Source organism: Castanea sativa, chromosome 11, assembly GCF_040712315.1.
Source record: "Castanea sativa cultivar Marrone di Chiusa Pesio chromosome 11, ASM4071231v1".
Taxonomy (NCBI): domain Eukaryota; kingdom Viridiplantae; phylum Streptophyta; class Magnoliopsida; order Fagales; family Fagaceae; genus Castanea; species Castanea sativa.
This window is the reverse complement of record NC_134023.1, coordinates 682,130-754,218: the sequence shown is the minus strand read 5'-3', so window position 1 is coordinate 754,218 and position 72,089 is coordinate 682,130. Positions and strand designations below refer to the sequence as shown.

Genomic DNA, 72,089 nt, shown 5'->3' with positions numbered 1-72,089 from the left:
AAATATTTTGAACATTCTGTATAAGCTTTTCACATAACAGCTTACAACATTTTCCGTGCATTGCACTAGACCATTACTAGTTATAAAAAAATGGTAGGCCCTTTTGGATATACACCAATATCAGTTTCTATAAAACCTTCTCCCCCATCTCTGTGTGTGTTAAAAAATATTTAGTATTCTCAAAAGAAAAAAAGAAAAACCCTTATTACACCACTTTTTTTTTTTTTTTGAGAATATATTGCCCCACATAATAACTAATTTCTAATTTATGTAACATTTTCTCCCTAACCTAAATTCTTCATCCCCTTAATTTTGTATTACATCGTTAATTTAACAAAAACAATTTCATGTTATCACAACATTTCTTCATGTTATTACTTTAAGATATTTTGAACATTCTATATAAGCTTTTCACGTAACAACTTATAACATTATCCGTGCATTGCGTGAGGCCATTACTAGTTATATAAGAAGTTTGGGTTCTTTTTTCTAATTTATATGCCACTTTCAAAAAATTAAGTAATAATACATTTTACATTTGCGTATAACCCAAAATATGTTGGGTTGACCCTAAATTAGGCCATATTTTTGTGGACTGTGGATTTGAAAAGAATATTGTGTGGGGCAAAAGGATCCTGGTGGGAATGTGGGCCTTTTGGGCCTTGTTAAAGAAGGCCGACCTGACCCTGGGGTTAGAGATTGTTGGTGCTATGGGTCGGCCTATACGCCGAGGATCCTAGGATCCAGCCGAGGATGGTTTTCCCCTCGGACTGACATCAAAGAACCTGAGACTTCATGGTAAAGATTAGGGAATGATACGGTCAAGACCAACGGTTAAAGGGAGAGAACCCTTGAATGTCCTAGAAGCGCCGATGTTGGAAGAATATCAAAGGTAAAGGCTGCTACCTCCACATTAAAGACCCTGCACCTACCACCCTGGCCGCATTAATGAGGAAGTGACACTTAAACAGTGGAAGGGAAACTTCTAGTTCTTGTTCAAATGCACTAAGAAAAGAAATATCTAGGCTAAGGGAGGAATTGGGGGGCAACACGTGGATAAAGTATTAAAAAGAGGAGTATTTAAGGAGGGACTGGGAACAGAAACAGGACGGAACTTTTTGTAACCTAAAAAGAAGAAGGAAAAAGAGAGAGATATAATATAAGAACAGCTTTCGGCTTACGTCCGAGGAGGTCTATTTACATTACTCCTTTTTGTCTCTAAGTACTTGGAATCTTTAGTTTGTCATTTCATCCTCATACACTTCTAACCTGGGTTTCAAGCCCACACTCTACAAATTCTTATTGTTTAAGGCTCATTGGGTTTGAGCCCATAACTATTCTTGGGTCCAGGTGCAATTGTGCACTTACAATTGGCGCCGTCTGTGGGAATCTAGTCTAGAAGTAGTAGGGATATTATGGCAGGCTTAGGCTCTCATCATGCAGAGTCACAAGGGTCACAACCTGAAGATCATTTCGAACGTCTTGAACAACGTAGGGATCGTGAGGGAAGCGTCCATACAGAATATCCAGGGGCTAGCCATACTCATGGAGGGGGTAGCACTACCCACGATGAGGGCTCTAAATCCATGCGAAGGAAATCAATCGTTTGAAGAGGAAGTTACGCCGTGCTAAACGTAAGGTTTCCCCGTCCTCATCTAGTTCTTCCTCGGAGAAGGATGGGGGACATGGCTACGGTTCAAGGTCATATTCCCCCACCGGTGCAACATCCTGCGGTGAGGAGAACGACCGGCCAATCCGCGAGACGTAAGAAGCTTCGTCCTAGGGGTTTAGGCAACGATACCATGAGTAGGGCGTTGCACCAACTCTCTAAATCTCCGTTTTCACGAAGGATTGAGAGGGAGGCTCCCCGGAGGTTCACCCAGCCCACGTTTACCATCTATAATGGCCGGACTGATCCGGTGGAGCACGTGAGTCACTTCAACCAAAGGATGGCAGTGCACTCTCATAACGAGACTTTGATGTGTAAAGTCTTCCCCTCCAGCTTGGGACCTGTGGCTATGAGATGGTTCAACGGTCTCAAGTCGGGGTCTGTAGGCTCGTTTGGGGAACTAACTAGGGCGTTTGCTTCTCGGTTCATTACTTGTAGCGAGTCCCTCGGCCACTGGACTCATTGCTATCCATGGTCATGAAGGAAGGGGAGACACTGAAAGCATACTCCGACAGATATTGGGAGATGTTTAATGAAATAGACGGCGACTTTGATGAGGTGGCGCTAAATACCTTTAAGGTAGGCCTCCCTACTGATCACGACCTAAGAAAGTCTTTGACGAAAAAGCCCGTCCGCAGCGTACGTCGTCTTATGGATCGTATTGATGAATATAAAAGGGTAGAGGAAGACCAGCAACAGGGAAAAGGAAAGGAGAAGGTTATCCCGCAGGAGAGAAGGGATTTCAGGTCGGACAGATATCACAACAACAAGCCGAGGAGGGATTACTTCGGACAATCCGGCTCGGCAGCACCCCAGGCTGTAAATACTGTGTTCCGAGAACCAGTGCATCAGTTATTAGAAAAAGTTCGTAAAGAGCCCTTCTTCAGGTGGCCCGGCAAAATGGCAGGTGACCCTGCGAGAAGAAATCAAAACCTTTTCTGTCAGTACCATCAGGATGTGGGCCACACTACTGAGAACTGTCGAACCCTGTGGAACCATCTAGAGCAGCTCGTCAGTGAGGGAAAGTTAAAGCAGCACTTGTGTCGGCCACCGGGCAAGTCAGTCAAGTTGGTTCAAACAACCAGCGGAATAGTTCATCTCGGCCAGCATTGGGGACGATTAATGTTATCTTCGCTGCACCTGGTAGGACAGGCTCAGGTCCTACTAGGGTTATGGCGGTTTCCCATTCGCAGGCCGAGGATGTGGGTAGCAGGCCGAAGAGATTAAAGAGCACTTTACCTGTCTTGGGTTTCTCCGAGGAGGATAAAGTAGGGACTATCCAGCCCCATGACGATGCTCTTGTGGTTACCCTCAGAATAGGTAATTATGACGTGAAGAGGGTAATGATAGATCAGGGCAGCGGTGCAGATATCATGTACCCTGATCTATTTAAGGGGTTAAGGTTGGAGTTGGAAGATTTAACTCCTTATGACTCACCTCTTATTAGCTTTGAAGGGAGAGCCGTTGTGCCAAAAGGACAGATCCGTTTACCCGTTCAATCCGGCACGAAACGGTTGAAGTAGATTTCATTGTGGTTGACGCGTACTCTCCATATACAGCCATCCTCGCCAGGCCATGGCTGCACGCCCTGGGAGCCGTTTCCTCTACCTTGCACGTTAAGGTTAAATTCCCCTCGGGGGAACATGTTGAGGAAATCCTCGGCAGTCAGGTAGTGGCCAGGCAATGCATCTCCGCTGCAGTACTTCGTCAGTCAGAAGTCGAGTTATCAACCTTGCCCATCCAGGAGTCATAGCAATTAACAGCTCCGGAGGCACCTGGAGCGATGACAGAAGATGAGGCTGTTTGCGAGGAGTTAGAGAAGTTTGTAATAACCGACGATCCAGAGAGGTTCTTTCAAGTTGGCATACGATTGCCACACCAAGAAAAGATGGAGTTGTTGAAATTTCTGAAGGATAATCTAGATGTCTTTGCATGGGACCCCTATGAGGCTCCAGGTGTGGATCCGAACTTTATTTGTCATCATCTAAACGTCAACCCGGCCATTGTTCCGAGGAGGCAGCCACCTCGGCGATCTTCCCGAGAACATTCTGAGGCTGTGAAGGAAGAGGTTCTTAAACTCAAAAGGGCGGGGGCTATCAAAGAAGTTTTCTACCCTGAATGGTTGGCTCATACTGTTGTCGTTAAGAAGAAGAACGGCAAGTGGAGAGTATGTGTAGACTTTACTGATCTGAACAAGGCCTGTCCTAAAGATTCATTCCCAATGCCACGGATTGATCAACTGGTAGATGCTACTGTCGGACATCCTCGGATGAGTTTCCTGGACGCCTTTCAGGGTTACCACCAAATCCCCTTGGCATTAGAGGATCAGGAAAAGACTGCTTTCATTACTCCAACGGGGAACTATCATTATAAAGTCATGCCATTTGGGTTAAAAAATGCTGGGGCTACTTATCAAAGAATGATGACCCGAATGTTTGAACAGCAATTGGGGAAAACCATAGAAGTATACGTGGATGACATGGTGGTAAAGAGTAAGACGGTACCTTCGCACATCACAGATTTGGCCGACACCTTCCAAATGCTGAGGAAGTATAAGTTGCGCCTTAACGCCTCCAAGTGTTCTTTTGGAGTGGGATCTGGAAAGTTCTTAGGATATATGATCACTCATAGGGGCATAGAGGTGAACCCAGTGCAGGTTAGGGCTATTCAAAATTTGCAGCCGCCTCGGAACCCAAAGGAGATTCAGAAATTGACCGGAATGATTCGCGTTGAACAGATTTATTTCTCGGTCGGTGACCGGTGCCGTCCTTTCTTTCGGTTGTTGAACAAGTGGAAAGGGTTTCGGTGGACCGAGGATTGTGAGTCGGCTTTCCAACTGCTTCAGCAATATCTATCTCGGCCACCCATTTTATCTCGCCCTGAGGTGGACGAGGTTTTATTCGCTTATCTTGCCGTGGCTATTCATGCGGTGAGTCTAGTCCTTATAAGGAATGAAGATGGAGTGCAGAGGCCGATCTACTATGTTAGTAAGTCCTTGAATGAAGCCGAGGTGCGCTATTTGCCCTTAGAAAAAGCACTTCGGCTGTAGTCCACGCCACGCGCAAACTTCCTCATTATTTCCAATCTCATACCGTGGTTGTTTTGACCCGGTTGCCGCTCAAGGTTGTGTTGCGTAGTGCTGATTATTCTGGCGAGTGGCAAAATGGGGAACCATTTTGGGAGCCTTTGATGTTAAGTACAAGCCTCGCACCTCGGTGAAAGGTCGGAGTCCTCGCTGATTTGGTGGCGAGTTTGCCGAGCCATTGTTAGAAGAAACTTCAAAGGTAGCGCACATGGGTGAAAAATCAGTTGGTGTGATCACGGCCGTATCGCCCTCGGCTTGGAAAGTTTATGTGGATGGGGCTGCTAATCATAAAGGGTCCGGCGTTGGACTTGTTCTAATGTCCCCTGAAGGAATTGTCTTTGAAAAATCTTTGAGATTGGCTTTCTCGGCTACTAATAATGAGGCCGAGTATGAAGCGATCTTGGTAGGCATGCGAATGGTACATAAGATGGGTGGCAAGGAAATCCATGTGTTCTCGGACTCTCAATTAGTGGTCGGCCAAGTCATGGGGACCATGGAGGCTAGAGATTCAGGAATGCGGGAATATTTGGCCCAGTCAAGCGTCAGCAGGCTGAATTCGACTCCTTTGCCTTAGTTCATGTCTCTAGGAGTGGAAATACTCATGCAGATTCTTTGGCTACGTTGGCAACATCATCGGCTCAAGGTCTACCAAGGGTTATTCTCGTTGAGGATTTGGTAGAACCTTCTCTTATAGCTGCTAACGCACCTCGCGTCCATCTAATAAGGCCTGGTCCTAGTTGGATGGATTCGATCATATCTTTTCTCAAAAATGACATCCTTCCCGAAGACAAAGTTGAAGCAGAAAAGGTACGTCGAAAGGCGCCGCGTTTCTGGTTGTCCGAGGACCAGAAGCTATACAAACGATCCTTTTCAGGACCGTATTTGTTGTGTGTACACCCTGAATCAACAGAATCATTACTGGAGGAATTGCATGAAGGAATTTGTGGGAGTCATACTGGGGGAAGGTCCTTAGCTCATAGAGCCCTTACTCAGGGTTATTGGTGGCCCAATATGCAGAGGGAGGCTCAGGACTATGCCAGAAAGTGTGATCAATGTCAGAGGTTCGCTCCTAATATCCACCAACCTGGAGGGGTTCTTAACCCTCTGTCTAGCCCTTGGCCTTTCGCACAATGGGGCCTGGACATTGTCGGGCCATTTCCGAGAGCCTTGGCAACAAAAGATGGTTGCTCGTGGGAACAGACTATTTCACTAAATGGGTTGAAGCTGAGCCATTAGCCAATATCCGAGATGTTGATTCCAAGAAATTTATATGGAAAAACATTGTTACTAGATTTGGTATACCGCACACTCTTGTCTCAGACAACGGCGTTCAATTTGACAGCAACGCCTTTAGGCAATATTGTGGTGACATGGGTATCATAAATAGATATTCTACCCCAGCTTATCCTCGAGGGAATGGGCAGGCCGAGGCCGTTAACAAAGCCATAGTCAATGGGCTCAAGAAGAGGTTGGATGATGCGAAAGGCAGATGGGTAGAAGAGCTCCCTCATGTTCTGTGGACATATCGGACCACACCACGCAGGTCCACTGGAGAGACACCATTTTCTATGACTTATGGAGCCGAGGCGGTGATACCACTAGAATCTGGTTTTCCTACTCTAAAGACAAGTTCTTTTAGCCCCGAGAATAACCGGGGACTTTTGGAGAAAGATCTTGATTTACTTGAGGAACGGCGTGAGGCAGCTATGGTCCAATTGGCTTATTATCAGCAAAAGCTAAAACGAGGATATGATGCCCACGTGAAGCTAAGGCCACTTGCACCTGGTGATCTTGTATTAAGGAAAGTTGTAGGCACTTCTAAGAACCCAGCATGGGGTAAACTAGGACCTAACTGGGAAGGCCCCTATCGCATTGTTTCAATAGCAGGCATAGGGTCGTATAGGCTAGCTGACCTAGATGAACGAGTTGTACCACGTCCATGGAATGTAAATAACCTTAGAAGGTATTATTATTAATCAAATAAGCTTTTGTCAATTAATATTTTAAAGTTATGGCTAGCTCTTATATTTGGAGTTACAATTATTGAGAATCAAACAGAAACTTGGTTAAGTGTAGTCCTCGGACCACAAACCTTGTGGAAATTGATGTCTTGTCATTTGTTAAACAGAACCTTAGTTATGCCGGGTCTTCGGACCTCCTACTTTGGGAAAATTAACATTTGAAGTTACAATTTTTGAGAATCATAGTGAAACTTGGTTAAGTGTAGTCCTCGGACCACAAACCTTGTGGAAATTGATGTCTTGTCATTTGTTAAACAGAACCTTAGTTATGCCGGGTCTTCGGACCTCCTACTTTGGGAAAATTAACATTTGAAGTTACAATTTTTGAGAATCAAACAGAAACTTGGTTAAGTGTAGTCCTCGGACCACAAACCTTGTGGAAATTGATGTCTTGTCATTTGTTAAACAGAACCTTAGTTATGCCGGGTCTTCGGACCTCCTACTTTGGGAAAATTAACATTTGAAGTTACAATTTTTGAGAATCAATCAGTAACTTGGTTAAGTGTAGTCCTCGGACCACAAACCTTGTGGAAATTGATGTCTTGTCATTTGTTAAACAGAACCTTAGTTTTGCGTGTTCTTAGGACCTCCTACTTATGTAAAATTAACATTTGAAGTTACAATTTTTGAGAATCAAACAGAAACTTGGTTAAGTGTAGTCCTCGGACCACAAACCTTGTGGAAATTGATGTCTTGTCATTTGTTAAACAGAACCTTAGTTATGCCGGGTCTTCGGACCTCCTACTTCGGGAAAATTAACATTTGAAGTTACAATTTTTGAGAATCAAACAGAAACTTGGTTAAGTGTAGTCCTCGGACCACAAACCTTGAGGAAATTGATGTCTTACCATTTACAGTTACAATTTTGAAGAATTAAACGAAAGATTGCTTAAGATTTATCTTCGGACTATGACTTTGATTAAACTTAACTTCTGATTATGCCTGGATGTTAATACCTTACTGTTTATTAACTCGGATCTTACAACCTACTAAAAACAGTGTTATGCATTATAAGGGCTTAATTGTTATATGAAGTCCTCTTTCCTTTTTTAATCGAGGTATTATTCAAAGGAATTAACCATGTCACCTTGTATTAAATCTTTAATAATATACGCATGATTATGTGAAAGTTATGACTATGCAATCCTTGGAGTTAGATTTTTATGCTCTGAGAAACTTCTGATATGACTTAATGGGAAAACTTTTGTAATAAGTACATAAAGAATAAAGAAAAAGCAGACACAATCCAAGTGAAAAGCAAACGAAATTGTTCTTCATTAATCAAGGTGAATATACATTACAATATATAATTCAAAAACAAAAAAAAATGGAAAAAAAAGAAGCCCAAAGCTAAGTCCTAAGCTGTTGGAGGAGGATCTTGCTGAGAAGTACTAGTGCCCTCGGTCTTTCTCAACTCCAGCTCAAAAGGAGTCATAACCTGCTTTCCTTTATCCGCTGTCTTTGGTGGAAGGACGTTGGGTTCCACTATCTGGTTCAAGTCCCTCTCTGCATCCACCCCTCCTTCCTTTTCTTTATTGGAACCAGAAGGTTCTGTAGGATCAGGAATTTGCTGTGGGACCATCGGAGGTAGGACAGGAAGAGTTGTCTCAGGGGTAGGAGTAGCAGCAGGAGCCTCTTCAATCTCCTGTATTTCTAGGGGAAGCCAAACGTTCTCGGACTTCCTCAAATCCGAAGACTGGGGAACTCCTGCTACGTTTAAAGCTTCCCCCCATACTTTTTGACAGTATTCGCGGCATAAAGCCGCGAACTCCTCTGTCAGCTGCTCCTCGGTAGTGGCTACCCCTTCATCAAAACTTGCCTGCTTCGCAGCTTGAAGAGAGAGTTGGAAGGAACTGGCTTCTTCTTTCATCAGCGCCAACTGCTTCTTCAGATCCGAGCACTCCTTTTGAGCTTGGGAGAGCTCTTCATCTCTTGCATGAAGGAGCTTGCGCTGTCCTTCTATCTGGGTCCTCATTGTCTTCAAGTTTGACTCGACCCCATTCTTCTCTCTCCTCAGCTCTGCTACCTCCGAGGTCAGCTTTTCGTTCTCAGCAAGGGCTGTGCCCAAGGACTTCTCGGTCTCCACCCTAATTTCGAGCTCAGCCCTGGCTACTTTCCGAGCGTCTTCAATAAACTTTTCAGCTACAAAGACCTCCTGAATAGCCTGTAAAAAAGCATGATGGAGTTAGGAATAACAAAAACTAATTTACTTATAAATATTGTTAAAAGGAGAAACACTTACCAGTGCTAAGTCTCTTTTTAGAGAGAGGAATAGTTGTGGTTGGCCCATCTTTTCCAAGGTCTCCATGTCCTTGGGCGGCGAAGAGGGCGTTCTAGGACCTCGGCCAGGTGGTGGGCGTGGCCTTGTTGAACTGCCCTTATACTGGACTGACAGGAGATAGGAGCGCCGTCCAGCCTTAGATCGGGGGACCAAGTGGCCGGTGCTCGGTGCACTACGGCCTCATCCCTGATTTCCCCAAGTTCAGCTGAACGGGCTCTACCCTTGCCTTTGTCCAGCTTCTGCTGCTGGGCCGGTGGGAGTTGTTGGCGTGGTTTCTTGGGGTCTTTAGTAATCGTCCCCTCATTATCTCCCTTCCTCTTCTTCTTGGGATCCTCGGCTGGTAGTTTTGGCTCAGCTAGAGGAGGAGGAGGAGGTAAAGCTGGGGGAACTTGGGACGTCCCCGTTTTCTTCTTCTCTGCAACTTTGGCAGCCCTATTAGTGAGAAGACCCTCCATTCGTCCCATGCCTTCTACGGATTCGTCCTCGGGAAGGGCAACTACAAACCCTGCGATTCCAGAGGCCTCAGTGGCTTCTTCCTCCTCGTCGGAAAGTACCACGAACTGGTTTCCGCGAGGTCTCTCGGTGTCTTCAAGATGGAATTGGTCTATCTCGTCGTCAAGAGTGTGTGAAGAAGACACCTCCTCTTCTGGAATGACAGTTGTTTGTGAGTGTATGGCGAGGGGGACTGCTGCTATCGGCCGGTTGTACAAAATAGTGTCAGGAGCGTCCGGGAGGTCACGGTCGTCCAAAAAATGGGGCCGAGCTACGTTTATCCTCTTCCGTCTTCGGTCGCCGGCAATAATGGCGTCCTCTATCTCCTGAAAGTCTTTGGAAAGGGGGGTGTATCCTAGAATGAGATGAGCAGCCCGGAGTTGTAGGTCTGCACTAACGAATACCTCGGAGCGAAGTACTCGGTTTAGATCGGCAACGTTACAGTGACTTAGACGAGGACGCACGTGTTGCTTATCTGCAAAAAAGACATCAAACAAACAAACCTGGTCCGATTCACACAAATATTTAACGAATGTAAGTAAATACAAATACGCATTTACGTGTGTGTGTTAGGAGAAGTTTAGTTGTGGGGAGATTTATCCTATTGTGTCGCACCCGGATCCCCCCACCGAACCGGGGCGATGGAGGCCGTCGTGCCAGTTCCCAGACACGATCAGGTAGTCGTCCTTCATGCCTTTGTTTGATTTGGGCAGACAGGAGATTAGCCTAACGGTGCTAGACCGAGATTTCATATAATAGCCTACTTTAGAGAGTTTGTGGGACTCATATAGGAACACGACATCGTGCCATGTGAGGTTTAAACTCATCTGCTCGTTTAGAGCATCTACACTACCTAAAACTCTAAAAACATTTGGAAGGCATTGGTCGGGGCACAACCGGTGGTTGCGAAGATACTCCCTCATTACGGGTTTCATTGGTAGGGTCATCCCACCCTCTATGAAGGCTATCATAGGAATGATAACCTCTCCCTCTTTCCTAGAACCAGCCACGGCTGTTGCCGTGCAGTATTCTAACCCTACGACGCTGTGACTATGATATTTGGCAATAAAGACTTCCATCCCGCGGCGGTATCAACTAGACACTTGAATCTTCCCATTACAGAGAGACGATAGACTAAACTTTAAAAGGGAGAGTGATTGTATTGGTAGCCGAGGACTGTATCCGAGGAGAAAAGGTCAAGACTAGAGAGAGCAAGAACTTACAAGGTTGAAGGTACGGGTTTCCACGTTTTTCTGCTGGTGAAGAATGATTGTTGTTGTTTTGATGGGATTGATCCCTGATGACTTAAATGAAGGCGCAGGTTCCCGAAGCGTCACGACGTGCGAAAAGGCGGCCTCGAAAATTATGTCTGTCCCGCCTAAAATTTCGTGGAGTGAGGAGAACCGTTGGATGCCCATCTCACCGTTGAGCGTGGGAGACAAAGAGTAACTTACAGTAATAAATGCGCGCGTTTTCGAAAATGAAACCGCCAAGTGTCATCTTCTGGGACGCGAAACGATTTCCACACGTGTCGTCACTTGTAAAGTGTGTAGAGCAGGTTCTCGTCGGATCAAAACCCTATTTTTCTCCTCGGATGTCGAAAATTAGAGTTTTGAGGGGCTATTGTGTGGGGCAAAAGGATCCTGGTGGGAATGTGGGCCTTTTGGGCCTTGTTAAAGAAGGCCGACCTGACCCTGGGGTTAGAGATTGTTGGTGCTATGGGTCGGCCTATACGCCGAGGATCCTAGGATCCAGCCGAGGATGGTTTTCCCCTCGGACTGACATCAAAGAACCTGAGACTTCATGGTAAAGATTAGGGAATGATACGGTCAAGACCAACGGTTAAAGGGAGAGAACCCTTGAATGTCCTAGAAGCGCCGATGTTGGAAGAATATCAAAGGTAAAGGCTGCTACCTCCACATTAAAGACCCTGCACCTACCACCCTGGCCGCATTAATGAGGAAGTGACACTTAAACAGTGGAAGGGAAACTTCTAGTTACTGTTCAAAGGCACTAAGAAAAGAAATATCTAGGCTAAGGGAGGAATTGGGGGGCAACACGTGGATAAAGTATTAAAAAGAGGAGTATTTAAGGAGGGACTGGGAACAGAAACAGGACGGAACTTTTTGTAACCTAAAAAGAAGAAGGAAAAAGAGAGAGATATAATATAAGAACAGCTTTCGGCTTACGTCCGAGGAGGTCTATTTACATTACTCCTTTTTGTCTCTAAGTACTTGGAATCTTTAGTTTGTCATTTCATCCTCATACACTTCTAACCTGGGTTTCAAGCCCACACTCTACAAATTCTTATTGTTTAAGGCTCATTGGGTCTGAGCCCATAACTATTCTTGGGTCCAGGTGCAATTGTGCACTTACAAATATATTTGAGATTGAATTGAGGTATTCAATAGAAATGACACAATTTAGAGTTTACAAGTTTTTCTTTTAATTTATTTTTATTTAAAATACTCCACGCATATAAAAAATCTTCAAAGAAATCTTACCATGTTTTGCATGAAAGATATTTAACATGCCAATAACATGGTTAGTATTCATGATTTTGAAATTATCATGGTGGTGTTAGACTATTAGTACAAAGAAGCCAATTTGATCGAAGCTAAAGTTGTTAAAAAAAAAAAAAAGGAAGTTGATGGTTTTACAAAAAAGTGCTAAAAAAAAAGTTGATGGTTTTACAAAAACTGCTAATGAGTAGCCCATTGAAATATTGGAAAAAACTAATAACTTTTCATAAAATACTCAATTCAGAAGAAAACGAAGATATGAAGAAAAATAAGAAGCACGAGATCAGAGATAAGGGTAAAAGGAAGGACAGTGCTGATGGTAAGGGTGGTGTTGCTATTGAGTAGAAGTGTGTTTTGATTTACAACTCATATAATCTTTTGTTTCTTTCTCACATAGAAATCAACATTGCCCAACCACCCCTACAACTTTTATGAAATATGATCAATCCATCACAAAAATCGACCTAAGATCTTCCTCCATCATTTTTCTAAACCACGACATTGTTTCATCATATCTCCTGGCTCTAAACAAACCATCAATCAAACTATTGTACCCTTTTGAGACCAAGATCATATCCGTCCGTTTCTAAAAGCCCATAAGCCTCATCAACCATACCTAAATTACAAAACCCATTAAGCAAAATATTGTAACTACCTAGCAAGAATAGTAGTATAAGTTATTTCATTTGGCCTAATATCCCTGCGAGTCATTTCATCAAATAACTGGAGTGCATCCTAATGGCCTGTTTGGAAGTTTAGAGAGGGAGGAGAGTAGAGGGGAGTAGAGGGGAGGAGAGTAGTGGGGAGGAGAGTAGAGGGGAATGATTATCCTCTACCTTGTTTGGATGTTTTTAAAATTAATAAGGGAGAAGGGAGTAATTAGCCCTTCCCCATTGTTTGGACGTTTTAAAAATTAGGATGGAGAGGAAAGGAAATGATTAAATATTTTTAAATAGACAAATTTACCCCTATTTGAAAATGGACTTGCAATATTGGTCTATGATTAATTTGTTAGATTAAATAATTATGACTATAGCATGCAATATTTTTTTTTGATAATTTTTTTTTTTCTGATATGAATTAAATAATCAACATTGGTCTATGATTAATATTTTTTCTCCTTTTTTATTATACTAAAAAAACCATCCTAAATTGATAATAATTAAAATAAGAAAAAAAATGTTTGGTTCGTTTTTTTACTGAAAAAAATCAACAAAATATTGAATTTTGAGTGTTACTTTCATTTATTATTATTATTTTTTTAATATATTTTTTTTATTTTGCTTAGTACGTGAATTTAATTTTTTGAGGATTCGGAGAAGAATTGAGGCAAAAAAAAAAAAAACAAAACAAAAAAGTTAGGGAGAGTGCCTTTATGAATTAACTCAAAAAAATTTTTTTGTGTGTATTTGTAACTTTGCTCAGTCCCTAAGCAACAAATTCTCTTAACTGCCGACAACTTCAATCAGCCAGGTGCCCCTAAACACTGGGACACAATCCTTTTATCTCACAATTCCCACTTGTCAACAGAAAATTGGACAGACAAGTTTAAACTTTAAACTTTTCTTTTTACCTTATCAATACATCATCACTCATCAAGGACAAACCCCATTTTCTATTCCCATTTTCCACTAATCCTACAGTAGATAAACACACAAACAATTCATATTTCATCAAATACCATTAACTTTAATACATAACTGGTGCAAATGACAGCATTTTATAATACACCTTATATAGCTCCACTTGTCTAAATAGTAACTGACAAATCTATGTAGAAAAATTAATCCCAAGAGTTTACAGTTCAATGATCAATTGAAAAGGTTTTTAGAAGCTGAAATTGTCTTAGAACATTTACTTGTCTTACTGTTGGAGAATTTTAAGGATTAGACATCATTGTGAACAATAGCTCCTTGTGCTCCTCCACTGGATAGCCAATAAAAACTCTCAACATATCTAGATTCTTAATAAGATAGAGATAAGCCCTCATTCGCAATCTAGAATTAGTTCCTATCTCATCCAAGAGATGGAACACTTCTTGCTCAGGATTGGGAAGACGTGTCATGCTCCTCTCAAAAATTAAATTTCCATCTCTCATTGCTAAAGCAACATCCTGAATTACTCCCATAATTTGTTCCATGTCCTCATTTTTTGATGTTTTTCTCTTTTTGGCTTTCGAGGAGGCTTCACCCACATTATTATCACCCACATTATCACAGCTCTCCAAAGTAACTTCATTTTGAGCAACTAAATGATCAATATCTTCAATGTTCTCCATAGAGCCCTCTCCGATTGAAGTAGCCCACCGTTGCCTCATCTCCGATGCAGTTTCAGCTTGTTCCCCAATTGCTCAATCTTTTCTCAACCAATTTTTTGTAGTTTGGAATTGGTTTGTTCTTAAGCTCTTTTGCTTTAGGTTTAGCCTGTTAAAAAATGACAACAAAATAAGGTCAGACAAGAAAACACTCAAATTTATGCACCATAGTATTTTACTGAACAAGGTTGCATTTACAATAAAACCCAGTTATAAACAACATATCATTGCAATGTGTAAGACATGACTAGATGCAAAATCTTATCAAAGTATTCATTGGAGTCCTTTGAATCATCGAAACAATCCAATTAATTCTCTGTGTCTAAATATAAGTTTAGGGTGCTTTACCCTATTGTAAACTGATATAACATGAAAAAGAAAACCATAGAATTTAATGAAACAATATGAACTCCTATAGTATAAGTGACAAACTTGGATTAGACTTTCCCAAACTTCTGGTTTAGTACTCCACATTTTGGTGATTGGACTCCAAGCAAAACCACTTAATCCATTCTTAAATACATCATAGCAGTCTGACCAATTATACTTGATGGTTTTAATGCAATTTTTCACCTTTTGCTTGTCTATTGGTTTTTCAAATTTTTCTTGCAATTCCTTCACAATATTATCATAGGCATGTGTGGTGAAGACTGAACCATTTCTATTATCTAGATGATGTTGATGCAAGAGTGCATCAAATAAGCGCATCATCCATAATAGCTGTTCAATATTCTCTATCTTTCTTAACCACATCATCAATAGTCCTTTTTTTTTGACATATTTGAACCTATAAAAAAATATTTGAGCAAATAAATATATTTAACAAAACCATTAGATTTAGCTTGTTGTCGTGTGCCAACCCATTGAATGAAAAAACTTAACAAACAAACTTGCAAAATTTAAGACAAGCTGTTTTGGAAACATAAATAATTTAATTTTTATGTTTCAAAAGTAAAGAACTATCAACAAGAAAATGGGAGAGAAGGCAAAGCAAGACCTTTTTTGCAGGCAGTCCACTCCCACCCAAAGTTTGTATGCCCTAATGAAAAATGTATTCACTATCAACAACTCCCGCTTTCCAAGTGTGGTCCCCCTGTAAAATGCCATATTTACACATTATCCATGGCTGAAATAATAAAAGCTCATTTTACCAACACAACTAAGCAGAGAAAACTAAGCAGGCAAATGTAAGCAAGTCGAAAGCAAAAGGTTGCCAACGCAACTTAAAGGACAAAGACATAATGTAAAACAATAGAAAAAGAAAGATTACTTGCAAATTGCCACTGTCACAGTGAATGAAGTTTATTAAAATTATACTAAAACAACTGGAACTTGTAGTGGTAGTGCTGCTCTTACACAATATAGAGGAATAATTCATTTTGCATACTAAAGAGGAAAGTCTCACACAAACCTCACAAGAAGAATCACATTCTCAAGTCACAATCAAAAAAGCAATTTATCAAACACATTGTGAGCAACTCTTTGAAACTTTAAAATTCTAGTTAATAAAAAAAAATAAACCCCAAATCAGAACCCATTCACAAAAAACAAGAAATTACCCAATAAAAATCACAAACACAAACCAATAATAAAAAATCTAACCATAAAATCAAACTTACACAGAATAAATAATCACAAAGCCTAGGTTTAACCATAGTTCATTCATATATCACGAACTAAAAGGATTGCAAGTGTTTAGATAAAAATAAACAAGAAACACAGATCCATATATAGCTACAATATACAAATTTATGCAAGTTCACAATTTAGACTCACTCAAGCACTTTATCAAACATGTTATGTGCAATACTTTGAAACTTTAAAATTTAAGCAAAAAAGCCCTCAGATTCGAAACCCACCCACAAATAACATGTTATTACCCCATAAAATCACAATTAATAAGAAATTACCCAATAAAATCACAATTTTAAGAACATGGTTATTTTATCCAACTCAAAAGAAACCCATGAAACAGAAATTAAAACAGAGTTTACCTTTGTGAAAGAATGCTAGGCGTGAGAGAGAGGAGTGAAAGACAGTCCAAGAGTGAAGAAGTCGTGAGAGAGAGAGAGAGAGAGCTAGTGTGAGCTGAGAGAGCTTGAGAGAAATTTGTGGGATACAGATTTTTTTTTTTTTTTAAACGTGACAAAACATTGTAATTTTGTTAATATAATAAGGGTAAATTAGGTAATTTACTTGATCAATAATTTTATGCGCTCTACTCTCCCTCCAAATCTCTCCAATTTGGGAAATTAAAAATGAGGGGTTAGAGGTAGTTAAAACCCCCAAACCTCTCCCCCTCCTTCCTTAAAAAACTTCTAAACAAGGTAATTGAATTACTCTCCTTCACTCTACTCTACTCCCCCTCCTTTTTTAAACATCCAAACAGGCCATTAGTCTTGCTAGATTTACATAACCCATCAATCGAAATGCTATAAGTAGCCACATTGGGATTACAATTTAACTTCAATATCTGATTATAAACAGTTAAACCTAACAAAAACACCTGCTTTTGAACCATAACATGTAAAACATAGTTGCAAGTGAAAACATCAGCCTTACAGTTAAAATCTTTCACGGTAGAAAAGACTTCCATGGCATTTTCAGCAATACCCATCTGAGCATAACCTGAAATCAAGGCCCTAAAAGCAGCTGGAGTGATTGGAAAGCCAGAGTTTTTGAGGTCTTGAAAAGTGTTCCAATACAAGTCAAAGGAATGAGGATGGCCTTTAAGGAGCATGTGAAGGACAAGAGAATCAAAGAAAGTGCTAAGAAGGCATTTAGTTTGGGAAGCCCAGATGATCAATCTTGTTATATGGTTTTATGTAGTTGTAGATATTGATTGATTCTTTGTGTTAGTCTGTTTATGATCATATTACATTTGTACCTATTTGGTGCCTGTTGATATTGAAGTGTATGTTATATCTGACTTTGTTCTTTACTTTGATGTAGATATTACTTACAACACTTTTTGGAATATTGATCTCCATTTTTACTGAATTTATTTATTTTACATTGTGAATCTATTTTCTTTTTAAGATTTTCCATCAGTGGAAGTTAGGGATATTGACTTTAATAAGTACTTACTTAGTTAGTTCAATCTATTAATAACTACAAAAAATTGGACCTATAGTGGAGTTTGTGAAATGCCACTATAGGTCCAAAAAACGCCACTATTGTACTGCAACTATAGACCTATAGTGGCGTTTTACAAAAGCCACTATAGACCAATTTTTTTATTTTTTAAAAATGGTATAGTGGTGTTTGAAAATGCCACTATAGGTCAAAAACCAATAAAAAAAAATCTGATTACCGAAAATTAATTTTTGGTAATGAAAAGTTTTTTTTATTGAATTAAAATTGTAATTAAATCAAAACATAAAATAAAAACATAAAAAACATAAATAAATCAAAATACAAACAACACTATAGCCCAGCAAATTCAAAATGAAACACAAACCCACCTAAAAAAAATTCAAAATCAAACATGTACAACATGCTCACATCTAAAAATTAAAAAAAAAAAAAATAGCAACTCCACCCCCAACCCATTTTACCGCCATAGACCAACCTGCAAAAAGAAATCATCAAATAGATTTTGAATTTTTCACTACTTTCTTGGTTTTATTAACATAGATATTATCACACTTGAGATTTCTTAACCTATCAATAACAAAAAGCCAAAGAATTCAGAATAATTAATAAAAAATCTCAGAGATCACCCACGAAGCAAAGTTGACAGCAGACAAGGAATAGACCAAAACTATTATCAAAAAAGGAATAGACCAAAACAATCATTAATTTTTTTTTTTAAATACTTACTTGCAACTATACAACCAATGGCATCAAACACAATAGCACTCTTTCTTCAATCACAAATCCCATAACAGTAGCACCATTTATAAATTTGAACAAAATTAATTAGTTACAACACCATCTTCAATTCCAAAACCCACTAATATTAACACCACCGCAAATAAAATAGGGGAAATAAAATCAAATAGGAGAGAAAGAGAAAAGAATAAATCCATGAGCGTAGTGAAAGAAGAGTGAAAGAAGGGAAAAAAAAAACAAAGGAGGCAAATTACAACTTACCCACCTATGATTTGACTGAAATTTAAGTTGCCTACCTGTGATTTAAAATTTGACACTTTACCTACTTGAGGTTTGACCAAAATTTAAGTTGCCTACCTGTGGTTTGAAATTCCATGATAAAAGTGTTCCGATGAATAGTTTTTGATCTTATTTAATCTTGTATTTTTATGTTTATTGTGTTTTTGGAGAAAAAATACATAAAAGTGGAGCAAAATTACATATTTCGCTTTGTTTTTAACAGAGGTGGGTTATAGAAATCTAACTGAGCTAACCTCAGGTGGGTAAAGTGTCAAATTTCAAACCACAGGTAGACAACTTAAATTTCGACCAAACCACAAGTGGGTAAATTGTGATTTGCCAAAAAAAAAAAAAGAAACAGAGAAGAAGAAATGATAGGCCAAAAACGAATTGACCACTTGTGATGGATTAAGTTGATTAATTAGCTAAGTTTATTAATTAATCAAATTAATATGCAAACGCGTGATAGCACAAACAAATCACCAATAAACTAAATATGCAGCAGAAAATAAATAACACAGTGATTTGTTTACAAATGGGGAAAACCTACACGGTAAAAACCCCACCGGGTGATTTTAAGGCCACCACTCTCGAAATTTCACTATTATCACAACGAGCGGTTACAAGTAAAGGAATCCCAAGTACCTTACCAACCTAAAGTTGAACTCTTACCCCAATACCCAATTGGACTTATTCTGTAGTGACAATTTCTCCTTTTAATGCACGGCTCTCAAGTACGTGACTAACCAATTGCGCGGATCCCAGTACGCGACTTATTCCTTTACACGAATCCCAGTACGTGACTAACTTCACAACAACCCTTTGATTGTTGTAGTTGATTTGCAACAGCTTCACATAGAAACACCAATAAGATTTTCAATGTTGGTGCAACAGACTTTGCTTGGTTATAAAACCCAAAGGCGTACAAGAAACGCTGCAAGAACTATTTCTTCTGTGGGAGGAGGCTAGGGTTTCAAAAAGAAAACTTTATGAAGCTCTCTAGAGTTAGGTTTTTCTTTTTCCACCTCCTTTAAATAGGAGCTTTAATGGGCTCTCCTATTCCAAATAGATTTACACAAACCTTGGGTTTTTCTAGTCCAATAAGAATTATACAAACCCATAAACAAATAGCCTTTTAGAGTAAAAACGTTGCTGGCTATAATCTGAAACTCGTAAGCTCGATCGATCGGGACATCTGTCGAGCTTTAATGAATCTCAATAGATTAAGCTTTTGTCGAGGAGGTATCGAGACCTGCAGTTTACACTTTTCTTGAGTAGTTCTTGAGTGATCGTCATGTCTTCAATTTAACCACTTGTAATGATCAACTTGAACCTACTTAGATATACTCAAATACAAGTAATGTGCGTTTTGTCAAAGGATATGTCAATTACATAAAATATGTCCTCAACAAGAAAGATGAAGGAGTGGAGACAAGGGAGAAAAAGAAAGAAAGAAAGAAAAAAAGAGAAGGAAAAAGAAGTCTAAAGATGGAAGCTATGTGGAGACGAGATTGATAAGGTGAGTGGGGATAGGTGGGTTTTGAATTTTAAATTTTGAATTTTTTTGTTTAGTTCTTATATATATATATATATATATATATATATATATATATATATATATATATATATATATAATATGTTCACAACATTTTCACAATATTTTTACAATAAATCTTAAGTGGCAGGTTGCTACTTGTTGTTATTGTTAGGACAAAAATGTTGTAAAAATATTATGGACGCAGCATCTCTCACCACTTATAATTTGTTGTGAAAATGTTGTAAACGTAGCACATCTCATATATATATATATATATATATATATATATATATATATATATTTAAATAGAGAAATGATATGTTCACAACATTTTTTACAACAAATTTTATATGACAAGTTGTTACTGGTTGTTATTGTTGAGGCAAAAAAGTAATTTTAGTGTTAAGTTCAAATTTGAACCAATAACAATTAACCACTTATGATTTATTGTCAAAATGTGATAAAAATATAATGGAGGTAGCATCTTTCATTTAAATATAAATATATAATAAAATATACATTTAAATATATATGCCATTCTTAATTTACTGAACGTATATATCAATTTGGATTTTGTTTTGTTTTGGTTTTTTTTTTTTTTTTTTTTTTTATAAGGAATAGTTTGGAATGTGCCATAGAATATTCTATGGCATATTCCACAAATATGCCATTCTTAATTTGCTGAACGTATCAATTCGGATTTTGTTTTTTTTTTTTTTTTTAAGGAATAGTTTGGAATATGCCATAGTTTTGTTCGGCGGATTGGATATATATAAGAACCTATAGTGGCGTTTTCTAAACGCCACTATAGGTCTTTTTTCTCTAGCCAAAAAAACCCAACAAAAAAAAAATAAAAAACCGAATAAAAAGTGCCTATAGTGGCGTTTGACAGACACCACTATAGGTCTTTTTTCCTCTACCCCTTGCCAAAAGAACCTGACCCAAAAATAAAATAAAATAATAAAAAGTGCCTATAGTTGCGTTTGTCAAATGCCACTATAGGTCTTTTTTTCTAGCCCTTATTAAAAAAGTCCAATAGAAAAAAAAATAAAAGTGCCTATAGTGGCGTTTTAAAAATGCTGCTATAGGCCCTTGGAAACGCTACTATAAACCCATTGTTTTAAGACTCCTGAATGCCACTATAGGTATGCCAAAAACGCCAATATAGGTATATAGTGGCGTTTTTTACAAACGCCACTATTGAAGTGTATGTTATATCTAACTTTGTTCTTTGCTTTGATGTGGATATTACTTACAACACTTTTTGGAATATTGATCTCCATTTTTACTGAATTTATTTATTTTACATTGTGAATCTATTTTCTTTTTAAGATTTTCCATCAGTGCAGGTTAGGGATATTGACTTTAATAAGTACTTACTTACTTAGTTCTGGCTGTTAATAACGCTAGTCCGTTAATACTATTAATAGACTACCGATAATATAGTTGGTTCATAATTATTAGATTGCTCCTTTCTAGGAACTTACTAAATATGACCATGTGGCAATCTTCTCATTTATTTTTTTGGTCTCCTTGAGATATGATTTGTTGCTGGTTGTTAGTTTGTTTTTTCTCAAATGGCACTTCCTCCTCCCACGTGGAGGCTGAGATTGTAGGTTTAGAACCCATTGAGTACATTTGTAACTTCCCAATAATAATAAGAAAAATTCAATTCACAGGGAGTTGTCCCTGTTGATAAATTTTATTGCAAGCTTGTGATCCCTTTTAGAAGGGAATAATTGGACATAATATTATGGCTTCCAAAAATGTATTGATAGGATCAATCAATGCAGTATAAGTTCCTTATATATAGGTCATTGGCTAACACAGCTGTGAACATATTTCTAGATGCCCGAGCTTGCAATAGTATCCTAGCATGTTTAACCATGATTTCACTCTATAATCTTAGTTTAGGTTCAACTTCCATGTTACGGTGGTGGATGCTCCCCTATGAAGCACCGACGTGGCAAAATGGCTGCTGAACCCGCGTCCGACGCAACCCTACGCAAGGTGCGGTGGGCAACGCGACTGCCTATGCGTTGGTGCCGCATTGGATTTTTTTTTCTTTTCCAGATTCGCATCGACTCGCGCCGATTCGGCTCCGACGCGTGCCGATCGGCGCCGATTTGGGCTGATTCGCATCGATTTGGGCCAAATCGGATCTTATCAACTGAATATCAGTGTGTTTTGGCCGGAAAAAGGAAATCGGCCAGTTGAAAAAAAAAAACTCAATTCGAAAATACTTGACATGCCGCTGTTGCCGTCTTCACCGGCCTTAACCCCTTTCTTCTTATTCTTCTTCTTCTTTGCTTCTTCGTCTTCTCGCGAGCCCAGCGTTTGTTCTGCACTTCTTTGATAAATTTTTTTTTTTTTTGAAAAGGATGGTTAAATGCCTTTGGTCAGAAAGGCTTTATTTTGTTTGTTGTGCCTCTCTGACCAAACAAGTGAGCCCTGGGCCTTTTTTTTTTTAATGAGAAGTTACACCTATTTTAATACCTGTTACATATATCTTTTATTTTGTTTTTGGGCTGACCAAATAGGTGAGCCACTAAGTCACATCTTTTATTATTATTTATTTATTTATTTGAAACCTTATCTATTTTAATACCTCTGTCAATAATTCAAGTGTCAAAAACTTGTGTATACTTATTACTATCTTATTTTATTATTATTATTATTATTATTATAAAAAAGCATGCTTAGCAATATATAAAATATATATATAGAAATATTTTTAATAATTTTTTAATCGCCGCACTCGCACCCGCACCCGAATCTGAAAACGCACCCGTGCTTCTTAGATGCTCCCTAGAAAATAGAAATACACACACTGCAGCATGCTTGTTTTGACTGTGGTTTATGGAAACTTTCTCTTGTTAAATTTTTGTCGAGCGATTTTCAAGAGTTATTATGAGTAGTGAAGTAGAAGAGTGATGCCCTTGTAATGAAGTGTAGATCATGTTGATGGAGCATTAATTTATTTACATAATTAGTGCTTTGAAGAAAGTAATGAATTTTTAACCAAACGCGTATATTGTTCTTATGTATCCCAACATCAACGTGGACACAATTCTAGTGTTGCCAAGTGCTCAACATGCTTCCGTGAAATTTATAACTTTTTAATGGACTGTGTTATACGTTCTTATGTATTGGCAAGCCCATGTGGACTTTTTTGAACCTAATATTTTTCGTCATGTTACTAGTCATGCTTTGGAGCATTGTTTAGACTTCAAATTATTTTGTATTTCATCAGGTTACTAGTCATGCTAAATCACAGTTTCAGTTATTCTTTGGAGCTTCTTCCTTCAGGCTTCAAGGATTTCTTATATCACAGCACAACATTGGTGCTTTACCTTAAATTCAATACATGTTCTATTTACAGTAACAAACTACCTATGTGTATGCATCTACATGCATTTAGAGGCTTGTCTCCTTGTACATGTATATTGTACGTCTTCCAGTCTATTTGAGCTCAGGATTAGCAGATTCTTTTATTTATAGCTTACTTGGTTATGATTGAATTAGATCCAAATGATTGTGTCATTTCTGTTTGTGAATCAGCGGAGAGTAAATCTACAAATGATACCAGCCAACACCAGCCAGTTGCTCCTGTTGTGTCATCCTCAACAACTAGCATTGCAGAAAGTACTCCATCAACTCCCAACTTGGTTGAGGAATTGAAAGTTGCTTCACAACTTCGAAAATTCGATGTTAATGAGCTTAAGTCATCAACAAGGAATTTTAGACCTGAGACTCTTCTTGGAGAGGGTGGGTTTGGATGTGTATTCAAGGGTTGGATCAATGAGAACAGAACTGCTCCAGTGAAACCTGGAACAGGGGTCGCAGTTGCAGTAAAGACCCTCAACCATGATGGACTACAAGGTCATAAAGAATGGCTGGTAGGAGAATTCATTATCAACTTTTTATTTCTTTTCTTTGCACTAATATCAGGTTAGAGATTTGGGTAGCTTGTTACCTTCACTTCTATGACTTAAAAGGTAATTTTGATTCTTTTCCGTATGGCAGGCTGAAGTTAATTATCTCGGTGGCCTTCTCCACCCTAATTTGGTTAAATTAATTGGTTATTGCATTGAGGATGATCAGAGGCTACTTGTCTAAGAGTTTATGCCTTGAGGAAGCTTGGAGAATAACCTTTTTCGAAGTATGAATTTGCACTCACTTTTCTCAAATTTCCTCTCCATCTTACATGTGTTCAATATTAGGTTAGCTATGAATCCTCAACAAAATAGTTGGTGTCGGCTATGAAGAAGATATCCATGAATTTTATTCTATCATTTAAAATTGGCTAATTATTTAATGCTGCTCTCCTTAAAATAGGATATGTACTCTCCACTCATGTTCTTTCGGATCTTGTAATAACTTGAATTATTTATTTATTTATTTTTAACTTTTCCTTTTTCCCTTTTCATTGCTCCCTATTTAGTGGCCCTGGAGAGTTAATGTTGTTCCATGCTATCATCTTTTTTTCCTATAGGGTTTCCTTATAAAACTGGCTCTAATTATATTCACAAATAATATAAGTTGAAGAAAAGAAAATATTAGCTAAAGCTTCAGGTGTACTGGCTTTTTGTAGGAAGAGAAAATTATTACAGATTTAAGTGTGTATGAAAGGCAATGAATATTTAACGTATGCAATTTTAAGCCATAAAGTACACACACATAAGTGTAATTTTAAGGCATATATTTGGTTTATGTGTGTGTTTGAGTTCTTTCTCTAAGAAATCCTTGTGGTAGATTATTGTTGTTAAATTACTAATTATTCCAAATATTTAAGCTATTGAGATATGATAAATTTAATAATTTAACCATATATTTCTAACACCTCCTCTTACGTGTGGACCAACACTACCTTTTAATAGGTGAGGCCCAACACGTGGGGATTTAAATAGGAGGCAAAGTGGACAAGACAAGAATTGAACTCAGGATTTTATACTCTAATACTATGTTAAAATACTGATTGTCCCAAAAGTTTAAAGGGTTCAACAAATGAACACTCATAAAAAAAGCACTCAACAAGTGACCATTTGGAAACAATACTATATTTTCTATGCATTGTATTAGATTGCATTTTTTATGTAACGGCATGTAAAATTCTATAGACCACCTAATTATTACAATTGAATGGATAATGTCTTTTAGTACCAAATGAAAATGTTCTAGTAGGCAATTTTAATTCGCTGTCTATGGTAATAATTATGTTACATGGAGCAGGGTCCCTGCCTCTTCCTTGGTCCATCAGAATGAAAGTTGCCCTTGGTGCTGCAAAGGGCCTTGCCTATCTTCATGAGGAAGCTGAAAAGCCAGTTATATATCGAGATTTTAAAACATCTAATATCCTGTTGGATGCGGTGTGTAATTATTTTATTTTCTTTCCTTATTTAAGAAGTTCCATTTGTGATTCAAATTATGTGAACAATATCTATATTTGTCTTTGCTCATTGCGAAGAACTTTCTATTCCAGGATTACAATGCAAAACTTTCTGATTTTGGACTTGCCAAAGATGATCCAGAAGATGGGAAAACTCGTGTATCTACCCGAGTGATGGGAACTTATGGTTATGCTGCCCCGGAGTATGTGATGACAGGTTAATATGGTTGAATTGTTTGTATCATCATTCTGCATTATGTTTTATAGGTTTGTGTGTGTGTGTCTATTATAATTCAATGCTGCTTTTAGTACTCCTTGATCCTAGATTAATTTTTTTAGCACTATCTGTTACTTCATAAAAATTGTTGTGTTTTCCTTGCACATATCTTCTTTTCGCACCATGTATGTTACCTTTACAATGAAACTAAACCCTGGCTCCAGCTTGCAACTGACATGGTCACCATCACTGATACCACTACCATCCTCACCTCTTTGATGTTGCTAGTTGCAACACCTTCGTTGCCAAACTTATGCTATTGTGACCTCATCGGATCCCTCTTTATTTTCAGCTAACCTTCAAGTTGTTTCACGTGACTTCCTCTTCCACTAGTTGCACCTATAACCTTTGCTGGGGCAAACAGATGATGTAGAGGATAGAAAGTATGTGAAGTATAGAAAGATTTGGTTCTCTTAAAAAAGAAAAAGTGAAACAATAAAAGTTTTGCTAGCTAACTCTCAGTTGAGTGATCAACGTCTTTAATTTAACCTAAATAAGAGTTTAAGTGAGTTATCTGAATCATCTATGGCTAATACTATCTATTGTGTGTCAGGACATCTTCATCATTCTTTCAGGCTATATATACAAGCAGAGCGTATGGGGTCCTACCCAAATGCTAGAAACTGCAGTAGAATGCAGACAGGGTTTTCTAGGAATGGACAACCAACAAGGAGCCTCTCCATACCAAATGGTCCGCATGTGTCTCCATATCACCATCACCATCTCCACCACTCCCCAAAACCAAGGGTCTGTTTGGTGAGAAATTTCAAACTCATATTTTCACATTTTAAATAACATTACATATATTTTTGCACACTTTTCACTCACATGTATTTCAAAAAATTATAAAAAACTACAAAAATCTCATCTCAAATTATTCTACCAAACACCTCAAGTGTTTCAAAGCCATAACATTGAGAACCATATTTGTAACGCCCCACCCTTTAAAAAGAGAAAAAAAAAGTTTGAGAGATATTTTTTAAAGGGTCCGGTTAATGTGTAGCTAAGAGCATACATTAAACTATTCATTTTTTAAAACATCTTATGAAAAATTAAAAAAATTGTAAAATTTTTTCAACTCCTAACAAAAAAAATTTCAAAAAATAATATACTATAACATGCCTAAAATCCTTTCTTAAATCCCCCACTTAAGAGCAACCACATCAGTCCGTTTAAAATTTTTCGTCTAATTTACACTAAAAACTTACTTTTTCTATTTTACACTACCACATTTTCAAAACACCCACATTAGTTCATTTATTTTATACATCTATTCTAATTAAATAATATTATTTATTGTTTTATTATTATTATTTATTAATCCTTAGTCTCACTATTTCCTCTCCATTTTTCCTTTTTTAGGTCTCACAAGTCTCATCCATTCCTCTCCTTCCCTCATTCTCTCCCTCACAGTCATCTCACCCAGCCCGCTGTCACTGCCGATCCAGCTCGCCACCTCAGCCCTCCACTGATTCGGCCTCCCTCTTTCCTTCGCCCCTCCTTCTCTCCTCCACCACCGACCCTTCACCTCCCACCCCCAACCGACGACCCTTCGCCTCCCATCCCCAACTGACGACAACAATGGAAGATCCACCGGCAGCAATGGAAGACCCGACGACAGCAGTGGCAGCAGATCAGGCGGCAGATCCAATTCCGTTGGGCATTTCACATGAATTTTCCGTTGAGTATGGTTTGGGTTGGGTTTTCCAATGGGTTTGGACTGTTTTTGGGTTGGGTTTACAGGTGAGTTTTGATTTATTTTGAGTTGGGTTTTCAGTGGGTTTTTTTTTTTTTTTTTTAATTGGATTTTCTAATTGCTTTTCCGTTGATTTTGGGTTAATTTTATGTTGATTTTTGGTTAACTTTTTGTTGATTTCGAGTTAATTCTCTGTGTTATGGTGTTGGTAGTGACACTAGGTTTGGTAGTTATTCTGGTGCTCTGGGTTGTTGTAATAGTTGGGAAGAGAAGGAGTTTGAAAAAAGAGGAAAAAAAATAATAAAAAAATCGCTTAAACGTGAACAATTGTCGTGTATATTTACATTATTACTATTCATTTATACAGCCGGGTGTATATTTTGCACTATTTTATACTCACTAATGTGAGAATTTTTTTATCAAAAGGTATAAAAAGAGCTATTTTTTGTATTTTAAAAGACTTTTCATATATTGACGTGGACTGATGTTCATGGCTAAACATCTTTTCCCCACCCCCCACAATCTCTTAAAATATCTCTCAGTCTCCCTTTGACCGGTCACCTAAGCCCATTCTCTCTCCCACTTTGCTTTCTTTTATTCACACAAAAACACACGCACAAACCTCCATCTCTCTCTCCCACCCTCACCGACCACCACTCCATCGGATCACCACCACCATCTTTATGCGACGAAATTCACCGGGGAACTTCGTAAAAATCTCTAGGCTCCTTCATCTCAAACTATTAAGGTAAAAACTCTTAAATATTTTGGTGGATTTTCATATTGTTGATCTAAGCTTTTGAAGTGATATTCACATGATTAAGCCTTAAGAGTTTTGATTTGGTGAACATATTCTGATGAAGGGCTTAGTGTTTTTATTTACCTATATAAATGGTGGCCATTTGAGGTTTTCTATAGCTAAGATTTAGGGGGGTTTGATGCCTTATTGTCTTGGTACATGTTTGTGATGCTAGTTTTGTGATAGATCTTTCAAGTGAAGAAATTCTTAGTTTCTAAAGAAATTTTATGAGATGAAGAAGATTTTTGGGTAAAGTTGTGTTTGGCAATGATTTGTTCTTGTAGTCTTCGTGACATGGTAGCCTAAAGCTTTATACTTGAGCTTGTATGACATTTGTAACTTGCCATATTAGCCTGTGTGGATAACTACTATATATATATATATATATATATATATATCTGGAATTTGGGTTCTATTTTAGTGAATCTAGTGGATATCCATCTGGCTTACCATGTAAGTAATGTAATTTTACAATGTACTATTTTGAGTACTTTTGTGCTCCATTATTTAAAATGCGATTAATGTATTATTGTATGGAAAGTGTTGTTGTTGAACTTAACTCGAAGCCGTAAGTTATGACATGCATGCTAAAGTAGTCGTCATTATGAATTTGTCATCTCATTATACACATTAACATTGCTACTTACTGAGCTTTGTCTCACTATTGTTTAATTATGAATTTTTACAGAGCAGGCAGCAACCTTCTGAGTCAGATGTTATGGCTTGTAGTAGTTAGGCAACTACTTTCTGGAGGCTGGACTTTTGGTATTATAGACCTTAGGTGTATGAGACTCCTAACCTAGTGTTGAAGCTGCACACACTAGGGAGATTTTGCACAATTGTTTTGTAACTGATTTTGGCGATGACTTTTATCCTTTCTTAGAAATAAGATGTTTAAATGTAGTTAATCCACACCTCCATTCTTTTGTGGCCAATGGTCATTGTAATTATTGCGTAGAGATCTGACTTACTTTTGGAGTATTTCTAATGAAATTATTATGAAAATTCTTGATGTTGGTACTTGGTATGAATTATTTGGATTGAATTTTCAAAATGGAAAAATCTATAGGTACCTTTGGGTTGTGTTTTTCATGCTTTGGACCCTTTTGGGTTTGGGGTGTGACAATATTATCTCTTTTTGTTCCCATTTTGTCTCCTTTTCTTTTTATGTCATCTTTTTAGGGATGTAGGAATCTTTTCCAACAGAAGGAAAAAAAAAATCTGGGGGTTGTTTTGAAAATCAATGTCGATGTTTTCTTTATGAGAGATGACAGTGTGGCTTGCTCTCTATGTTTTGGAGATTGGAGTTTTGTCTTTTTGATATGTAACTGGTGAAGTTGACCTGGAGAGAATCATGAAGCTGCACTTATATGGTTTGTAATTGGTTTTGAGCGTTATAGTTAATCCAAAATATTTCCCAGCCTTTCCTTTTTAGTATACATGCACAATAACTTATTGCTTATTGAATGTGAATTTGTTGCATGTTCAAACTTTGAGACTGGTGGTGGGTAATTCTCTTTCTTAAGCACCTTTTATTTATTTTTTATTTTTTATGTAAAGAATATAGTTTGGGGTTTATATCCAATTTTTTGGTAAATTAAGCTGTTTTTTTAATATTTAAGCTGCAAGCCTTCTAGGGCAGCTGGTTTTCCATGTGAAGCTATTAGTGTAAATGATTTGTTACTGGTTTGAACAGATTTGCTAGTCATTTTGAAAAGCATTTCTTTTCAGACCAGGAAGAATAAATTACTGTCATTTTCAATGAACAGCTGCATTAAGGACTGCTGTTTTTAATGATCTGTAGTGACCATCTGTTGTTTACAGTAGCCGTAAACAATGAGACATTTTGGAGAAACCAGGCAGTATAGAAAGATAGTTCGTTCATTTACAAATGAGGCACTTAATGAGTGGCAGTCCTGTTATCCCCTCACTGATCTCTATACCATAATGAGAAAATATCTTACTTTTTATAGGAGAGGGATTAAAGGCAATAAATGGTGTGGAACATGCATTATTATATACTCTGCATCACAATTGCACCTGTCAATTGTTTGGCCAAGGCATGATGTAAGAGAATTATTCGATATTTTAGGAATAATACTTTTATCCTCTTACATGAATTATGGGTATACCATGAAATTTACATGTGTGATCTGTTGTTATATGAAACTTACATGTGAGATCTTTTATGTGATAGGAGGGAGTATTACTCCAAGTTACTGTGTTCTGTTGAATTTTGAAGTGGAGATTTTCTATCCAACTTTGGCAGACTACTTGCTCTTGATTCATCAAATCAGAATAGCAGATGCTTTTATATGATGCTTCAGGTGAACTATTCAACTATTCTTTAGATTTTGCCATCTAGTTTCAATGCATTTTTTTTTTGTCAAATTCCTTGTAGCTTCAAATATGTAAATTATATGATGTTCTCCCATCATAAGACATTGATGACACATCTACACCCCCTTTCAAAAAAAAAAAAAAAATTTGTTCATAAATTGACTGTTCTCATCATTGCTTTTGAGAAGAAATGCATAACTGAGGAATGAGATTTCATAAATTAGTTATTGCAGGAGTGTGGTTGTAGTTGGTGGAAAGTAAGGAGATAAACCAAGTTCAACCCTTCGTTGCAATCAGTGCATATGATGGGTATAAATGCATAATATTCCTTGAAAATTAGTGGGATGTCAACCTTCCAAGTTGTAGGTTTAGATAAAAGTTATAAGCTACATGCAAATTAATTGTAAGTGGAAGATCAAGCTACACTGAATCCCTTTATATTTAATTATTCGCTCATTTAATTTTTAGTGACTACAAGAACTACCAACTTATTTTTGAACTTCATCCTATGGGCTAAGTGGGATGCGTTCAATTTGCAAAACTGGGGAAAGGAGTGATATTACATTGATCTAGACACTACATCCATGATCCATTAGGTCTTTCTTCATTCAAATACATTCTTTCTGCCAAAGTTGTGATATTGAAATTTCACGGAAAGGTTTCACCAATTTTGCTTTGTGAGAGAGAAATTTTTGAGACACACTTTCCATGGTTGGTCGGGACTTTGGGTTGGAATGTAAGCATGCAAATGCTATTGCTGCAACAAGGGCAATACCTTGCACATCCCGTTTATCTATTGGAGGCGAGAGGCGTGGATCCAAGACATCCTTTAGCATTACATCTTGATTGGATGAAGATAGTGATAATGACGATAGGAGCTCTCCTGGATGCATTCCCATTATTGTTTCTAGTGCCACTACCCCAAAGCTATAGGCATCACATTTTTCTGTCACGACCATAGTATATGCAAATTCTGCCCCAAAAAAAAAAATAACGCCCTTAGTACATATTTGTTTTATATTTTCTTATTATCATGTTATTCAGGTCTAAACAATAAAAGTGCCAGGAAGAAGTATGCAATATTAAAGTGATGAAGAGGTAGAAGAAAGCTTGAAGTGTTCACCTGGAGCAACATATCCATATGTGCCTGCAAGTATAGTTTCATGGGATGAATTGGGATTCAGAGGTCTTGCTGTACCAAAGTCAGAGACAAATGCCTCAAATTCCTTATTCAATAGAATGTTGCTGCTTGATATATCCCGGTGAACAATTGGTGGGTTGAAATTGTGATGCAAGTAAGATAAAGCATGTGCCACACTCTTAACAATGTTCACTCTCTTTGTCCAGTTCAACTCAACAGCTTCATCATCATTGCATAGGACACAATATAAGCTCCCCCTTTCCATGTATTCATAAACCAAAAACATACATTGCTTGTGTAAACAAAATCCATGAAGCTTCAAAATGTTTCGATGTCTTATTTCAGATAATACTTTTACCTCAGTTTCGAAACTCTTGATGAGAGCTGCCTCCTTTGCTTCTAGTTGATGAAGTTTCTTCAAGGCAAAAATATATCCACTGGGCAACTGTGCTTTGTAAACACTGCCATAACCTCCGGTTCCAATACAATATTTGATGTTGAAGTCCTCGGTTGCTTTAATGATATCTTCATATGCAATTCTTCCATCATAATTCCATATTGAGAGTAAATCTCCATTTCTGTCTCCATTTCTGTTTACAGTTCTCTCGGATTCAACATCATCCTTCGTAGATAGAAATATATATAGATATCCAATAATAGAAAGGTAGAATAATAGATATAGACAGACAGTGGAGAAGTGAAGCCTATCCCTCTCTGGTTCTTCTTTCGAATCTGTGGTTGTAGATGTCAAGCAAGAAGGCGTACCCTTGAATTCACCACATAAACCCTTGTTGCCAATGATTGCTTGTGGTGGGTATCTATCTTTAAACTCACGTGGAATCTTACCCTCCAAATTATTATATGACAAGTCAAGGGATGATATCTGGGTCATGGAGTTAAGGAAATCAGGTATGGTACCAGAGAGATTATTATGGGAGAGATTCAAGAATTCTAGGCTTGTCAATTCTCCCAAATGATGAGCTATCCTTCCATTGATGACATTATGACTAATGTCAATATAAAATAATGAAAGGCTGCCAAACTGGGCTGGAATGCTTCCATTCAGACTATTGTTGTTCAATGACAAATGCTTTAGATTGTTGCAATTCCCAATATGAGTTGGGATTTGTCCAACAAGCCTGTTATGGGAGAGGTCTAAATGTATAAGATTGGAAAGCAAGTCTATTCCAGGAGGTATGCGGCCAGAAAGTTGGTTAGAGGACAGATTTAAGTACTCCAATTGGGTTAATTTGGTAAGTTCAATTGGTATGACACCAGACATCTTGTTATTAGACAAGTCCAGCCAACTTAAATGTTCTACATTCCTAATTTCTTGGTCTATGAAACCTTCTATGAAATTTGAATGAAAGGACAAATAATTCAATCTGGTTAAATGATAAAGGGATGAGGGAATTGAACCATTAAGGCAATTAGAACTAAGATCCAGGTGAACTAGCTCTTTCAAATTTCCTACATCTGAAGGGATGGAACTGTTGATCTGGTTCAAACTGAGGCATAGAGATGTCAAGTTGGTCAAATGAACAAGGGATGAAGGGATTGGACCTATGAGCATGTTACCACTTAAGTTTATGGCAACCAGATTCTTCAGATTTCCCAGTTGCATGGGGATGAGACCCTTAAAATGGTTATTTGAAAGATCCAGCTCTACTAGTTGGGTGAGATTTGCTAGCCAAGTAATAAGCTCACCTGTCATATTATTTGAGGACAAGTTGAAGTACATGAGCTTTGAAAGAACACCAAAATGAGCAGGGATACTTCCTTGGAGTCCTTTCCCACTAAGATCAAGCCGAACAAGGTTTGGGAAGGAAGAGAAGTTGAGTTTCCCAAATTCGTCACCCACTGTGAAGTTTTGAGGTGGTTTAATCTCTGTCACACTTCCAGATTTGTCACAAGCTATACCAGGCCACTTACAATGACTTGAGGTATTGCTTCTATTGGAACTCCACCAGTGCCACCAACCACTCTCCAGCAGAGCCTCTGCTTCATGTTCAAGCGATGATGATGAGTCACTTGCTCTCACTAGCAATATTGCACTATCCATGGTAGAAGAAAAGGAAAGAACGAAAATAACACATACTACTATTGGTTGAGAGATCAATAGGAAGGGTGCCATGAATTAATCTGCAGCTGGTTAATTGCTAGGCTGATTTTGCCAGAGGACTTAAAAAGGAACCGAGTGAAAGTGATAGGCAGGGTACATTAGTTACTGGTCTTATGTTCTGTATAGAAAATATTTTGGTTTCTACTTTCTACTTTGTAATTCCATGTCCTATCTTGTATCTGTCAAGAAAAGTTGGTTATGCACGACTTGTAAGCGGAACCATCCATGCAAATTCATTGAGGGGCTAAATCGTATAGTCCCCAGTTTGGTTTATTAGCTCTTGACTATGAAAAATTGTGTCAGTAGTCTTAACCATAAAACAAGTATTGCATGGTTGAAGGATCTATCATTGTCATAGTGGCATCACTAGTATAGCAAAGACTGAACCGTGTCAAAGAATGCATTAATACTCTTTATTTGTTAGTGTAACTGCTCAAGACTAACAAACGTAAAATATCTTTTTTGATTTTGATTTTCAATTACAATATACTTGTTCAAATGTCAGCAAGTCATTTTGTTAGGTTTAAACCTAAAAGACTTCATGCTTTTGATCTTGGCCCAAGAAAATATGCAGCAGAAAATTAGTTGCATTGATCGGGATATAATGACAACGAAAAATCCAAAAAACTTCCAGACAGCAATATTTCTTTGATAGTAATAAGGATCTTGACTTGAAGTTTATAAGAGCTAACCCATGATTGGGGCTAGGTGAGTTTGGTCCTTATTGCATTTGCATTGTTGTTTCTCCTTGACAAGTCTTCCGTGATAACTTGTCAGTCTTCACAGAAAAACCCAAGGACCTAATTGACTTCTAGCCTATATAAGACCACCAGTTAAATTTCCAAGTCCTCTAGTACGTATGACAAGCCTAGCAATTTGTATTTTCTTTTTTCTTTTTGCTGAATAGAAAAGGGTGTCTCTATTGTGGACTCATGGACCTCGTGGCACGACAATTGTTTAATTATTAATAATATAATGAATAGCTCTCTTGACCTCTTGCTGTGAAGTAGCTTCCTCTGCTACTTTTTTTTTTTTAATTATCTTATTGTGGCAGGCAAAAATAAGTCAAATTTGCTTTTTTCCTCACACAATTAATTTGTAAAAGTGGGATGCCAATCAACCTTTGTTACCTCTATTTAGGTGGACTGGACTAACTTAGAAATGAAAGGATAAATGTTAAGTATGAGACGTGAGAATTGGTTAAAAATAACCTTGGATTGCTCATATTATGTTCCTCAGGTTTGGTTCGAAATACAGATTACACCTGTTCTTAGATTACAATGATGATTCTCTTATTTCTCTCTTTTTTAAGATGTTTACATCCCCTCTTCATAGTGACCTCTCTGCCTTATATAGTCCCCTAAGTCATATCTTGGCCTTCCACTTGGAGGGTTAGGGTTCATTTTTCTTAATACATGTTCCATCAGGACATCACTAGAAGGTTGTTGCACTAGGCTATGAGCTGTGAGGACATTGTTCAATGGTTATTTCCTCATTAATGTGGCCAGCTAAGTGGGCTTAGTGCATTAAATGTGGAGATGATAGGTGTTTTATCTGTATTCTTACCTTTCTTGCTTGACGACAAATCTTTCTTCTCTTCCTCAATTTATGCCTGATGGTCTTCAAAATTGGTCCTTGGTCTTTCTGAGGACATGTCAACATCCTCGGGCACTATAGTCTCCTTACACTTGTGGCGAGTTGCTTATACTTTCCCAAGAACTTGCTGTCAGTACTTTCCGAGGTCTGTTCACAAGTATGGACACTCTAGAAGCATAAGTGCTTGTGGAGGTGTAAGGGTCAGTGTTCAAGTCTCTAGGAGGAAGTTTAATACATACATTTAGATCAGGTAAGCTAGAATAGAATTATATATATATATATATGGGTTCAAGTTACACCTGGAATAACTCTAAAGAGTTACACCTTTTTTAAACCATTGGATTTAAGTAGATCCAACGATAAAATTTTTTTTTAAAAAAAACCCTCATTAATGCTAATATTCTAATTCATCTCATTTATTATCCCTTATTTTAATACATTTCATACTTATTTCTAAAGTCAAAAAAATTTATAACACAACTATTGCTTTTAGTTGTTCTCTATCTCTACGTTTCTCTCTCTAGAACACTCTCTCTTTTGTTGCATCTCATGCCCAAATGTTTATCATCATTAGCAGATTGTTGCAAAAGTTAAAAAATAGATAAACATAGGAACACTACCAACAAAAACAAAGTTAAAAACGAATATAAAAAACTCTGATTTTGAGGATAAATTTGATTTTTTAAGGGTCTTTTGTTGCATCTTATGCCCAAATGTTTATCATCATTAGCAGATTGTTGCAAAAGTTAAAAAATAGATAAACATAGGAACACTCTACCAACAAAAACAAGGTTAAAAACGGATATGAAAAACTTTGATTTTGAGGATAAATTTGATTTTTTAAGGGGCCATTGCAATGACCAATGGCTTATTTCGAACTTTTTGCCTCAGAAACAAAAGGGTAAATTAGTTGATCTTCATAGCTACAACATCTAATGTTGTTGCAGCGAATCATGTCCAATTGTTTGTCATCATCAGCACATAATTTACAAATTAATTTACACAAACATAAAAATGTAAGGAACTTAAATCTACAAACAAAAACAAAAGAGAAGGAGAAACACTTTCTTAAAGAATAAAAAAGATCCGGAGAAGAGTGTTCTAGAGAGAGAGAAACGTAGAGATAAAGAACAACTAAAAGCAATAGTTGTGTTCTAATTTTTTTGGGTTTAAAAATAAATATGAAATGTATTAAATAAGGGATAATAAATGAGATGAATTAGAATATTAGTATTAAAGAAGGTCTTTTTTTTATAATTGGATCTACTTAAATCCAATAGTTTAAAAAATATGTAACCTCTCTAAAGTTAGTTACATTAGGTATAACTTGAACTCATCTCTTTCTCTCTCTCTCACACACATATATATATATATATATACACACACACTATTCATTTTCTTTTTTAGTGCTCTTTCAATTTATGACAATTTTTCCATACTAATTTGAAATGGATCATAATTATGAACCAATAATAGTCAAAAGGCTAATATGTCAATGGGAAAAACAAAAATAAAACAAAAAGTGACTCAGATGGCATTGGTTTAAGCGTTCCAATGTTAAGTATTTTTCACCTACTTATGAAAAGTAACCAAATTATTTACATGTATTTTTCACCTACTTATGAAAAGTAACCAAATTTTACACTGACCTCGAACCATTGCAACCCTCTCCTCTTTCCTCCAGGTTTGAACTGGCAGATAACTATATTGAGATGTTTAATTTGACTCATACATACCACTTGACTTCATTTTACCAGCACCAAATACAGGGCCGCCTTTTCCAGCAGCATCTTGGACCTTGTCCTGCAACTTATCTATTTGAATCATACCCTGATCCTCTTTTGATCGTATCTCAATCTTTGTTTTGTTCTCTCCCCCAGATATTGACTCGTATGTTGTTGCAGTCTTTGACTCCGGTGGCTGTGCTCCCTGTGCCCCTGACATCACTGTAATATATCTTAATTTGCCTTTGCCTATATATGCCACAAGTTCGATTTACTAGTGTATATATATAACCTCATCACCCACTACCCTAGCTTATACATGAATTGTTTAGGCTGTACATAATATATTCATTCCTCGAGTATACTTTTGTAGCCGGTACTGCATATATTTCGTGTCTAGTATAAGAGCAGGCCACGTTAATCATTAAAGTTAGTCAGCGTGGCATTGCATGCCATGACCAACGTGGTGGTGTGTGCTGTATTTGCACTTTGCATATTGCAACGTGTATATATGCATACTCATATGGAACCGCACCGCCACCGTGTGGCATTGAGACTGTGAACCCACGCTTAATTAATTAAGACGACCTCTAAATTAAACAGGTCATGAACATCTTCAATCGCTTCCAAGCTAGCTAGCTTATATTACCTTTTCTAAACAAGTAATTAGAGCATACAAGTGTATATATATACAACAACATAATAATTTAATATGATTTGATCTCTTTTCAAGCATATTTTAATATGACAAGAACAGAATAACAATTTAAAACCCAATAGAGATGCAAGTGTAACAACTGCTTTAAGGTGCTTGTGGTGACTAGGTAGACAATCGAGGGTCATTCTCATAACTACATAATATGCCTACACATATACTCCTACGTACTGTTGAATATCTTAAAGGTACCCAGCCAAAACAAATAGATGTAATAATTGCTTTAAGGTGCTTGTGATGACTAGGTATTCGAGGGTTATTCTCATAAGGGTAATACTTGTTGCAAATAAACTCAAAAATTATTGAAACTGGAGATAAAAGTCATGATTTTTAACATGAAAAACGTGATTTTAAGTCACGATTTTAGTTTTTTTTTGAATTGTGTAAAACTGGGTAAAATATGTTATTTTATTATAAGGGTAAATTTCAGTAACATATCATGAGAGTTGGGATAATGCCAACTATATTCAAAAATATTTCAAAACCAACAAATTTAGTCCCTAAATATTGTTAGGGATGTTAGTCTTTTTGACCCTCTCTCTCTCTCTCTCTTCTTTCTTTGTGTGTATACCAAAGTCCAAACATCATACCAAATCAGCAAGACCATGGCCTCACCATCATTGTTACAAAGCCCACCACCACAAATAAATCTTACACACAATCAAGCTCGAAATCAAAAACACCCAGACCCATTTTGAAATCACCAAAACACAATTATTTGTGTAGTACATCCAAACCCATTATGAAATCAACCCTAAAATCCAATTTTCTAAACTCTAATAGCTAAGCTCGAAATCAAAAACACCCAATACCCCATTTTACAAACCCAAATCTAAATCACTAAATCATTCTAATTGACAAAAAATCCAATCCCTAAATCAACCAAACCATGAAAACCATTTACAAAACCAAACACAAAAGAGGGTTCGGCCATAATAAAATGAGAAAATAAATCAGAAAAATAAAGAGAATAAGAGAGAAATAAAGAGGAGGAGGCAACGGCCAGCAGTTGTGGTGGTACTATTGAGTTGATCTACCATTAGTGCTAGTTGTGGCGTGGGCTTCGTGAAGCTTCGCCGTGGCTGAGCTTGAGAGAGAGAGAGAGAGCCACCAGTAGCCATGAGGTTTTTGGAGATCAAAGGATAAATTAATTATAACTTCAATTATTTTGCAATAATAGATTAATCAAATTTATAAGTCAAAGTAAAGAAGACAAGTAAATTTTTTGTCAAATTTGTTAAGATCTAAATGAGATTTTTCATGAAGTTTAAAATCAACAAATTTCTACTTTTGATGTTGGGCTTACTAATTTTCACCTTCAAGTTTAGATAAAATAGATTTTTTTTTTAACACAATTTTTAAAACCACAAATAAGCATTTGGCAAAACTGTGAAAAAAAAAGTGTGTCCTATTCTTAAAATTACAATAAGTGTTGGATTATACTAATATAAAATACTAGTTGCTTTGGTTGTAAATTAAATTAAGGATATGTGGCCATTTTTTATGTAATCAACATTTATTTTAAAGAAAATATTTAATGAATGTTAACAATTTGCATTAATAATAATAATAATAATAACTATTTTGTTAGCTTATTTTGTTATCTTCTAAGACATATAATAATAATAATAATAATAATAATAATATTTTTATTTAATAGTGTAACGACAACAAGTACCCTTTCATTTTTTTTTTTAATAATAAAAAGGTAGAAATTTTTATCAAAAGATGAAATCAGAGGTGTGAATATATAAATGGGTATTTTGTAGACAAAGACAAGTAAACAAAGTAGTATGTTCAAGTCTAATCTAACCACTGCACACTCTTAGTGATTTGGTCGCTCCTCAAGTAAGTGCTTACGAGGTGTGAAGGGTAAAAAACGGAGTTCAAGTCTCTAGAAGTGAGCTTTACATACATATACACTTAGATTAAAATTTTAATCTCGTAAAAAAAAAAAAGTCTAGTCTACAACATAGCAATACAGTTATACAACCTTAAAGCTGACAAGGCCCGACACGTCTAGCACAGGATACTCTTTCTCCTAGTGTTGTCTTCGCCTTTTGCTCTGGGATTGTAACAGAGAGGGAAGCGAGCAGAGTAGCGAAGATGAGTATTGTCTATTCAATTGTGACCGATTCTCATTCACATTCACTGGTGAAGTCATCGAGCATTCAACACTTGGCTGCGTTACTCCATGTGGATCTTGATGCCCGGGAAAGGTAGCTTCTGTTTCTTTAACTATGTCTATGTCTGTGTCTGTGTGTGTTTGTGTTTGCTAATACAAATGCAATGCAATACAACGCAAGTTGCGTTCTTTTTTTAATTCCAGATTTTTATTTATTGCCCAATATGCAATGCAATGCAGCAAACACCATGGGTTTCATTCAGTTGACTACTTGAGTTTTACCTTTTCCTTAACGCACTATGCTTTTTTGTTGTAGATACCAGCTAATTCAAAGTGTAATTATTACGTACCTACTATTCAATATTCATGCTATGCTGTTGTTTTTCTTCTTCTTCTTCCTCATTATTTCAACTATTCTTTCCTTTTCTTTCTTTCTTTTAGCAGAGTTTGTTAAGTTGGTGTAACTATAAATCCACACATGAACATATAGCTAGAAGGGTCATAAGGTTAGCTACAAAAAATGAACAAATCCACACATGAACATATGATTTTAATTTTATTTCGATATTCATTTTTTGTAGCTAACCTTATGACCCTTCTAGCAATATTAGTAGTCTTAAATGCACAATTTCTGTGGAAAAAAAAAAATGTAAATCTCAAATTAGAATGAGTGAAAAATTTTAACATTAAAAAAAAAAGCCTCATCGCACACGTGAAACACATGTGATGAGGCTAGTATATTGAAAGGTAGTCTCCATCTGATTAAACATCCTCTATATAATTTTTTTTTTGTCTAAATTAAACAGCTTCTATATAAATTTCTATCTTTAATTTAACTCACGTGTTTCTTATTTTTTATCAAACAAAAAAATGTATATCTGCAATTAACTTCTATATCATGAAGCAAGGGATAATTTTGCCTTAGTAGACAACATGTACGTGCATCTTGAAGAGCAACATACTTATTCACTACTCACTACACACTTGCAAAATTAAAATATTATTCCATGCCTCAAATCCTTTTAGCTGAACCTGTGTACAGTGTCCTCCATCCCCCTTGAATCTCCCTCACCAGTCACCACCATAATATTGGGAAAAATAACCACAATCAGTTATAGAATTTCCTGAGGGGGAAATAAATCAAATATAACATTAGGATAATGAAGTATTATAATGAATAAATTCATGATAAATTCTTTTGTAGACACCAGTCAATCCCTACAAAACATGTATAGCCTTAGATGTCTTCACAAAAAAAAAAAAAAAAAGAAAGAGGGAGGAAGAAAGAAATGATCCCTACAAAACATGTATAGCCTTAGATGTCTTCACAAAAAAGAAGAAGAAGAAGAAATGTATAGCCTTAGGTGAAGGATCCTTACGCTACAAATTAATATAACTGCAGTGAATTAGTGTGATGCCCCAATTTGATCGATTGTGTGATGTGTGTAGGTGTGTGATGAGTCCCACATCAGGTATTTATTGGGTAGATTTGAGCTTTATTAACAACTACAAGGAGCCTCAATAGTGACTAGTCTTTTTGAGGAATAGCGCAGATGTGGCTAGCACTTTTCCTTGGGTCGTTACATATGGTATCAAAGCCGGCCCGATAATCTCATGTGGCTCAAAGACACTACCCCACAAAGTGGGTCTTAACGAGGACGTTAGCGATTTAAGTGGGGGAGATTGTAATGCCCTAATTTGATTGATTGTGTGATATGTGTGAATGTGTGATGAGTCTCACATTGGGTATTTACTGGGTAGATTTAGGCTTTATTAACAACTATAAGGAACCTCAATAGTGACTAGTCCTTTTGAGGTATAGTGCAGATGTGGCTAGCATTTTTCCTTAGGTCGTTACAATTAGTAATTTCGTATTAATTTTTTAATGTTTTCTAATTAAAAAAAAAACATGTTGCCAAGTGAAATTCAACAAAATTTGGCCATTCAAGTCAAAAAGCTAATTGGGCATATAAAAAATATGAATGTAAATTACATAAAATCATGGTACAAATTTTAATAAAAATTGTAATATTTACGAATGCGTTTTTCAAAAAAAAAAAAAATCTAAAGAATTCATCAAGAAAATTGGGCGTTACTCACATATGTTTCAACCTCCATTCTTGAACAACGTTTTATTGCTACACTTGTTAAGAGCTTCCACTACAAACAATTGCTCCATTTGCTGGTTTTTGTTTTGCTTTGGTTCGGGCAGCACAATCACCAAATTGAAATGTGAAAATAGTTCTGGAAACAGGCTTTTGCTTAAGAGACTCATGGTGGTTGGAAACATTTAGATGTGGTGTGATAACTGATAAGCATAACCAGTTACGAGTAGTAGGAGGTTATGTTAGTGGGAGGTTTTTGTTTTGGAGTGGGAAACTAATTAAACGGGTTTGTGTGGTTGTTTGATTTTTTAAAATGAAAAATACTATCAAACGTGGGTTGCCATTTGCCAATATGGATAATAGTGCGTTTTGAATTTTATAATGGATTTGTGTGACCTATTTTCAAGGGTGAGTAGACATAGCAAAACGGGTCAGAATTTTCTGACTTGACTCGAAAAATACCCAACCCGAATCTTTTTTTTTTTTTACCTAAAACAAAAACGGGTTGACGTGTTACCCAACCCATGTTTTTGCGGGTCAAACCGACCCAAACCATTTTTTTTAAAAAAAATTGGTAAAAAAAATAGTTAAATTAAGACAATATTGGTTTAATTGTTTATTATAAGTTTTAAGGAAAAAATTGATACATTTACATAATTGTATGCAAATTAATTGAAAGATAAATGATTGAGCATTTTGTAATGGGTAAAGATTCTTAGATATCAAATAGTAAAGTACATTCCAAGATAATCTGGTTACAATAGAGTTAAAAATATAGATTTAAAATTGTGGATATGTGTGAGAAACATTCACAAGTGTGAAAATAGTGAAGCCTAAGTATCAAATTAGCATAAATTATGAATGCTTAGACCTATTTTTTAAACAATTTATGTCCAAAATAAATTATGATATTTCCTAGAGTGTGTGTTGCTTAACAATGATATGATATTCATAAATGAAACCATATATAAATAAATAAGCAATCAACCTTTAATGTATATCTCAAATTGAAATAGAGTGTCAACCACAATTGATAATAAATTATAAAATTAATTTTCAAGATCGTAAGTTTCTTATATGTTTTTATTTTTTATCAAATGAGTTATCCAATAAGTCATTTGTAATTTTGTTTTATATTTTAGAATGTTGATATTGTGTAGAAATAAAACTTGTGTATTTGTTTTACTTATCTTTGTATTATTTTGTTTTAGATAGCAATGTTAGGATTTGTATAATTTTAAAATAATTGAATAAGTATTAATAAGTTTAACTGAGTTTATTCTTGATATAAGTTGTGAATTCAAAATAATGCATTTTATATCAAGTAATTTATTGCATAACTTTTCAAATGACAAATATATGTTGTAAGTGCACAATTGCACCTGGAGCCAAAGACAACTATGGGCTCAAGCCCAACGAGCCTTAAACAATGAAATTTATAGAGTGTGGATCTGAAATCTAGTTAAGGACACTGGAAACTTAATAAACAGGCTAAGATGTAAAAACACTTGCAAATAGTAAAAGATTATTGCAAAAAAGCTTCCTCGGACATTAGCCGAGGACGGCTTATGTATTATTTCTCTTTCTTTCTTTCTTGAAGATTACAATTCTTAATTTCTTTCTTCGTAATTGATCGATCCCCCTTCTTCTTTGGACTCTACTCCCTTTAAATACTTCTTCTCTTGGTGCTTTATCCACGTGTTGCCCATATCTTCCCCTTCCTCTCTGACACCACCTTCTTCAAGTGTTTTAAATAGTAAATAGTAGGTTTCAATTCTACTGTTCAGGGGTCACTTCTCCATTAATGCGGCCAGGGAGATAAGTGCAAGATCTTTAATGTGGAGGTGACAGCTTTTTCTAAGATATTTCTCTAACACCGGTGCCTCTAAAGGGTACAGGGATCCCCCCTTTAACCAACAGTCCTTCTAGAGCTCTGTCTTGATCTCTCTAGCGAATCTTCGAGTCCTCCTAGGTCTATCCGAGGAGAAACTCACCCTCAAATGTATCCTCGGACCCTCGGCGTATAGGCCGATTTGCAGTATTAACAGGCTTTTAATCAAGAACAGATTGGCCTTCCTTATTAGAGCCCAAAGACCCAAATGTCTGCTCGGGTCCTTTTACTCTCCACACATGTTGTTTTCTTTACAAAAATAAAAAATAAAAAATAAATTCATGTGAAAAATACGGGTCAACCCGACCCGACCTGCAACCTAATTGACCCAAACCTATTTTTAACCCGCTTAAAATGACCAATTTTTGACTCGTAACTTGACCCGCAACCTGATTGACCTGACCTGACCCACCTGTTTTTCCATGTCTAAGGGTGAGGAACGGAGCAATTAACTGGGGAGACTTGAGGATTTTTATTTGGATAAACTTGAGAATAAAAAAAATAAAAAAAAAATTGATTTGAAGATAAACGTGAGGATGATTTTTTTTAAAGGGAAAAAAAACAACAGCAACAATAACAAACGTGGGTTTTTTTTATAGAAACATGGGTTTTTATTTTCATTAGGTTTTTTGTTTTCAACTTATAAAAAGAAGTTAAAAACAGTTTAAATAAATTGTAATATATATCTATTTATTTCTTTTTCTTCTTTTTGGATAAACTTGAGGATGTTTAAAAAAAAAATTGATTTGAAGATAGCGTGAGGATGATTTATCTTTTTAAAGGAAAAAAAAAATAACAACAAACATATAGTTGTTTTGAAAAAGTGAGTTAGTGGGAGAGTGATTCTATTTTGTAGAAAATGTTTTAGGCGAGAGTTAGAGATATATTTTTTTCTATGTTATCTTCAAGTTTTGTCCCTACTTAACCGTAGGCTAAAGGGGTATTTTGGAACAAAAACAAATTAGGTCCAAATAAGGAAAACTCCTTAAATAGTAGTATAGATAGATACAACATCATTTTCTTTATTTTAAACTTTATTTAATTAAAATATCAAATTTTAGACTAAAGTTCTTCTCATACTAGCGTAACAAATTCAAATCTAACATAACAAAGATATAAAAAAGATCTACCAGACGGCCAAATGAAAGGCCCAAAAAGATTTGAAGACAATCCTAAATTAGAATTCACAAATTCACCACAACGAACAATCCCATATTGCTTCTCTCAGCAAGTGAAGATAAGCTACATTCTGTTATGTTTTCTTTTCACAGTACATCAAACATCAAAAAATTTATGGATTTTAGAAAATATTTGCTCTGGGACATTGTCTGCCTTAGCATAATGGTCATGACTTTTACTAGGATTCACGTATCAGAAGACGTATCAAAAGACAATCATCAAAATGAAAAGAATGAACAGCAATCATTATGGATACAGTATATTCACCCTTTGTCATCCATTGTAGGTTCTGTGGCTACTACTTTTGCGAGCGAGTTATTTGGACGTAAGTACGTTCTTGTGGTCAGTAACACACTAATGATATTCAGTTCATATGAAAAAGTAGAAGTAATCACTGTCATAGGCCTAGCGGCCTTCACTACTTCTATTCCCCTGTTCTTGTCCGAGGCAGCTGCACCAAAACACAATGGAACCTTCATCAATTTGCTGTATTTCACCATTTCAATTGCACACCTACTCGAACAGGCCATTGAAATAAAATTAGATACGGTATGATTTAAATTAAATTATAAACTTGCAAAGAATTGAGCGAAAGGTCTAAATTGTAATTAACGTCGCTATAATTTTAAATTGATGTGTTGTGTTTTCTTTTAGTAAATGTCTTCTGGGCCCAAATAATCAATTAATATATATATAAAAGCAGAAACCTCACGTAGAAGAGCACGAAGTTTTGCCAAGTGGCATTCTCTTTGAAAAGATAATTGATTTTCTTTTTTTGAAATAAAATACTTCATTTTTAATTTAGTACACTTATTAGATGCCACATCAGTTATTTAATAACTCAACAGATTTTAATTAGTAATAAATAATACTAATGGATAAGATAGAGGGGTGTTAATTATTAAAAACTCTTTGTTTTCCTTATTCCTCCATCGTAAGTTTTTCTTATGTTTATGCTTACTCCTCTTCCCTTATAACTAAATGCCTACTCTTCCTAAACCACTACATGCCTTCTCCTATGCCTATGTTGCTAAATTACCGATTCTATGTTCTATAATTTGCACAAACCGAAATAACATTTAGATTATTTAAAAACACATAAAATCATATAAAAATCACCAAATTAGAGTTTAAAATTATAACTAAATTTTTAAAAGAAATTTAGGCACATTTGCACAAAAATTCCATATAACTAAGTCACAATTAGGAATATTGGACAATTTTTCCTTTGTATAAATAAAAGGGTCCCAATGGGATAAGGGGGTTAACAATTTTCTCTCCAAAACATTTGTTGTAGGAACACAAAAGTTTTCTATTGTAGACTTTTCACGATTAAAGAACATGAATTGTCAACTAATCAAACTAGAGTTTTTAGTACCTACAGCAATTTCACAACATCAAGAACAAATCCCAGTGTATACAATGTCAAATTTCATAGTCTCCTGTTACATCAAATGAGTGTTTAATTTTTCTCGCAAAGTATTGAATAGTAAAGCTTCTGGGTCTTAGTCTCAATTACAACTCTCAATCATGTTGGACTTGGATGATACCTATCAACAACGTATCATTATGAGATGCAGAAAAAATTTGGAGTGTATACAACGTTTAGTGTGAATGGGAAGAAATTTCATCCAATTCCAATTGGTTACATTAGTAAGGGACCTATTCCAATTTAATGTTTCTAGAATTTTGTATACAAGTAATAATCAAGGAAACTTCCATCTAAAATAAGTCGAACTTTTGGCAAGAGAGAAAATTGATGTCTAGACAAATCAAGCTAAGGCCGACCAAAATGGACTATATTCTTAATTTCTTATCTCTATTTGTTTCATATACAAGACTTATAGTCAATGCTTAGCGTATAAAAGTTGAACATCTTATCTAAAGTCCATCCTCTGAAAGCTTGAGAAATAATTCATTTAAAAAAACACAATATATAAATTATAAAGGAATCAAAGAAAAATTGTCAAATATAATGAAAATTTAATCTATGCTTAAATTTTTATAAGGATGAACACAATAGCAATATCCTTTTTTTAAAAAAATAAAGATAAAAAAAATCTATACTTATTTTGTACGTATGATAAAGTCCTATCACAAAGTTTTTTGAGACTCATGTTGATTAGTGATTAGCAATTATAAAGGAATAATCATGAATATATATATATATATATATATATATATATATATGTAGAGATCTCATGTGGGAGTGCGTGAGATCTTGCCAAGTAACACTCTAATTTTGCATTTTGCATTTTTTTTTTACCTCTTTCATTAAGTGTTTTTTACTATTACACAAAAGTTTACATTAACTTATTTTACTGTTATCTCATTAGTCCCTTATTAATTGCCTAAACTTACATCATACATTTTTCTCTTTCTCATGTCTTTTAGCATTCCCACCGTTTTAATATTTTTTTTAAAAGTAAAAAAATAATAGTTAAGGACTAATGGTAATAACTTACCAGATAAGGCCTTGGAGAGAGATAGAGAGACATAAAAATGTTGTGGATTGTTAAATAAAACGCATTGTTTTACTATAAAATCAAAACACATTGTTTCACTATAAAATACCTGAGACTGATAAAACATTTGAAAGAGAGAGAAAGACAAATCTAAGGGGATGTTGCCTCCGTCATATTGGCCTCCCACCACCATCAAGACCTTAAACCTGTACGGGTTTTTTTTTTTTTTTTCTTCTTAAATTAGGAGATTAAATATGATTTAGGTTTAGGTAATTTGGTTGGATAGTCTTTGTTTTGGGTATATAAGTAGAGAGAATATTTGGTACGCAATGTAAAGCCATATTCTACCATGGTTTGAAATTATCTATAAGACACGTGCATATTCATTTGTCCACACCATGTTTTAATGTTTCACTATCAATGAGTGGAAGACAGTGAGAGAGTTGGACATACTTTTATTTCATAGTATTAAATATGTGAACACAACACAAATTATTTGATTTTCACGGTCCTGTTACTCTTTTGCATTTATTTTTTGTTTCATGATTTTAAAAAAAACTTATTTTTAGGATGAAAAATTAATCTTACCTTGAGAAGGCTATAAATATGCAGTGAAACAACAGTTATAAATTGCACACACATAACCATTATAATTATTCAGTTCAAGGAATGAGTAAATATATATATATATATATATATATATATAAGTAGAGACCTCATGTGGGAGAGCACGAAGTTTTGCCAAGTAGCCCTCTATTTGAAAAGATAATTGAATTTTTTTTTGAAATAAAATACTTCATTTTTAATTTATTACACTTATTAGATGTCACATCAGTTATTTACTAACTCAACAGATTTTAATTAGTAATAAATAAGACTAATAGATAAGATAGAGGGATGTTAATCATCAAAAACTTTTTTTTTCCTTATTCCTCCATCCTAAGGTTTTCTTATGTTTATGCCTACTCCTCTTCCCTTATAACTAAATGTCTACTCTTCCTAAACCACTACATGTCTTCTCCTATGCCTATGTTGCTAAATTACCGTTCTATGTTCTATAATTTGCATAAACTGAAATAACATTTAGATTATTTATAAACATTTGAAATCATATAAAAATCATCAAATTAGTGTTTAAGATTATAACTAAATTTTTAAAAGAAATCTAGACACATTTGCATAAAAATTCCATGTAACTAAGCCACACTTAAGAATATTGGACCATTTTTCCTTTGTATAAATAGAAAGGTCCTAATGGGATGAGGGGGCTAACAATTTTCTCTCCAAAACATTTATTGTAGGAACAAAAAAGTTTTCCATTGTAGACTTTTCACGATTAAAGAACATGAATTGCCAACTAATCAAACTAAAGTTTTTAGTACCTACAGCAATTTCACAACATCAAGAACAAACCCCAGTGTATACAATGTCAAATTCCATAGTCTCATGTTACATCAAATGAGTGTTTAATTTTTCTCGCAAAGTATTGAATAGTAAAGCTTTTAGGTCATAGTCTCAATTACAACTCTCAATCATTTTTGACTTGGATGATACTTGTCAACAACATATCATTATGAGATGCAGAAAAAATTTAGAGTGTACACAACATTTAGTATGAATGAGAAGAAATTTCATCTAATTCCAATTGGTTAGGTTAGTAAAGGACCTATTCCAATTTAATGTTTCTGGAATTTTGTATACAAATAATAATTAAGGAAAATTGATGTCTAGACAAATCAAGCTAAGGCCAACCAAAATGAACCATATTCTTAATTTCTTATCTCTATTTGTTCCATATACAAGAATTATAATCAATGCTTGGCATATGAAAGTTGAACATCTTATCTAAAGTCCATCATCTAAAAGCTTGAAAAAAAATTCATTAAAACTAACACAATATATAAATTATAAAGAAATCAAAGAAAAATTATCAAAAGTAATGAAAATTCAATCTATGCTTAAATTCTTATAAGGATGAACACAATAGCAATATCCTTTTTTAAAAAAATAAAGATAAAAAAATCTATTCTTATTCTGTACGTATGATAAAGTCCTATCACAAAATTTTTTAAGACTCATGTTGATTAGTGATTAGAAATTATAAAGGAATAATCATGAATATATATATATATATATATATATATATATATATATATTTATATATATATAAGTAGAGATCTCATGTGGGAGTGCGTGAGGTCTTACCAAGTAACGCTCTAATTTTGCATTTAGCATTTTTTTTTTTACCTCTTTTATTAAGTTTTTTTTTACTGTTATCCAAAAGTTTACATTAACTTATTTTACTGTTATCTCATTAGTCTTTCATTAATTGCCTAAGCTTACATCACACATTTCTCTCTTTCTCATGTCTTTTAGCATCCCCACCATTTTAATATTTTAAAAGAAGTAAAAATAATAATAATTAAGAACTAATAGTAATAACTAACCAGATAAGAGCTTGGAGAGAGATAGAGAGACATAAAAATGTTGTAGATTGTTAAATAAAATACATTGTTTCTCTATAAAATCAAAACGCATTGTTTCACTATAAAAGACCTGAGACTGACAAAACATTTGAAAGAGAGAGAAAGACAAATCTGAGGGAACATTGCCTCTGTCATATTGGCCTCCCACCACCATTAAGACCTTAAATCTCTACGGGTATTTTTTTTCTCTTTTTAAATTAGGAGATTAAATATGATTTAGGTTTGGGTAGTTTGGTTTGATAGTTTTTGTTTTGGGTATATACGTAGAGAGAATATTTGGTACGCAATGTAAAGCCATATTCTACCATGGTTTAAAATCATCTATAAGACACGTGCATACATACTTGCTCACACCATGTTTTAATGTTTCACTATCAATGAGTGAAAGACAGTGAGAGAGTTGGACATACTTTTATTTCATAGTATTAAATATGTGAACACAATACAAATTATTTGATTTTCACGGTCCTGTTAGTCTTTTGCATTTATTTTTTTGTTTCATGATTTTAAAAAAACTTAATCTTACCTTTCTTTTTTAGGGTGAAAAATTAATCTCACCTTGAGAAGGCTATAAATATGTAGTGAAACAACAGTTATAAATTACGCACACATAACCATTATAATTATTTGATTCAAGGAATGAGTAAAAAAAAATTGGAGGAATATTGTAGAATAAAAGTTGTTACAAAATGTCTTTCTCTCAAAGACCTCATGCAAGAGTGCATGAGGTCCTGCCAAGTGGCACTCTAATTTTGCATTTATCCTTTTTTTACCTCTTTTATTAATTTTTTTTTTATTGTTATCCAAAAGTTCACATTATTTAATTTTACTGTTATCTCATTAATATCTCATTAATTGCCTAAGCTTATACCACACACCTTTCACTATTCTTCATGTCTTTTAGCATACCCACTGTTTTAATGTTTCAAAAACAATAAATAAATAAATAAGAGCGGGGCTAATAGTAATAGCTAATGAGATAAGACTCTAAAGAGAGACAAAGAGACACAAAAATGTTGTGAATTGTTAAATAAAATGCACTATTTCACTATATATTACCAAATTAAAAGACCTGAAACTAACAAAACATTTGAAAGAGAGAGAAAGAGAAATCTGAGGGGTCACCACCTCTGTTAAGCTAACCTCCCACCACCATCAAGACACTGAAACCCCTACGAGTAATCTTTTTTTCTTTTTAAATTAGGGGCTTAAATATGATTTAGGTTAGGTAATTTGGTTAGTTAGTTTTTGTTTTGGGTATATAAGTAGAGAGAATATTAGGTGCACAATGTAAAGTCATATTCTACCATAGTTTAATTTTAAATCATCTATAAGACACATGCATACACACTTGCTCACATCATGTCTTAATGTCGCACTATCGATGAGTGAAAGATAGTCAGAGAGTTGGGTATACTTTTATTTCATAGTATGAAATATGTAAATACAACACAAATTAGTTTATTTCATGGTCTCATTACTCTTTTGTTTTTGTTTTTTGGTTTCATGATTTTTTTTTTTAAAAATAATCTTACCTTAAGAAGGTTACAAATATGCAATGAAGCTACTAAACCAATTTTTAATATCTCAAAATGTATATGTTTCTTTACTCTAATTTAGTTTACTTTTTCTTTATAATTTATGTATAACATTATTCAAAAGTGTTTTACATAAAATATCATAAAATTATATGTGCATCGCACGGACAACTTACTAGTTTCATTAATAATGAATGTTATATTCCTCATACTATATGAGGCCTACACATGTAATTTTCTAAAAAAATAAAAGTAAAATTTCTAAATCTCAGTCCATGTAATTATGAGCGGACTCATACTATTGCCAGAAGCTTAATCTCTTTTATTTTTCTTCAAGGGCTACTTCAAGAATATATTGAAGGGCTACTTCAAGGTTTTGAAAATGAACCGCCAAGTTCGCCTTAGCCTATTAGGTGGGGTCCTAATCCACGCAAGCTCATAGTTGATAGGCCACCCTTTTATCACCTATCAAAACCAGGTATTTCATGTGTTCCTAAGTCCATTGAGTATTAGGTTGGTAATTTAACAAAGTCGGAGTTCTCTACGACTATCATGCTTTCAATCATAGATTTTGTATTAGAATCCTACTTCATAGAAAAGAAGGGCAGGAGGTTTGTGGTGCTCCTAAGGCTGGGCCTAGTTGGACTAAGCTTGGGAGATGAAGGTATTATGGCATACATTGGTGGAACAGGAAGCTTCATAAAATGGGCTGGATGATGAAACAATGTCGTGGTTTAGAAAAATGATGGAGGAAGATATTGAGCCGGTTTTTGTGATGGATTGATCAGAATTTATAAAAGTTGTAGGGGTGGTTGGGTGGTGTTGGTTTGATTTCTATGTGAGAAAGAAACAAAAGATTATATGATTAGTAAATCAGAAAACACTTCTCCTCAATAGCAACACCACCCTTACCCTCATCATTACCCTTCCTTTTACCTTTATCTCGTTTTTCTTATTTTTCTTCATATCTTCATTTTCTTTTTAATTGAGTATTTTATGAAAAGTTATTAGTTTTTTCCAATATTTCAATTGGCTACTTGTTGAGCACTTTTTTCGTAAAACCATCAATTTCATTTTTTTTTTAACAACTTTAGCTTCCATTAAATTGGTTTCTTTGTACTAATAGTCTAACACCACCATGATAATTTCAAAATCATGAATACTAACCATGTTATTGGCATGTTAGATGTCTTTCATGCAAAAAATGGTCAAATTTCTTTGAAGCTATTTTATATGAGTGGAGTATTTTAAATAAAAATAAATTTAAAAAAAAAACTTATAAACTTTGAATTGTGTCATTTCTATTGAATACCTCAATCCAATCTCAAATATATTCTTTTCAAATCTCGTTCAAATCCACAGTCCACAAAAATATGGCCTAATTTAGGGCCAACCCAACATATTTGGGGTTATACACAAATGTAAAATGTATTATTACTTAATTTTTTGAATGCAACAAATAAATTAGAAAAAAGAACCAAACCTTTTTATATAATAGTAATAGCCTCGCACAATGCACCGATAATGCTATAAGCTGTTATGTGAAAATTAAAGCTTATATATAATGTTCAAAATATCCTAAAGTAAGAACATGAAGAAATGTTGTGATAACATGAAAAGGTTTAGATAAAATAGATTGCTTTAAACACAATTTTTAAAACTACAAATAAGCATTTGGCAAAACTGTGAAAAAAAGAGAGAGTGTGTTTTCTATTTTGAAAGTTACAATAAGTGTTGGATTACACTAATATAAAATACCAGTTGTTTTGGTTGTAAATTAAATTAAGGATTTGTGGCCATTTTTTATATAATCAACATTTATTTTAAGGAAAATATTTAATGAATTATAACAATTTGCATTAATAATAATAATATTTTTATTTAATAGTGTAACGACAACAAGTACTCTTTCACTTTTTTTTTTTTTAATAATAAAAAGGTAGACATTTTTATCAAAAGATGAAATCGGAGGTGTAAATATATAAATGGGTATTTTGTAGGCAAAGACAAGTACACAAAGTAGTATGTTCAAGTTTAGTCTAACAACCGTGCATTCTTGGTGCGGTAGTTACTCCTATAAGTGCTTGTGAGGTGTGGAGGGTAAGGGGCGGAGTTCAAATCTCTAGGAAAGAGCTTCACATGCATATATACTTGGATTACCCTAGAGTAGAATTTCTATCTTTTATAATAATAATAAAATGTCTAGTCTACAACATAGCAATACAGTTACACAACTTGGCTGCGTTACTCCATGTAGATCTTGATGCCAGGGAAAGGTAGCTTCTGTTTCTTTAACTATGTCTATGTCTATGTGTGTGTTTGTGTTTGCTAATACAAATGCAATGCAATGCAAGTTGTGTTCTTTTTTTAATTTCAGACTTTTATTTTTTGCCCAATATGCAATGCAATGCAGCAAACACCATGGGTTTCATTCAGTTGACTACTTGAGTTTTACCTTTTCCTTAACGCACTATGCTTTTTGTTGAAGATACCAGCTAATTCAAAGTGTAATTATTACGTACCTACTATTCAATATTCATGCTATGCTGTTGTTTTTCTTCTTCTTCTTCTTCCTCATTACTTCAACTATCCTTTCCTTTTCTTTCTTTCTTTTAGCAGAGTTTGTTAAGTTGGTGCAACTATAAATCCTTTCACATTCTCATATTCATTTCCTCTTCTTCTTCTCAGTGACTGACTCTCATTTTTCAACTATATATATACTGCTGGATTGGATTAAAAGGCGCAAAGTGGAATAGGATGAGTTAGAAAACATAGAGGAACGACTTCAACCATCAACATCACATTCATCCTTACAACCACAAACATTAAGAGGTGTAATATTTCTCCCCTTTTTTTTCCTCATCTCTCCATCTAATCTAAATATTTACATGCCTGCTCTGCTACTTTGTATTTACACATTGGATGGATACTCCAGATGCTAACCCAAACTATGTCTATGTGTGTGCTACTTTCTGTATTCTTTTGAATCTCCTTTTGGAAAATGAAAAAAAAAATTCAAAATTATTGGATGTGCGTTGAATTGAATTATATTTAACATGTTATTTGTTTGGCAGATGCATCCATTATGAAGGATGTATGTACACATCCATATGGTTCTTTTAAAGAAATGTGTACACTTTGTGGCCAAAGGTTGCAGGCCGAATTTGGTGTGGCATTGGGCTACATTCATGAGGTAAAGACTATTTGGCAGAGTTGTGAATTTTGGTTATCCTTCACTGCATGTTGGAATTTGGAAGACAATATCTCTAATACTTGTGAAATTTTCAATTTGTCAAGGTATCATCCACTTTCAATGAGCTGTCACTTCTTATTCACGTAGTAATGATCCCCTAATATGAAATTATTTTTCAAATTACAACTGGAGAGATGCAAACCATCTTTGAACTTATAAATCCATACCTATTCAATAATATAGTAACAAAATTATAGTGATGATCTCTTTTTGTTTCAAATTGTAATTTGTTTAAGCTTGAACACTATTGCAGGGACTAAGGCTTCACAATGCTGAAATTGTCAATTTGAAAGAAGCAGACGGGAAGAATTTATTATGCCATAAGAAGCTTTACTTGGTTCCTGCTAAATTCTACTGAGCTTACAGATCTAGCATCAGAAGAAGAATATTTAAAGAAAAAAAAACATATTCTTTGCAAGGTATTTCTGTTACCTTTATATTTTATTATACTTTGGTAGTGTGCTTAGCATTTTTTTTATATCACTGTTTTCAGGTATCATGGTGACATTCCTTCTTTGTTTGTATAATCTTCTCTAATTAGCTTGGCTAGATACTATTGTAACATCATCATGTTGTAGAACTTTTAGAAGTCAACATGAACAATTACCGTTCGGTTTCGAATCTGTTGATGATAGTTTTATTTGAGTGCTTTCAATTTGTCAATGGAATGTTCAGATTTCTAACCAAAGGTAGGTAAAACTCCCAAAGAAATGAAAAGGATATGGTTTATTGCTTATGCAGTCATATGTCGTAAACTCACCAAAATTATGAATCACCTGGAAGTTTTGAGGGATTTGCTGGTGGAATCTTTTGTTCCTGCAGAATGTTGCGGCCCTTGTGGGAAGCACTACCTTCACTTGTTTGCGCGTTTTTTGTTCCCCCCCCCCCCCCCCCCCCGGCGCCAAAAAAACCCTTCTTTTAAAGAAAGATTGGCAGGATTTATATTTTATGCTCAAGGCAAGCTTAAATAATGTCTTTATTTGTAATATCACCATGAGAGTTTTTGTTCTGTAAGGCATGCAGTGAACTACAGATAGGAAAGGTTTGGTACTTATAGGGAAAAATTCCTATCATGGTATTCATTTTGCATGAATATGTGTTAAAAAAATATAGAGCATTAAGCACCCATCACTTAAAAAGAAAATTTATTTAAGAATAATGACTTCCTCACTGTTTGTGTCCTTGTCCCCTATAGACCTTGGAAACTAAATAGAGGCTCTCTTATTAATTTATTTGATTATCAAATTGGCTTTTGGTTTCACTATATCTGCTCTTCTGCAGAAGATGTGTATTTATTCTGTTTTAAAATATTTATTATCTAATTCTTTTGGTTTTGATTGCACCGTCTATTTTTTGATATTATGGGCATTTGAGTGACTTGATGTGCTTCTGGCCTTATGGTATTCAAAAATTATGAAATGGACAGATGTCACAAAAGCCAGCCTCTTATGGTGAACTTTATGCAAATTGACATGAAGAAGAAGCTACCTATCAAAAAAAAAATATATATATATATATATATATAGATATGACAAAGCTAAGGCCCTTTGTTCGCACATTTTTAAAAGAAGCAAGTGAAATGTTTGAGATGTACATTTATACAATGGGTGATCAGCACTATGCATCGGAAGTGGCTAGATTGCTTGATCCTCAAGGAGAGTACTTCAGTGATAAGGTGATTTCATGTAAGCATGGCACCCAAGAACATCAAAAGGGTCTTTGATATCTTGCTTGGGCAAAAAAGTGCTGTTCTGATTCTTGATGATACAGAAGATTTAGGCACATCCTTGATCAGCTGAATATCTCTGCTTACCCAATTTTTGTTTCACATGATAATACTTTTGATCTTACTGTTTTACCCACAAAAAGAAGAGGAAGTTCTTTCAAAATAATGAGTCCTCTTATTTGTAGGGAAGAGAATCAGATTAAGGAAATGGGCAATTTTATCATTATTTGAAGTATGTAGTAGTTTCATTCTCAGAGGTTCTTTTCTAGTTTTCACATTTTTTGTCCTTGTACATATAAAAGCCCAAATTTGGAAGATTTGCAGCTTACATCATGGTGGTGAAGACTCTTTTCCTATTAAAGCATTGTTTACTTTACTATGAAAATTTTCACCTCATTACTTATACTACCGAGCTAGACTAGTTATTTTTGTTTATAGTCAATGATACATCACTATAGAAATCAGCTGTTAGAAGATTTCAAGGGATTGAATAGCAGTCCTTTTACATCAATGAGGTAGTATGTTTTATTGGATCAGAAAGCCAACCTCAATATGCAGAATTTTGGCACACTGGAGCACTCAAATTGGATCAGACAGATTTTGTGGTCACAATTGTTCAGTGTATTTCTCTTTTTATTATGGTGGAAGGAGGCTACCATTTTTGCTATGATGTGAGGTACTGTATGGGTGCAGTCCCTTTATATTCAAATTCATTCTACTTATGGGTAACTGGGTGTAAAAGGGTAATGGATACTGTTAGTCATGAACTCGTGAGAAATTAAGAGTAGAGCATGGTGCAGGAGCATAGCTTTAGCTGATATGGGTCATTGAATTTATGCGTCCAGGTTTTGGCCTACATTGAAACTTTGGTACCCCAAATGGATTAGATATCGAATTAGATGTATGAGTGTTGAGTCCTATATCAGGCATTTACTAGGTTGATTTGGACTATGTAAGCAATTATGAGAAGCCCAATTGTAACTTGACTAGTCATTTTTGGAGTATAGCACATATGTGGCTAATGCTTCCTTAGGTTGTGACAAATGGTAATAGATTCAACCCAGTAACATCACTGTAGCCCAATGTGGGCCCTGATGAGGATGCTAGGTTTTTTTTTTTATCAAAGAGGATGCTGGTTATTTAAGTGGGGACATTGCGGTACCTTAAATGGATCAGATATTGGATTAGATTGTGTGAGTGTTGAGTCTCAAATCAGTTGTGTGCTGGGTCAGTCTGAGCTATATAAGTGATTACAATAACTTGACTAGTCATTTTGAGGTATAACATATATGTGGCTAGGAGCTTACTTGGGTCGTGAAAAAAACACTACTAGCTCTATGCAGTTATGGTTTGCTAATCATGCTATCGTTTACTTTTGGTGTCTCTGAAAACGTGTTTGAAGTTGAAACGTCAAACATATAGACAATGAAGTCCAAATAGAATGAGCTAGAACTCGAGTATGAATTTGAAAGAGCGAAGGTGCCATTGTAGTTTGCATCTTTGTTTGTTCATGCTGTCTTTGATAAAATGACAGAGTTGGCAGAGTTAAGGAATGTGGTGTTCTACCCTGCTGATGTGAGTAATGCTCATTTGAAAATTTGAAAATCTGTCTGAAGCCATTGAAGGGAAATTTGAAAGTATTTCCTAGTACCAGCTTGCATGTGGTTCATTCTTTTATGTGTAATTTTTTTTTTTTTGGATAATATATGTGTACTTATTCAGTTATTCTTATGATATAGGTGCATAGAGAAATGATATCTATTATTTGTTCAAATTCATTTCCATGGCCTTTGAACTTGCAATTTATCTTATAGGTTTACGTGTCTGCAATCATCCTGTTACCATAAGCTTGACGTAAATGTTTTTTACTATTGTAGGTATGGCCAAAGAACAAGGAGAATTTAATAGCAATGGAAAAATACCTTTTCTTTGCTTCAAGTTGCCATGGCTGTAAATCTCTTGCTGAGTTGAAGAGGGATGAAAATGAGACTGCTGGAGCACTTGCAACTGTGCTTAAGTTCTTAAGCAAATCCATGATATGTTATTTTATGTATGTCCCTCTTTGTTTCTCTTATTGATATTAGCTGTTAAATTTGTTGTGTGATAAATTCTTGTGTTTGGGAACCTTCTTCCAGGAACTTAAGGACAATCTTGTTGACAGAGATGTGAGGCAGGTAATTTATTTCTTGACAACTGAAACATGACCAATTTGTTATTCTAAGTTGCTTTCACTGGTCTGATCTTTTGTTGTCCATTCCTGGCCCCTGGTGGCAAGCATCTCTACGTAAGTGTAAATTTAACATTCCTGTCACAAGGATGATATTAACTTTGTCCCAATGGGACTAGAAAAACTGCACAATTAATGGTGTTTGTGTTAAGGTATTAAATCTGGCTCATATAGTGTTTTAGATATCTGTAAACTTCTTAATTACCACTACTTGTTCTGCCTTGGTTCCACTTAGTCTGGCATGTGTTCTGGCATATTGAGTGTAACCTAGTCTAAATTATGCATCCTGCTTTTGTTTTGGATTAGTAGTGAAGATCCATTCTCAGTAAAACATTACTTAAGGCAGGCTGATGGTTATTATAAATATTGATTGGACACCATGTGTTCCTCTCTCTGATCACGAACTAGTTTTTAAAATATTTTGTGGTCACTTCAGTAATATTTGTCTGTTGATTCCCTTGTGATAAACTTTTGCCTGTTTTCCTAAAAACTTTAAAAAGGAGAATTATGGACCAGTTGGTTTTTCTTTATGAAGATTCATATAGATAAAGATATTCTTTCTGCAGATGCTGTAAACAGTTAAGAAGGAAGTTCTGAAGGGGTGTAAAATTGTGTTCAGCCATGTGTTTCCCACCAGAGACCAGGCTGAAAATCAACCTCTATGGAAGATGGCAGAATAGCTGGCAGCTGCTTGTGTGACAAAGCTTGATTCATCTGTGACACAACTGGTCTCAAAAGAAGTTGGAACTTGGAACAGAGAAGTCTCGATGGGCAGTGAAACAGAACAAGTTTTTGGTCCTTCCTCGGTGGATAGAAGAGTCAAATTATAGGTGGCAAAAGCAACCTGAAGAGAACTATTCTGTCAACAAAATGAAGAGCCAATAACTCATTCTTTTGTAGCAATGCTCACCATTTTGTTGTAAAATAAGTTATAGAAAAGGCGGATGCAGCAGGTTTGATGATTTAAAATCACCTAATAGGTTCAAAATGAAAAATAGTGGTAATTAATTATCTGGGAAAGTAAATGCTGGATCCTGATCTATTTTTGTTGTATATAAATTAAATATCTGTATTCTCTTTTAGTGAGATTCGAAGTAACTGGGAAACACTAGGCTAATGGTGTGAGACACCAGGACTAGCCTACTAGCAGTAAACTATCAAGAGCCTCGGGTGACCGCTAATTTTTATCTTGCCATAAAATTTCATGCCAGTATCAAGTGGAGTTCTCTCCTATTTCATGGTCATTTCCTAGTTATGATGTTAAGACCTCTAAAGTTTGAAGTTTGTTTATGTAGACTCATATTACCATTCTAGCAGAGTGGTGCCAATCCGCTTAATAGTTAATGCAAATAACACCTACACCCATTTTGAAGTTTGTTGCATACCATATTTTGTGTTCGTAGAAAATGTTAACCTTAAATTGAGAAGATGATTCAAAAGAGTAATATGGTGATAATGCAGAAGAACCGGAGCAAGTAGATATAGCTTTATGCGGTCAAGCCAGTTAGCCTTGGCTGACTAATAAAGAGCCAAAAACAGTATCTAGAACAGCACAGCTCAACAGTTTTGAGGGATCTTTTATCAACCCCTTCAGTTTGTCAGAACCTAAGAAGTAAAATTTAATTTTTTTATTTTTAATTTTTTTTGTAGAAGAACAGTTGTGTAACATGCTATTGTTCTTGGTCAGGATTTTCGCGAGTGGTTCCATTCTTAAATTATCATATTCAAACCACTTACAACACTTTTAATATTTTCTATCAGCTTGTTAACATAACACTATAGTCTATAGGGTAGCAGATGATTGCAAGTCTAGAAATTATTAACTGGGGTGCATTAAGCTCACACTTGCCCAACAGTAGAATTGACAGGAAAGTGCAAGGAAGCTCGATGACCACATACTGATACGTGCTTTCTGATATGCCTGGAAAGTACTGAAAATGAACAAGCAATGCTTAGATGAACAAGCAAATAATTGAAAGGTAAGGTATTGATGTTGCAATGAGCTAATGATTTTGAACACTAGATGCCTAAGAAAAAGAATATAGGGAAAAATAATGAAGTATACAGCATAATACTGTATCACATTATTGTATATAAAGCCAAGCTAACAAAGAAACCAAGCAAGGCACCAGCTATGACTTCAACCTCAGTATGTCCAATTGATTCTTTTAGAAAAATTAGATTCTCAATAGTTCTTTCTATTCCTTCTTCAACATTGGCTGCTGAGTCCGAAGACAACACCACCTGATTATTTTGCCTCATTTTGTCATCTGATCTAAGTAATAGAGGAGAATTTGTTGATTTTGAAGTAAAAGAACTTGCTTCCTCAGACACGAGGGGCCCAAGTCTCTCCAAACTTACTGGCAATGATGTTCCTGGTTGAGAATCAATCATATTTTCTCTATCCTTAGTGTGAACTGAATTAACGTGTATTTTGGCCATCACTTTATTCAGGACTTTTGCATGATTTCCTACTTCTCTTCTCACACCCTGCAGAAGTAATATCAACACTCAGATTGATGTTTCAGTTTGACTATAATTTAGGAAACAAATGCAACTTCTGAAAATGTCATTTAAAAATCTCTCATCGTACAAAACTGAAGTACATCCTGAGAACATATTGAAAAATATCTAAACATTTAGAAGTGAAGAAACTAGAGATATAATAGCATGACTTATGAGTTGTTTGTCACTCATGGTATAAAATTAGGTCTGGTTTGACCTATAACCATAAACAACTTCATAGAAACCTCATTTTTTGCTGAACCTTAAGCATGACACCAGGTGTTCTCTCTCTTATTCTCTTCACTATCATTTCCTTTATTTAGAAAATATGCTTACAGACCTAAGAAAATACATTCTTACATAGACTCCTTTAGTGGCTAGGAACTATAGCAAAAGAAAACAATTTTAAAAAATTTATAGCTGACATAGAATGAAGTAATATCTCAATGACGCAGCTCATTTTCCTGATGGAGTAGCTTTGTTTTGGTGAAGATTGTGATTGATAATGGAGCAGCAACTATGGGAGCATGGCATTAGAAGTTAAGGTCATTTGCAGGTACTATGTCATAGATAAAATGATGGAAAAGGATCCAGTTAGATACAAAATAAGGAAAGAGAAAAGGAAAAACAGTATGAAGAGATAGGCTTTGAAATAATTCAAAAATCAATAAAACTGTCAAATAAGCAATTCAGAGAGAACGAGAGAGTGAGATTCACAAACAACGAATCTGCAGTCGATCTAAACCTGTAGTTGGGTTCCACTATTATAGATTATGACAATCAGTGAACAAGATTCATGAATTACTAATGACATTGACAGAAATCTCTAATCTAGAGAAGATAAAAGAAGATATTCAAAAGATTCAACAAATAGAAAACCATCATAAATGAAGGAAAGAGCCATCAACAATAAAAGGTTTGTGAGTCATTAGCAGATCAGGTTCTTTGAAACAAATTTACTTGGTATAGCTTTGGCAATAATCAAATCGGAAAAGTATGAAGGAAGATTTCTTATCTATATCATATTTCTATTGGAAATACTGTCTAATGATCACATTACTTTCTGCAAGACCAGATAGGCTTTTGTCCACTCATGACCTATGTGGCACTCTTCTCCTCTTTGGTGAATTAAATGCCACTGATGGAAGTCCATAGAGGTCCATCTTCTTGAAAGTACCAACCCTCTATCATGCCACAGCAGCAATTAGTTAGCCAAATTAAACAAACTAAAAACTAGATTACAGGCAAGACTGACCAATGGATTCAATCCATCATCTTACTAATGTTTTTACAAATTGGACAAAACCAGAACAGAGATCCAATTTGAGTTCTAGAAAGTAGGATTTGACACCCATTGTCTAAGATCCAATTGGGACCAAATCACCAGTACTTTCTCAAGAGCAAACTGTTATAGACAAATTGTAAGATGTGAAAGCTGTTGCCTAAGATCCAAGTTCCAACTTCCAACTTCCAATGCATTAAGTTCTCACTAGCTTATGTATAGAGCAAAGAAAAGTTGATAATTGTCAAAAACTCAGAATAAATCTCACAATCCTAAATCCCAGTCTATAATTTCCATAGCATTCTTCCTGGATTAAGGTTTGAAAGAAAGAAAGAAAGAAAAAAGGTTCTTCACTAACAAGACCAAATTGGTAGCACTTGCAAATATAAATATGATTTAACCTGATTTAATTAAGAAAACAAATGGAAAACTAAGGCGATCACTAACACTCGTGATAGATTGGGGGCTACATTTGGAGCACCATTTGCATTGAATCATGAGGAAGCCGAACTACTTGCTTACAAGAGGAGATGTGAAAAATGACATGAAAAAATAGAAACATGAGGATATATGAAGTAAAACAGCAGAAAATATATACCTGTGCATCATACATAATAAGGCCAGCATAAACAACTGTAAGGCCAAAAATTGAATCCGAGAGACCCCTGTAATCAAAATCCACACATCAAGTCTGACACAAGTATAGAATGAATCAATATATGATGTTTATAAAACAGAATACTAATTATGGTGGATCATGCATGGTTTTGTATTTTAGCATTGAAAAAAGATGGAAAAGTCAAAAGTTACTACAAAAGGCTTACAAACTAGAAATTGACAATGAATGTGATTGGTCCCTGTTAGATATATTATGGCCTAAGTGGCCAATACCAATTGTATGCTCATGTACTTGTAGAACAAGCAACTTAACCTTGGGTTAGTCTAGCATTAGTCAAGTATTCTCTAGTAAATAAGCCCTACATTAGGTTCATTGTAACACAAGTGCTTAATAAAATATGTAGTCGTCAAAAGCTTTCTCACTGTGGACGTAGGCCATTAGGCCGAACTACATAAACCTTTGTGTGTGCTCCCTCTTTCATACTTCCGCTTATCATCCAATCATCACACACAATCACACAAAAACTTTAACAGTCCCACTTCAATAAAATTACAAATAAATATCTAAATTACTTTAATGTGATTGGTAATATATCGCATCAGTCTGTACATGTTATGTAGTAACATTCATGGTATCTCTAGCATTGAAAGATAGAAAGGAAGGGTGAGTGGTGCTCACTGCTGACCGCTTACCTTTCCAAGGCAATGATTGTTGCAGTAGCTACCACCGCCTATGAATGACAATATGTGAAAAAAGTTGATAAGATTAAAATTAACCCAAATATCCAATGGTTATACTTATACCCCAGTTAATTTATATATATACTTATATATATAAATTAATTATGTACACAAAAATAAACAGAGTAGAGTAGAGGTCAGAGAGTACGGAGGAATGAGTAGAAGGGAAGCCTCCAGCTTGAAAGGCAGCCTTGAAATCCAAGTCTTTACCATAGAGTAAGACAGAAGTGAAGGGCTTAGAGAGCTGTCCAATTGCAGCAGAAATACCAGCTGCAACTAAAATCTGTGAAGGAATACGAATTAAGATAATGGGAAAGCAAATTGAAAGGAAATGAATAAATGGGGTAGCAACAATTTTGGACCTTGTTGTGGGCAAGTTGAGAAATTTGGTCGAATAATTCAGTTCCAGTTCCAGCTCCAAGACATGTGAGCTTAAAAGGAGAGGATTTGGGTTTAGGTTGTCTTAGGCGAAGAAAAAGAAGAAAGGGTTGTTGTTGTTTTTTGTTTGTAGAATGGTTAAGGTTGTGGTGGTGGATGGATGAATAAGAACATGTGGGAAAGCTCCAACAGAAACACTGCGATAACATGTTTACTCCAAAATTTAGGAATGCAGACAGAGTATAAGTCAGTTAATGGTATATATAATAATAATAATTATTATTATTCTTATTATTACGTGTGAATAAAACCCTTTTGGTGAAAATAGGAAAGGTAGAAAATAAAAATAAAAAATACAGTAAAAAATAGAATTTTTTTTTTTTTTTTTTGTTCAGGAGAAAAAATAAGAAAAAAAAATAATATAAAAAATAATCTTTTCGGACACCCAAAATTTTGTCCTTCCAATTTAGGAGAAAAATTAAAGGGAAAAAATAATATGAGTAATAAATTATAAATACCCTTTATCTTTATTTCACTCACTTTCCCATCTCTTGACAACCTATCAATTCCCACCTTCTCAGTAACTTCACTCCTTCTCCCTCTTCACAGCAGTTCTCCAGATTCTCTACTCTTCTTTTTTGTTTTTTTGTTACCTTGCCCTCGTTATATTCCAACTTCTCTATTAATATTTGATTATTATTTTTTCCCTTATTCCCAGAAGTCTTCACACAGCACTTACATAATATAACTGAATAATAGACACAAAAAGTGCAAGCCAATATTTGTTTGTTATGTCATTCCGTTTTATTTATTTATTTTTTAAATTGTCTTCCCGGGTAGTAAGTTGGAGCCATAAATTTTTAATTACTATAATAATAAAATAATTAATATAAATTTACATGTATTTTTGTTAATTTCTATATTATTTAATGTGTAAATATATCTATTTCTTATATATTATATAACAAGGACATAATAATCAATTTATATAAATTACATTTTCCATTCTCTTACTTTTCTCTCAACCAAACAAAACCAAAACTTAAGTTTAAAAGAAACTAGGTTTCTCTATCGCTAGTGAAAGTTAGTAACCCTAACTTCTCCTAGGCTGTAGAATAGTCGTCCCTCACCGGAAGTGTCCATGTCCCTTAGGGTAACAAGGTTACACTAAGGTTTGTTGGTTTTTTCTTCTCGGGTATTTGGGAAACACTGTACTCACCTCCATGGACGAAATCACGAAACAATGGAAGGGCCTCTCTCTTTCTCAACGGGAAGAACCAAAGTTCCGTATGCTACCAGATTTGGCTACGACGGAGTATATTATCGCAGCCAAATTCTTAACAAAGAGAGCTTTAAATATGGATGCCATTGCAGCAACATTCCAACCTTTATGGCGATCCAAAAATGGTTTCCGGTTGAAAAATCTTGGAAATCACATAGTACTATTTATTTTCGACAGTAAGGTAGATGTTGATAATATCATTGCAAACGAACCATGGAGCTATGATAAAAACCTTATGGTTTTGCAACGGTATGAAGCGGACTCTGAAGTTGATACCCTACCTTTTAACCTCACCCAATTCTGGGTTCAGGTACATGGTATTCCGGTTAGGTTCATGAACAAAGAGTGGCGGAAGGTTTATGTGAGACGGCTGGTCAAGTATGTCACCTACAGAATGCCCCTACAGAGGATGGGGGAAGTTTTATGAGGGTCCGGCTTTCGATTGATATTTCATTGCCTCTGTGTAGGGGACATGTGATTGCTTTTGACGATAATAGAGAACAATGGGTCACATTCAAATATGAACGGCTTCCTAACCTGTGTTACTGGTGCGGTTGCCTGACGCATAGCGACAAGGATTGCGGTCGATGGATTGAAAGTGAAGGAACACTACCTAAAACGGAGAAGCAGTACGGACCCTGGATTAAGGCACCGCCATTCAATGGAAAGAGGAGACCGGTGATATCAGTCCCGGGGTTTTACGCGTCGAAGATAGCCAAGCAGACCGGTGAACACTCTTGGGGACCCACCCATCACTCACCGGAGACTGATAAGTCAACCCGGTCAGAAAAAGCAACACAGCCCGACAAGGAAAGTACAGACTCGGGAATGGCGTCGAATCCGCAGGTAGAAGATACTTTCCTTACTGGTAAGCCCACTGCTAACTTGTCTCCATCACGCTCGGATTTTTTGCCGCACTCTACGCACATGAATAATTTCCAGACTGTTAGTGAAGAGATAGACCGAGATTTAAGCAAATTTGAATTGCTTCAGCCAGAGAACAATTCCCACAATATTCTACCTCAAAATATCCTACCCCAAAATATCACTCCACCCATGTCATCCCATAATATCCTGGAAACACAAGACCCCACCTCCCATCCCAAATATCATAACACACCATCCCATAATATTAATATCCAAAAAACACATGACCCCACCTCTCATCCTAAATATCATAATACGCCACCCCATAATATCCAAACAACACATTACCCCACCTCTCTTTCCAAATGTCCTACCACGTCACCATTACCATCCATGCCTCTCTCTGATATTTCCAACCTGACAGTAAAACCACAAAAGAAAACCAACCCCACATCAAACCATAATACCATGCAAAAAAAAACCCATGATATTCCCTCCAAAAATATTACCACGACAATTACACCACCCTATTCCCTCTCTGATACTTCCACCCCAAAAGTAAACTCACAAAACAGAGCCAATCTCACAACCTGGAAACGTATACTCAGAAATGGAGGGGAACCAACATTTGACAACATTGAAATCCTGGGTCAGAAGAGGCCAGCTAGCAACCATGCAGACCACATTGGGTTACCCAACAAAAAAATTGTGGTTTCTCAGAGCGGTGAGGAAAATATTCAGATATTGGCAGAGGCTGTTGAACAGCCCTGCCAAATGCAATGAGTCTCCTAGTTTGGAACTGTCGTGGGCTTGGGAACCCATTGACAGTCGATCAGCTTGCAGATTTGGTGTGGGCAAAAGATCCCTCTGTTGTGTTTATAGCCGAAACATGGACAGATAAAGCTAGGCTAGAACAAGTGAAAAGGAGAATTCAATTCAAGAATCTGTTTGAAGTTCCGAGAAGAAATAAAGCAGGTGGTCTAGTACTATTTTGGAAGGAAGACTTTAATTTAAATGTTGAAACTTTCTCCCCGAACCATATAGACACCACAATTAATAAAAATACACCTGAAGAATGGAGATTCACCGGTTTCTACGGTGAACCGGATACCCAAAAAAGATATGAATCGTGGGATAAATTGAGAGATTTGAAAAATAGGAGAGCTTCACCATGGTTATGTGCCGGAGAATTCAATGAGATTACTCGTCAATCGGAGAAAAGAGGGGGGAGACCCCGGCCGCACTCACAGATGCAACTCTTTCGGGACGCCCTGGATGATTGTAGTTTCATAGACCTGGGGTATGTGGGGTTTCCTTACACTTGGCATAAACACTTTGCTGACTATACAATTTTTGAGAGACTTGACAGAGGTTTGGCCACAGCAGAGTGGTTTACAAGATTCCCGGGTACAAAAATCCACCATTTAGACGTAACAACCTCTGACCATAAACCGCTGTGGATAACTCCAGAGGGGATGGACTCGAGCTTCCACAAACCATTTAGATTTGAGCAAATGTGGCTAACGGATGAAGGATGCACTAATACAATAGAAGCCGTATGGAAGGAAAGGGTTGAAGAACCACGGGACACCAGAGTTCTCAATAAAATAGACAAGTGTGGAAAGGAGCTAACACGATGGAGCAAAAAATGTTTTGGAAGTGTCAAAAAAGAGCTCGATAATAAGCGTAAGCAACTCAAACACGCAGAAAAGGAGGCAGCTCGGACTGGAAACTCAAACCGTATGAAGTTATTAGAAAAGGAAGTAAATCATTTGCTGGACAAGGAAGCCAAGATGTGGGGCCAACGCTCACAAGTAATGTGGCTTAGAGATGGTGACCGTAATACAAAATTTTTTCACAGCAAAGCTTCACAACGACGCCGACGAAACTACATCACCAAGCTACGGGATGCCAGGGGTAACTGGTGTGTTGGGCAAGAACACGTGAATGCTACTATACTAGATTTCTACCAGAACTTATTCTCATCTGATGAACCGAGTGGCCTGACCGAAGTGATTGACGTTATACCACATGTGGTTACACCTGACATGAACGTTCAGCTTGACAGAGAGTTTACTATTGAAGAGGTGGAAAGAGCAATGAAGCAGATGGCCCCCCTTAAATCTCCTGGTCCCGACGGTATGCCGCCCCTGTTCTACCAAAACTATTGGTCTTTGATTGGGTCCGACGTGGCCAACTCCATACTGCATTATCTCAATACAGGTAATAAGAATCCGAAGCTTTTTTCACTTGTCATATGGAACCTGTGGAATCGCCGGAACAACCTCCGCCTCGGCAAAACAGCTCTGCCATTAGACAAAATAACAGAGCATGCTCGGGATAGACAACTTGAAAATCTCACACCCTCAGCGAGCTACACTCTGCACCGGGGTCAACAATTGATGAAATGGTCTCCGCCGGAAGCTCAAAGATATAAGATAAACTATGACGCGGCAACATTCGTAGAAGACAATCAAGCCGGACTGGGAATTGTCATACGAAACAGTGAAGGTCACGCCATGGCCTCACTGACGCAACAAATCCCCTTGCCAACCACAGTAATTGAGATTGAAGCACTCACAGCACGGAGAGCAATGGAACTTGCACTGGAACTCAGCTTGGACAATATTACGTTGGAGGGCGACAATGAGACTCTGTTCAAAGCCTTGGAAAACAGAGACACTAGTTTGGCAATGCATGGCCACCTTATAAAAGATATTTTATTTCTTAGCTCTTACTTTTCAACTTTTACTGTATCTTTTGTACGTAGACCATGTAATCAATTGGCCCACTCCCTAGCTCGTAAGGCAAAGTCTCTACACTTAATGACTGTCTGGCTGGATACTGTACCACCAGACCTTGTTTCAGTTTTTCAGGCAGATTTACCTAGCCTGCCTTAATAAAACGTATTTAACTGGATTCTCAAAAAAAAAAAAAAAACAAAACCAAACTTTTTTATAAGAGTATTTATAGTAGGGTATGTGATGGAATGTGAAAAATCAGTTTTCAGCAAAACAGGGTGCACTGGCGAATTACTCGTGACTGAGATGAATCACAAGTTCCAGTCGCTAGTTAACAGAAAGGTTATACTGTATTTTTTTGTCCAGTAGTGATCTAGCTGTCGTGACTCTTCAACTTTCTGCATGTTTCACACGTGTGCCTGATTTTGGCAGGTGGCTAGTCGCGAGTCAGTCGCGAGCTCCAATCACGAGTTGCCTTTTTGATGCATACTCTTGATCAATTCTTCACACTCTCTTACACACAACCTTTACATAATTCCCACCTAAATACAGGGTTTCTAAATGCTGAATTACAAGCAAATTTGGCATGGAATAAAGTCAACACATGGTTGAATAAATTTAACATTACATCTTTCTTTCTATCTTTCACTCTCATTTCAATAGCTTTCTGTCTACATCCTTACTCTACTTAGTGTTTTTTTTTTTCTTTCTTTCTATTTTAGATGGATGGAGATTGAACCAGAAGAAGGTTCTCTATGGTGAAAAATACAAAACTTATGGTATATTAAACCTTAAGTTCATGTTCTTCTTCTTCTTCTTCTTCTTCTTCTTCTTTTTTAGGTTTAAGAATGCTTAGTTGAAAGGATGGGTAGGAAAGCTAAGTTGTTCTTGAATGGGGAAAAGCTTAAAGTTGAGGGAGCTCAACCACAATGCTCACCACAAGAAGGAAATGGAGCAAAGCCTCAAAGCTCACCACACAAGGGAAATGGTGCCAAAGAAAATCGGGAAGGTAATTTTCTTTCTTTTTTTTTTTTTTTTTCAGTAAAGTATGTTTGTGTGTAGCTGATTAATATGCCATTAACTTGCTTTTTATGTTTGTTAAATTTGCTAAGTGCTCAAGGAGAGGCACTACTAAGCAGCCTATTAGTCATTGTTGTGTGTCAAACTGTGCTCAACATGGCGATGAAAGGAGTCGGCTAAGCCATAAGTATTCAACAAGACTTTGGAGGAAGTTGCCAAAACCGTATGGGATTCCATGACAAGAATGGAAGCGGCGAAATTAATATTAACGGCAAATGCAACTGCCCTAAAAATAGAAATGACACATGTTGAGGTGATGGGACTGAAGGAAGCATTAGACGAAGCGAGAAAGGAATTGATGGAGGTGAAAAACGAACTGAGGGAAGCGAGAAACGAATTGATGAAGGTGAAAAATGACATGAGGGAGGTGAAAGTTGTCGTTGGTCCTCCCAAATTTCCACCACCAAGCTCCAACAGTGGCAGTGGCAGTGGCGGTGGATGTGGTAGTGGCGATAAGGGTGGAGATGGCAATGGTAGTGGCGGTGATGATGGAGATAGCAGTGGCAGTGATGGTAACGGTTGGGATTAGGTTTGTTTTATAAGATATAGGAGTAATTTAAAGGGTTTTTTTTTTTAGTTTAGTTTAATGAGTTTGGAGCAAAACTTGTTTGGTGCTGATAAACTCTCTTTTGTAATTTTTTTTTTAAAGTGGTAAGATTAATATCCAATAGGTCAGCCATATTGCTCAAAATCATTTAACTAATCCTTAATTCTGCACTTCTGCTTCTTCATTTGTGTGTTTGCCTCAAATTAGCTTTAACCTAATTTTATTCCTCCTATACCTGGAAGTTTATGGCTTACTATTCACTTCTAATTTTATTCCTCCTATGCCGACAAGTGTATGGCTTACTATTCACTTATTTAGGAAAATAATCATAAATAAAAGGTATGTATATCAATCATTTATTGATTTTGATACTTATGTTTTAGTCTTTTTTGTTTCAAACCCAACTTTGTTGCTAAAACATTCATTTCACGGCTCATTATGAGCTACTTAATGACTTGTATATCTTATTCAACTAAATACATCCAAAAATATATGTTTAATCCCATCGTATTTGTGTGTCTTTTGTTTCAAACCCAACTTTGTTACCAAGAAATTCATTTCATGGCCCATTATAAGCTACTTTTTAATGACTTGTATATTTATTCAACTAAATACATCCAAAAATATATGTTTAATCTCATCAATATATATGTGTGTATGGGGGGTCAACTATTTCATCCAAAAATATATGTTTAATCCCATCAATAAATAAATAAATAAATATATGTGTGTTTGTGTGGGGGGGGGGGGGGGGTTAATGGATTAATATTGTGCTTAATTGATTAGGAAGTGAAGTCAAAAGTAGATAATTCCTTTGTTCGGTTACTTAGGTAGAAAGGAAAAAATTGAAGAGTAAAAAGAAGAGGCAAGGCAAATCCTTTTTTAAGAACTCACAACTTTTATTTATTTTTTATTTTTAAAAAACTTATATCAGAATAACTCAACTTTTTATCACCTTCAGTTTTTTAGTTTGTCTCTATTTATGTGAACACAATAACAAGCGCAAAAGGGCCTGGCTAACAAAAATCCATCACAAAGAACCTAGGGGTTGCGATTGATGTTGGCTTGTCTTATTTGCATTGTGTTATGTTGAGATAAGGGCATCTAGTTAAATAAATTGGCACAAACATGACATGTTTATTAAGACACAATTCACTTGACATGGTTAATAAGCATGTTGTGTTGAGTTGACACAAATACAACATTACTCATTTTAAAAA

The 72,089-nt window shown here is 35.8% G+C and overlaps 5 protein-coding genes and 1 pseudogene across 6 annotated transcripts; 2 read left to right on the top strand and 4 right to left on the bottom strand.

The window, feature by feature from the left end:
• Positions 1 to 8,132: 8,132 nt before the first annotated feature.
• On the bottom strand, positions 8,133 to 9,083 carry LOC142615442 (uncharacterized). The gene is made up of 2 exons (XM_075788183.1): positions 9,018 to 9,083; positions 8,133 to 8,939 (listed from the first exon to the last, which is right to left on the bottom strand). The coding sequence occupies exons 1-2, from the start codon at positions 9,081 to 9,083 to the stop codon at positions 8,133 to 8,135; spliced, it is 873 nt and encodes a 290-aa protein (XP_075644298.1).
• Positions 9,084 to 23,546: 14,463 nt separating this feature from the next.
• LOC142615437 (serine/threonine-protein kinase PBL34-like) lies at positions 23,547 to 25,645 on the top strand. Its single transcript, XM_075788179.1, is given in 4 exon segments — positions 23,547 to 23,933; positions 24,061 to 24,196; positions 25,267 to 25,403; positions 25,517 to 25,645. Coding segments are annotated over 4 exon segments (789 nt in total).
• Positions 25,646 to 31,617: 5,972 nt separating this feature from the next.
• On the bottom strand, positions 31,618 to 33,810 carry LOC142615434 (uncharacterized). Its single transcript, XM_075788177.1, has one exon. It carries the CDS (start codon positions 33,808 to 33,810, stop codon positions 31,618 to 31,620), a length of 2,193 nt encoding a protein of 730 aa, XP_075644292.1.
• Positions 33,811 to 36,924: 3,114 nt separating this feature from the next.
• Positions 36,925 to 37,440, bottom strand: LOC142615003 (uncharacterized). The gene has a single exon (XM_075787655.1). It carries the CDS (start codon positions 37,336 to 37,338, stop codon positions 37,111 to 37,113), a length of 228 nt encoding a protein of 75 aa, XP_075643770.1. The 5' UTR covers positions 37,339 to 37,440; the 3' UTR covers positions 36,925 to 37,110.
• Positions 37,441 to 45,295: 7,855 nt separating this feature from the next.
• On the top strand, positions 45,296 to 59,825 carry LOC142615431 (RNA polymerase II C-terminal domain phosphatase-like 4; annotated as a pseudogene).
• Positions 59,826 to 60,818: 993 nt separating this feature from the next.
• Positions 60,819 to 64,593, bottom strand: LOC142615115 (uncharacterized). 2 transcript variants are annotated; one of them, XM_075787809.1, is made up of 6 exons: positions 64,337 to 64,593; positions 64,123 to 64,257; positions 63,927 to 63,964; positions 63,214 to 63,280; positions 62,394 to 62,517; positions 60,819 to 61,318 (listed from the first exon to the last, which is right to left on the bottom strand). In XM_075787809.1, exons 1-5 carry the CDS (start codon positions 64,559 to 64,561, stop codon positions 62,425 to 62,427), a joined length of 558 nt encoding a protein of 185 aa, XP_075643924.1. In that variant the 5' UTR covers positions 64,562 to 64,593; the 3' UTR covers positions 60,819 to 61,318; positions 62,394 to 62,424. The 2 variants fall into 2 exon arrangements, with proteins under 2 accessions (XP_075643924.1, XP_075643923.1); XM_075787808.1 differs by lacking the exon at positions 62,394 to 62,517.
• Between the last annotated feature and the right edge of the window lie 7,496 nt (positions 64,594 to 72,089).

Coding starts and splice junctions, on each gene's coding strand:
- LOC142615434 (XM_075788177.1), bottom strand. CDS start 33,810: ATGGCACCCTTCCTATTGATCTCTCAACCAATAGTAGTATGTGTTATT.
- LOC142615442 (XM_075788183.1), bottom strand. CDS start 9,083: ATGGAGACCTTGGAAAAGATGGGCCAACCACAACTATTCCTCTCTCTA. Junction 8,940..9,017: donor TAAAAAGAGACTTAGCACTG/GTAAGTGTTTCT, acceptor GCTTTTTTACAG/GCTATTCAGGAGGTCTTTGT.
- LOC142615115 (XM_075787808.1), bottom strand. CDS start 64,561: ATGTTATCGCAGTGTTTCTGTTGGAGCTTTCCCACATGTTCTTATTCA. Junction 64,258..64,336: donor CTCAACTTGCCCACAACAAG/GTCCAAAATTGT, acceptor ATTCCTTCACAG/ATTTTAGTTGCAGCTGGTAT. Junction 61,319..63,213: donor TTATTATGTATGATGCACAG/GTATATATTTTC, acceptor TTACTTCTGCAG/GGTGTGAGAAGAGAAGTAGG.
- LOC142615003 (XM_075787655.1), bottom strand. CDS start 37,338: ATGTCAGGGGCACAGGGAGCACAGCCACCGGAGTCAAAGACTGCAACA.